Source organism: Rutilus rutilus, assembly GCF_951802725.1.
Source record: "Rutilus rutilus genome assembly, chromosome: 14".
NCBI classification, from domain to species: domain Eukaryota; kingdom Metazoa; phylum Chordata; class Actinopteri; order Cypriniformes; family Leuciscidae; genus Rutilus; species Rutilus rutilus.
The window spans coordinates 16,679,520-16,751,608 of record NC_140219.1 but is presented as its reverse complement, the minus strand read 5'-3'; the positions used below and the strand labels follow the sequence as shown (position 1 = coordinate 16,751,608).

Genomic DNA, 72,089 nt, shown 5'->3' with positions numbered 1-72,089 from the left:
TTATCAAGATGGTAGAAAACTACATTTCTTGTCTATTACCACCCACTGCTACTTATACCAATGACGGAAATAAGCGCAGTTACAATAGCAAAGGATGTGGGACAGTGTTGCTATAGTGTAACGATATTGTATTGCAATAGGCAGCACTTCAAAGTTAATACCGAATCAAAACTAGTTAGCACATCATGTGTAATTGAAAGGGTTTAATGACAATATCTGGTTATGGTTACACTTAAAATAGATGTATGAGATGATAAAAACGTATGCCATTAATCGTACCCAGCATATACAGACCCTTTCCAAAAAATTTGAATATCAAAAAATTTGAATATTACATGAAATCACACCGTAATTACACAGTGATACCATGGTCATTGAACCAGGTTTTGGTTCTTTTGGCAGTGTGGGCAGGTGCAAATCCTGCTGGAAAATGAAGGAAGCATGAAGTGCTCTGAAAATGTCCTGGTAGACGGCTGCGTTGAGTGGACAGCACAGTGGACCAACACCAGCCGATGACATGGCTCCCCAAACCAACACAGACTGTGGAAACTTCACACTGGACTTCAAGCATCTTGGATTGTGTGCCTCTCCATTCTTCCTCCATACTCTGGGACCTTGGTTTCCAAATGAGATGCAAAATTTGCTCTCATCAGAAAAGAGGACTTTGGTCCACTGTGCTTTATTAAATCCAGAGTCAACGCAGCCGTCTACCAGGACATTTTCAGAGCACTTCATGCTTCCTTCATTTTCCAGCAGGATTTGCACCTGCCCACACTGCCAAAAGAACCAAAACCTGGTTCAATGACCATGGTATTACTGTGTAATTACTGTGTGATTTCATGTAATATTCTAATTTTTTTTAAATCCTGTTTTCGTGGGTTTTATGAGCTGGAAGCCCAAATTATGTACAAATAAACAACTAAATACTTGAAATCGTTTAAGTTGTGGGCCCTGAATCTATAATCTATGGAAGTTTAACGTTTTGAATGGAATTATGGAAATAAATAAACTTTTCCATGATATTCTAATTTTTTGGAAAGGGTCTGTATGTAGAATGTTACCTGAGGGATGGATAGAGCGATAGAGAGAAGAGAGACAGAGGCTTTAAAAAAGGGAAGAGAGACAAAGAAAAGAGGAGGCAAAGAAAGAGTGCCCCAAGAAATGGGCCCAGAGGAAAAGAAGAGAGAGCAAAGAAGCCTTAGCAAAAAGAAGAGACAGAGAATCAAAGAGAGAGAGCAACAGTTGCAATATTCTTTTATCCCTTCATTGACCATGTGACTGAAACCCAAATGTGAGACATTCAAACTGACCAATCAGAAGATTACAACTTCCCCCACCGAACTAAAGCTGTGACAATTAGAAGACACCCGATGTACATTCATTTTTGCCTACGGCCTTGAGCACTATCAACACCTCTTTGGGTTTAGGAATTCCAAATGGCCCTTGTGGTAAGAAAGAGGGGGTTGAAACAGTAAAGCAAATGTATTTGTTCATTTTTTATATATCTTTGATTATTTTCAATTCTACATGTGAAAAAATGATCTGTCTTTAAAAAACATTTACACACCATCTCTGCAAACTCTGGCTATTCTTTACAGTTATAACATCATTATGAGATTAAATTAAAGATCAAGTGGTCATGTATAAACTCTAACATGTGAAATGACCACCACCCATTGTAAGGTTTGTGCCAGAGCTGCCCTAATGCCCACAGTATTGGTGATTACCAAAATCATTTATGTTTCTGTAATGGTTAATCCATCAGTATGTGTAAGCTCTTTAGTCACAGTTGGCCAAGTCAAAGTCCGGATTTGAATCCTATTTAACAAAGTTTGGATTTAGTGGATTCAAAGACAGATTGCACAAAAGTTTCATCAAAAGCAAGTCTTTGGAAACAACTAAACTATTTGGAAGTCAGTAACAACAGAGACTGTGGAAAAGTACTGTACATAAAAACAATGGCAGCAAGGCCAAAGGACACCATATACAAAACATTAAGTTTTGGTTATTATGTGGGAATAAAGACTATTTAGGCTAGTTGTTTCAGTTTGTTAGTCAGTTTTAGTTTTAAACAAGTTTTCCAAATTCCAAATCTATTTGTGTTTCCTCTTTATTATGACAGGTGGTCTAATAAATGTGTTAAGCACTGTAGGTCTGGTAATTTTACTCACTCTTTGATTCCCTCTAGTAGCCTGAAGTCCAGATTCTCCTCATCTCGATCAAAGTAGCCCTTGTTGTTAAAGAAAACCAGGTGGTGTGGGTCATGTCTACGGTGGACTATGTGTGTCAGCTCTATGCTGTCCTTATCTGTACATTCTTCATGGTGACCAAGCTCAACACAGGTGTCCTCTGGGCGGGGCTTAAATCCACAGCAGTTTTTATCTAGTCGTTCATAAATCTGAAAAGAAACACAATCTTTATTTGTGTTCACTATTCAGTTTAAATTAATTGGTCAGAAAACAACAGATATGTATGTATATATATATATATATATATATATATATATATATATATATATATATATATATGTATATATATGTATGTATGTATATATATATATATATATATATATATACAGTGAGGAAAATAAGTATTTGAACACCCTGCTATTTTGCAAGTTCTCCCACTTGGAAATCATGGAGGGGTCTGAAATTGCCATCGTAGGTGCATGTCCACTGTAAGAGACATAATCTAAAAAACAAAAATCCAGAAATCACAATATATGATTTTTTAACTATTTATTTGTATGATACAGCTGCAAATAAGTATTTGAACACCTGTCTATCAGCTAGAATTCTGACCCTCAAAGACCTGTTAGTCTGCCTTTAAAATGTCCACCTCCACTCCATTTATTATCCTAAGTTAGATGCACCTGTTTGAGGTCGTTAGCTGCATAAAGACACCTGTCCACCCCATACAATCAGTAAGAATCCAACTACTAACATGGCCAAGACCAAAGAGCTGTCCAAAGACACTAGAGACAAAATTGTACACCTCCACAAGGCTGGAAAGGGCTACGGGGAAATTGCCAAGCAGCTTGGTGAAAAAAGGTCCACTGTTGGAGCAATCATTAGAAAATGGAAGAAGTTAAACATGACTGTCAGTCTCCCTCGGACTGGGGCTCCATTCAAGATCTCACCTCGTGGGGTCTCAATGATCCTAAGAGAGGTGAGAAATCAGCCCAGAACTACACGGGAGGAGCTGGTCAATGACCTGAAAAGAGCTGGGACCACCGTTTCCAAGGTTACTGTTGGTAATACACTAAGACGTCATGGTTTGAAATCATGCATGGCACGGAAGGTTCCCCTGCTTAAACCAGCACATGTCAAGGCCCGTCTTAAGTTTGCCAATGACCATTTGGATGATCCAGAGGAGTCATGGGAGAAAGTCATGTGGTCAGATGAGACCAAAATAGAACTTTTTGGTCATAATTCCACTAAACGTTTTTTGGAGGAAGAAGAATGATGAGTACCATCCCAAGAACACCATCCCTACTGTGAAGCATGGGGGTGGTAGCATCATGCTTTGGGGGTGTTTTACTGCACATGGGACAGGGCGACTGCACTGTATTAAGGAGAGGATGACCGGGGCCATGTATTGCGAGATTTTGGGGAACAACCTCCTTCCCTCAGTTAGAGCATTGAAGATGGGTCGAGGCTGGGTCTTCCAACATGACAATGACCCGAAGCACACAGCCAGGATAACCAAGGAGTGGCTCTGTAAGAAGCATATCAAGGTTCTGGCGTGGTCTAGCCAGTCTCCAGACCTAAACCCAATAGAGAATCTTTGGAGGGAGCTCAAACTCCGTGTTTCTCAGCGACAGCCCAGAAACCTGACTGATCTAGAGAAGATCTGTGTGGAGGAGTGGGCCAAAATCCCTCCTGCAGTGTGTGTAAACCTGGTGAATAACTACAGGAAACGTTTGACCTCTGTAATTGCAAACAAAGGCTACTGTACCAAATATTAACATTGATTTTCTCAGGTGTTCAAATACTTATTTGCAGCTGTATCATACAAATAAATAGTTAAAAAATCATACATTGTGATTTCTGGATTTTTTTTTTTAGATTATGTCTCTCACAGTGGACATGCACCTACGATGACAATTTCAGACCCCTCCATGATTTCTAAGTGGGAGAACTTGCAAAATAGCAGGGTGTTCAAATACTTATTTTCCTCACTGTATATGTTAATGTGCATCCAAGTTTGTTTATCTACAAGTTTAATGTTGCAACACAGATGAAAGTGGAGTAGAGTACCTGTAGAAGGAAATCAAAGACTACTAGCTTGCTCCATTCATGATGGTGGATGCTGGTGCACCTCCACTCTGGTTTAGGTATGATGCCCCGATGCCAGCACTTGTATTTGAGAGAGGTTTGATATGAACCCCAGCTCAGTCTCTCAGAGGGTTGATCTACTGCTGGGCTTAAAGAAGGATCCCACAAAACCACTGGACAAGGCTGACCATCTGAAACAAGATTAAATATATGTAGGCTATACATTCATTAGATCAGTATCAGTCATATTTGATTTCTCATTAGCTTGATAGACCGCTTTGATGACACTGAACTGCTCCGAATGCAGTGGCCCCAGAAAGTACTATAGCTTAAGTCTATTTAATCTATGTAAAATGCACGCAATTTTAATTGAAAATGACAATCAGATTATGCTTTTCTCAGAACTGACTTTTCTTATCTATTTTGCAATTAGTTTAAATCAAAATGTGCCTTTAAAAAAAAAAGAAAAAAAAAGGGACTTGGTTTGATATTTTGTTATCTAATGCAGTTACATTTACACATCTTTTTTTATTGTGACTTAAAAATATATATTTTAAAGAATGTTAGTAACCATACAGTTGGCCGTAGCCATTGAGTTCTAACATTTTCCCTACTAAGTCAATGGGTGCCATCGGTTTCCAACATATCTGGTGGCTAAAATATAACTTGAGGGTAAGTAATGACAAAATTAAAAAATTTGCGTGAACTATCCCTTTAAGTGTCCAAAACCTTATATGGGTCACTATTCTTTACCAATTTAATCCAAAATTAAAACCCCTTCCCCATCACCCCCAATTTTGGCAAGTGCTGCATACATGAAATGCCCAAAATAAAAAGGTTACTGCTCATAAGTAATTCTGAATAGAAACATAACACACATACATTTAGAAAGCCAACACTTGAGAGTTTATAGTTCAAGACTCAAAATTAACCAGACTGTTATTAATATTGAGATATATAAGCTCAAACATATTTTGAACTAAAATAATCTGGGATCACCAGTGATCCCTGACTGGTAAGGGGTTGTAAAATGCAGTATTTGCTAAAAAAAAAAAAGAAAAAAAAAAAGATTCCAATAGAATAGAATAAAACATCAAATTAAGTAAAATACATATGCCTATACAAAATATTTAGGCCTAATTATGAAAAACAGAAACAAATACACTACCTCCAAGAGAGTGGAATCTTCTGCTGACAGCTGGCAAAGTTCTGTTCAGTCCCAAGATCCTATCCAGATGAAAGGCGAACACTTCACTCATGTCCAAGGGTTTCCTGACAATACCGCAACATTTGCGACACGCATCAGCATCGTCCGTGTGATTTGTCGCACTTTTAAATAAAATTAAAGAAGAAAAGCCCGGAGGTGCAACTTCGTCAATTTGCGTAATTTTACTATCAGCTAGAAAGCGCATGGCCGTGATATCGTCAATGCTGAACCATGGAGGAGCTCTTTCACTGTATATCCTGATGGATGAATAATCACCGTTACTGCCATCAAGCTCAGAATATCCCAGTTGTTTGTCAACGGTGTTTGTATCGTGGCTCGCGTCCTTCGCTTTGCCCTGTGTGCCACTCTGCGCTCTCACTTTAACTTTCTTTCTCCGGAGTTTGGGGCGCACTGTGCCCCTGATGATGGCCGGTTTGTGCCGCTTAGATTTGAGAGTTATATACACCACATTAGACCTGGTCGGGCTCAGGGATTCATTCACTTCCCCTTCAGTGGGGTCCTGGTAGGTTTTTCGAGGTTTTTGAGAATAAACGCTATTTCTAATCCACGGATCAGGACGTTTGTCTTGGCGAGTAGACGTGTGATTAACGTGAACGGTGAAAAACAAATAAACAAAACAAACAACAGCTATAATCAAATACTTCCTAATGGCGGAATATCTCCCACAACAGTTGCAGACTTTCAAAAACGATACGGACAAACAAATCATAGTGTCCCCGACCTTTCCAGGACGAGTCGTATGCGTATCCATTGGCACGAGTGTCTGCGCATGATTAGGCTAAGTCAAATTTCTTTTGTCCACATTGGAATTGCGTTCTTTTCGTTTACATATTGATGACACACAGGAGTTCCAGATGATCCCCTCAGCGCAGCTCCAGCATGAATGAAGACAACTGTCCCGATACCGGATCAGCTGATATAACAGTCCCAAATTGACAAGAATGCAGCAATTGTCCTTACGCCCTTTTCACTGAAAACGCGAGAGGCTAGAATGCGGTCATTAGAAACTAAAACAGTAAAAAAAAAATTAAAAAAAAAAAAAAATCTCCTCGTTGATGCGTATTTTCCCAGTACATGGCCTATCTAAATATTAAAGCCGTACCTGCATAATAATAATAATATATATACATATTTTTTTTTTCCCCAACAGCATATAAATTACAAAAATAGGAAAGCTCATTAACAATTGTCTTTTAGGAAGATGTTAAAATTGAATTACAATAGATTCAATAGCTAGAAAAAGCTTCCTGTGCACACCTAAACAATGTTGTTTTGACATGTTTTGTACTTGTAATTTGCTGGAGTGAATATGAAGCAATAACATCTATTAATGATGGGCTTCGGTAAAGAGGACAGGAAACAGGTACAACAAAAGTACAAGTTATGTTGTCCTTTAGGTATGGAATGCATTATGTATTTTAGACTAGACATACTATTCTAATCTAGAAATATTACACACACACACAGTTTTCATATTGTACATCCCACAGACATAAATTATTTTTATACTGTACAAACTGTATATTCTACTCCCTAAACCTACCCATCACAGAAAACAAATTTTTGGATTTTCAAAAAACAATCACTGTTGCGAATTTGGCCCTTTTCTTTAATTTTATTTCTTTCTTTATTTTTTTCCCTTATATACTGTGTACTACATATCCCACAATCCCAAGTAAATTACACTACTAAATTGAGTACACTACATTACCCATACACCCCCTGGTTAAGGTCTATAAGTAGGCCTCACTTCCTTCCTTTGTTCTTTTGCATTGGTGAGGTGTGGGTGTTTGAATGGAGACCCAACCATGTCCTCTGAGTCCTTTCCTTAAGATGCGTTAAGTAAGTTTGTTTTTGCCAATTGTATTGTTTGAATTTATTTATTTCAATTGTTTGGTTTGAGTATATATATGTTATGTTTGATGAATTATATGAGTTTGATTTCCTTTATTGTATCGTTTGTAGTGACTTAAAACCATCTTGTACATCCAATCCATCCTGTCCATCTGTTGGCATCTGTCTATAACGTGTGAATCTGCAATCCATGATCTTTATGCCATGTGAATTACCCAAGACTTAATCATCTAGAACTGAGAATAAAAGAGAGCAAAGGACTGGTATTTGTCCCGTGTTTTGATTAGACACGCCATCAAGTTTCTACAACTCTGACGAACTTTGGATATATTTACCATCTGATATCCAACAAATGGTCCTTCGAGCCGGAGGTAGAAATTTGGTGGAATGGATTACCATGCAAGACCTGCAATCCGGCGCAGCCTAAGAAGGAGAAGACCTCCTGCCCGTTTTGCTGACTGTATGGTGAGAGAACGTGCTCCTTCTCCCCCTCCCTCACCAACACTATTTGTAAGTGATCATCACCAAACCCAGTATGGAAATCCATCTTCTCTAAGATCTGCACCATGCTCATCTGCTCATCGTGAACAGTCTCAACATGATTTACTCGATATGGATATTAAACAAGAAATACTTGGACTTAAGGGTATGCTTGGTGAGATGATGTCTAGAATGTCACAGTTAGTTGTTTCTTCTAAACATTCTGAATTTTCTGAGTCTTTTGATGATGCTTCTGATGATGATGAAAATGCCTTTGCTAATGCATCTATTGTTCAAGAATTGTGTGCATGTATTAAGAAAGCTGAACAGAAATCAACCTGTGAGAAATGTAATTCCTCAACTGTTCCTTCATCGCTTCCATTGAGTAGGCCTAGTTCTTTGCCTCTTCCTCCTTCTTCACTGTTACGTAGTCCACCCCAACATATGCACACACATGATATAACATCGCAACCACAATCAAGTAGTACGTTACAACCTTCTTTTATTCCATTGGTTCCTGAGCCTTCTAATAGTCATTCCCCTCAAGTGCAAACACCACCAGTGTTGGTACAACCACCTGGTACACCACAGCCTGGATTACCATGTAGTCCTTTTCCCCCTTACATGGCTCATACTCAGTTATCCTCGCAAGTAACATCAGCACAATTACCACCAGCACAATTACCACCTCAGCCTCAGTATGCTGTTTCCCAGTATTCATGGCCATTAGGACCAGCTTCTAGCTTGGCGATTCCTTATGTATCCTCAGCTAATGTAGGTCCTCATATTCAATCACAGTCTGTAGGTCAGATAGGGAATTCTGTTGTACAACATCCTGCCCCGTACATTCAACCAATTGTTCCCACTACTCAAACAACTGCAATTCCATTTCCTCATCCTTATCCATATCCCCAGCCATATTATGCTTCATATTCTGTTCCTTCCTATCCTACTTCTCGTGTTCAGGGACCTTCCTTTCCTTTTTTGGTGAATGACGACCCCCAAGAATTTGCAATGTTGCAGTTAGCCTTGACAAATTTGTTGTCACCCCATGAGCCAGAACATTACAAATTCCATATCTTGCTGGATCATTTAAAATTTTCTCCAGCTCGTGATCTAGCTCTAGCTTATGCTAATGATCCTAGGCCTTACAGTATGGCTCTTTTGGCACTACAGCAGAAATATGGGCAACCTCATCAACTAGTTTTGAGAGAAATTAAAGCCATTCTAGCTCTCCCCAGGGTGAGACCAGGTGACAGCAGAGCATTTAGTAGCTTCGCACTAAAGGTTCGAGCTTTGGTTGGCATGCTCCAATCTTTGGACCAAGACCAAGTTAAATCCGAATTATCCTGCGCTTCTCATGTACAGCAACTACTCAGTAAACTGCCCACAGAGCATGTGACCAACTTTGCCCGTTATGTCCGTACGATCCTAAAGGGTCAAAGCTACAACCTGATTAACTTTTCCGCCTGGCTCCAAGAAGAGGCTGAGTGCCAAGCAATGGCTGACCAGGTTAGTGACTTTCCAAAACCACTCTTGAGTAAACCTCAATCAAAGTCCTACGTTAACACTCGAACAGTCTTGTACGGAGTCAACGGTAATTCTGATGTGCCAAGATCCGCAAATAAGAAACCCCAGAATTTGAGAGATGGAGAATTGAGTTCCAAGTATTCATGTGCATATTGTTCCAGTAGAGATCATTTCATTGGCCTGTGCCCCTCTTTTAGATCTCTAGAAGATGCCAGGAAGGATGTATGGATTAGAGAGAACAAAAGATGCTGGAGATGTGGGCTTAACCATCTAGCTGTCAACTGTGACTTGAAAAAACCCTGTCCACAGTGCAAAGGCAGACATCTTGGTATCCTTCATGGAGTTAATTGTCGTGATCAGGATAACGGTACATTCTATCTTAGTCGCCTTGGAGGTTCTGGCAAGGTACTGCTTAAAGTTGTTGAAGTACTTCTCCATTATAAAGGCAGATCCTTGCAAACCTATGCCATCCTGGATGATGGATCAGAACGTACCATGTTGCTACCTCAAGCATCTGATTATTTGGGCCTCAACGGAGTAACTGAGTCCCTAATTGTTAGAACTGTACGTCAAGATACTCTTGCACTTGAAGGCTTTTCTGTAACCTTTGAAATATCCTCCATGGCCAATCCAGAAAAGAAGTATTCCATTTCCAATGCCTTTTCTGCTGCCAGATTGGGACTGGCAGAACAGACTTATCCTGTTGAGATCTTGCAGAGACGTTTCAGACATCTTCGAGACTTACCCCTTCCAGCCTTTGCTAATGTCCAACCACTTATTCTTATTGGTGCAGACTACCCACACCTGATAAATCCAATTGATCAGGTGTATTTCGGGCCTCCTAAATCCCCAGCTGCAATTCAGACCAGGTTAGGCTGGGTACTTCAAGGCCCAATACTGATTCCTAACACTGATGAGATGCAGTGTCTTTTTACCATCGCCAATCCACTAGAAGAACTTCGCCATGATGTAGAGAAATTATGGAAAGTAGACATCCTTCCTTTCAGAAATGAGAAAGTCATTACCAGGTCCAAGCAGGACCAAGAAGCTATGGACTTGTTGGCCTCCAAGTCTAAAAGAGTTGATGTGGATGGTGTGCAAAGATATGCCACTCCATTATTGCGTGCTGCCTCCGCCATGAGGTTACGAGCCTCACCAAATGCAGTTATGTCTTCCCTCAGATGTATCAAGCGACGCCTCCAAAGAGATCCTAAAACTGCTGCTGTGTATGACCAAGAAATTGCTAAGTTGGAGGAGTCCGGTTATGTTTCCAAAGTGGAACTTTCTCATGACTCATCCAATGAATCATGGTATATTCCTCATCATATTGTGGAGCATAATGGAAAAAAAAGAATGGTCTTCAATTGCTCCTATCAATATAAAGGTGTGTCACTTAACAGTCAACTTCTTCCTGGTCCACAACTGGGCCCTTCCTTACTTGGTGTCTTACTCCGGTTTCGTCAGTGCCCAGTGGCAATTAGTGGGGACATAAAATCCATGTTCCATCAAGTAAGGTTACTCCCAGAAGACCGTTCTCTTGTACGCTTCCTGTGGCGCAATATGCAGAGGTCAAATCCACCTGACATCTACGAATGGCAAGTTTTGCCCTTTGGCACAGTATGTAGTCCATGTTGCGCAATATATGCTCTACAAAGGCATGTCCATGATCACCAAGAAGGATATGAAGATATCGTGAATTCTGTACTTCAGTCATTCTATGTTGACAACTGTTTAGAGAGTTTTCCAAATGTGCAAACTGCTAAGAACTTCCTAGACAGAATGCGTTCTTTATTGATGAGTGGAGGATTTGAAATCAGACAGTGGGCAAGTAACCAGCCTGATGTTGTCAGACATCTTCCTCCTGAAGCCAGGTCTGAGAGTGCTGAACTGTGGATCAATCAAGATCGTTTGGATCCTAAAGAAGGAGCTCTGGGTCTGAGTTGGCACTGTCCCTCTGATTCATTAGGGTATCGATCCCGAACTGTGGAGTATAAAACCACAACCCTGCGCAATATATATAAAGTCCTCGCCAGTCAGTATGATCCCTTAGGTTACATAACCCCCTTTACAACTCGAGCTAAAGTCATCATACAACAATGCTGGATGAAGTCCCGGGGCTGGGATGATCCCCTTATGCCAGATCCTATTCAACAGGCCTGGAAGGCTTGGGAAACTGAGCTCCCTGACCTGTCATTGATACAGCTTCCTCGTTGTTATTTAACTTTACCTTCCAACCAAATTACATCCAGAGAGTTGCATATTTTTTGCGACGCTTCAGAGAGCGCATATGGGTCAGTAGCCTATTTGCGAATGGAAACTGACAAGGGTGTGGTACATACTTCCTTCATCATGGCAAGATCTCGAGTTGCACCTAAAAGGCAAATATCCATCCCTCGTCTTGAACTTTGCGCTGCTCTAACAGGTGCACAGCTTTGTAAACTCCTGCAGAATGAATTGACTCATCCTTTGACAAATATTGTCCTATGGTCCGATTCGACAACTGTCTTGTCTTGGCTGCACTCCCTCTCCTGTCGTTACAAAGTTTTTGTAGCTAACAGAGTCACCGAAATCTTGGAACTCACTGATCCCTCTTCTTGGAGGTATATTCCTTCTGCACAGAATCCAGCAGATGACATTACAAGAGGTAAAACTGTTGTTGAGCTAGCCAAACCTGATCATAGATGGCGACAAGGTCCAATGTTTCTGAAATTTCCTCCAAATGAATGGCCCAAAAATCTAGTATCCAGATCTGCTAGTCCTGATCCTGAGCTCCGCAAACCACTCTTTTGTGGCTTAACACAATTGGATGATTTTGTACTCCCAGATCCTTCCTGTTTCAAATCATGGTCAGAGCTACAGTTTGCAACAAATGAGTTACTGCGACGACATAGGGAGGACCCCTGTGATGCCTCTTCAGTTCAAAACCTTCTTTTGAGACAAGCCCAGCAACAAAGCTTTCCCTCTGAGTACCAGTGTTTGAAGGAAGGAAAGCCCATTGAACCTCAGAGTTGTCTCCTTACACTTTCTCCTGAATTCAATGAAGAAACAGGACTTATTGTAGTGGGTGGTAAGCTCAGACGTGTAGAGGATATGGAACCTGGAATGGTTCACCCAATCGTCCTCGACCCCAAACATCCATTATCCCATTTAATTATCAAGGACTGCGACGAGAAACTTTTCCACCCTGGTCCAGAGAGAGTTTTCTCAGAACTTCGGCGCAATTATTGGATAATAAGAGGGAGACAAGCCGTAAAAAAACATCAGTGGTCTTGTTTACAATGTAGGAAGTGGAGAGCTAAACCATCTATTCCTCAAATGTCTGATCTTCCACTCTCCAAGCTCCGGTTGTTTAAACCTCCCTTTTGGTCCACAGGAATGGACTGTTTTGGTCCCTTCCATGTCAATATTGGCCGTAGAACGGAGAAGAGATGGGGCATTCTGTTTAAGTGCCAGACCACTCGATGTCTGCATCTTGATTTGTTGAGCAGTTTAGATGTGGACAGCTTTCTAATGGCCCTACGCCGCTTTATATCCAGGAGAGGTAAGCCATATGAGATTCTTTGTGATCAAGGAAGTAATTTCCGTGGAGCTGCAAGAGAATTAAAAGAAGCTTTCCAGAACCTTACCACTGAGTTACAAGTCAAGTTGGAAAATCAGCAGATTAGATTCAAGTTTAATCCACCACAAGCCCCTCATTTTGGGGGGTCATGGGAAAGAGAGGTCCGTTCAGCTAAAACAGCTTTGCGGGTGGTACTTGGCAGTCAAACCGTATCAGAGGAAGTCCTACGGACCGTTTTGACAGAAGTTGAAGGAGTGTTAAACTCGAAGCCACTTGGTTACGCCTCTTCAAACATTTCAGACCTCGACCCCATCACTCCAAATCTCCTCCTCATGGGGCGGCGAGATTCTTCTCTACCTCAGGTGATTTATGCCAACACTAAGCTCCTTGGCCGCAGATCTTGGCGCCACAGCCAGGTCCTTGTTGACCAGTTTTGGACTTCCTTTATCCGAAATTATTTACCAAGTCAGCAGCTTCGTCAAAAATGGAATCGAGAACAGCCTAATCTAAATGACTCTGCTGTCGTGTTAGTAGTTGATTCTCAACTTCCAAGAGCATCATGGCCCATTGGCAGGGTAGTACGTCTTCTACCTAGTCAGGATGGGCGTGTCAGAGTAGCTGAGATTGTTATTAATGGAAAAACGTATGTACGTCCAGTTGCTAAGTTGATTCCATTACCTGAAATAGATGAGTAATAGCAAATACATCACTGTATTTGGGGGCGGCTGTTGCGAATTTGGCCCTTTTCTTTAATTTTATTTCTTTCTTTATTTTTTTCCCTTATATACTGTGTACTACATATCCCACAATCCCAAGTAAATTACACTACTAAATTGAGTACACTACATTACCCATACACCCCCTGGTTAAGGTCTATAAGTAGGCCTCACTTCCTTCCTTTGTTCTTTTGCATTGGTGAGGTGTGGGTGTTTGAATGGAGACCCAACCATGTCCTCTGAGTCCTTTCCTTAAGATGCGTTAAGTAAGTTTGTTTTTGCCAATTGTATTGTTTGAATTTATTTATTTCAATTGTTTGGTTTGAGTATATATATGTTATGTTTGATGAATTATATGAGTTTGATTTCCTTTATTGTATCGTTTGTAGTGACTTAAAACCATCTTGTACATCCAATCCATCCTGTCCATCTGTTGGCATCTGTCTATAACGTGTGAATCTGCAATCCATGATCTTTATGCCATGTGAATTACCCAAGACTTAATCATCTAGAACTGAGAATAAAAGAGAGCAAAGGACTGGTATTTGTCCCGTGTTTTGATTAGACACGCCATCAAGTTTCTACAACTCTGACGAACTTTGGATATATTTACCATCTGATATCCAACAATCACTTCATATGATTTATAAGCTGTTTTTCATGGGGACCCAAACATGTTCCCACAAGGACAGGGATTTCGGATATTGCCATCTTTGTGGGGATATTTTGTCCCCATAATGTAGTTTATACCTGAACCAAACACACCTTTATGAGTGTTTGTCCCATCTTTGTCAGTGTGTCTGCTGATAGTCTTATTGGAAAGATTGGTACATTACATAAAAAGCCAGATTTACAGCTCAAAAGGTGTGGGGTGATAATACGCAGATTCTGTTGAACACATAGCACAAGCACAAACACAAATGTACATAAGCCTAAGGGGCTACTGTTTAATTCAAATACAGTACATGTGAACTTACAGAAAACCTAGAATTAATTTGGGCTGCAATTAAAATGCAATAGAAATGGGCAAATAACATCAAGGGCTACTAAGCCACTGCAGATGCCTTGTTCAAGGCGATAAGCTGCAGTGACTGCAATTTTTGGCAGGAATATTGGTTTAAAACCTGATCCACCATTGCCACCTTGTGGTAACAACGTACATACTCAAGTCTTTGAATAGGCAGTTAACAGGGAGCCTGCCAGGACAACACAAGATGCCAAAGCAAACAATAGCAAGTTCCCAAGACCCTGAGAAAAGAAAATCGGTTTGTTAGGCTGGCCTAAATAGAAGTTTCTGCTTTATTTCCTTATTACTGGTAATGAATCAATATCAAATTAAAACGACTATGATCTAAACTGGCTCTTACACACACTCGTTAGTTTTGATATGGTGAGCAATTATAATTATGCATTTAGTGACTTGAATGTTATATCATATTATATATATTTTTTTAAAGTTAAAATAATTAATTTAGACTTTCAGCTGTTTGCAATGAACAAATCAAACAAAAGTAATTAAAATAGCTCAACAACAAATGTTTCAAGTGGTTTCCCCAAATTTAATAAATAAAAAAAAAAGCAACTTTTAATGACTTCTGCAATTTCAAAATTATTCAACCCCCTGAATAGAATCCCTCACAACAGCACAAATCTGCAAAACAGGTGTCGTCTCAAGCACACCTGATGCGACTAATCAAGGGCTTCAATAGTCGCAACAGGTGTGCTTGAGCTAGAACACATTAAATATCTGAACTGGCAAGGTTTGTTGAGTGTCACGTTTGACTGCAAGTTAGAAATATGGCTAAGTCAAAAGAATGGTCCAAAATGTTAAGAGAAGATATCATCGTCCTTCACAAACAAGGAACAGGATACAAAAAGATAGTGAAGGCACTAAATGTTCCTAAAGACACAGCTGGAAGCATAGTTTACAAGTTCAAAGTTAAAGGAACAGTGGTTACACTACCTGGACAGGGAAGAAAAAGGCAGCTATTAACAGCAGCAACCAGATTTCTGAGAAGGCATCCCTTGAGTGACTGCAAAAGACCTGCTAGTTGCTAGTCTTGGTGGCAACAGGCACTGAGGTTTCAGCTTGCACAGTAAGGCGCATACGAAGTGCATGCCAGAACTCCAAGACGAACACCACTTCTGGCCCAAAAGCACAAGAAAAGTTGGTATATAAATAAGCCACAGTTTTGGGATTCTGTTCTGTGGAGCTATGAAGCAAAACTGGAACTTTACAGCCCTATGGATCAGTGGTATTTATGGAGGAAGAAGAATGAGGCATATGCTGAAAAGAACACTCTGCCTACAGTTAAGCATGGTGGTATCTCGGTGATGGTCTGCGGCTGCTTTGCATCCTCTGGCACTGGAAACCTGCAATTTGGGGAAACCACTTGAAACATTTGTTGTGTTGAGCTACTTCAGTTACTTTGTTTGATTTGTTCATTGCAAACAGCTGAAAGTCTGTACATTTTGCCAATAAACCTGATTTGCAATGGTGGTTGAATAATTTTGATTGTCTCTGTCTCTACACACGTATAAAATTACATATATGTACTCACTAAATGCATAATTATAATCCTAATTGCTCACCATAATATCAAAACTAATTAAAGTGAATTTATCTTATGCAAGTGCTCTCTGCGGATTTAAATCATTTGAAAAACAAAGTGTCAGACTAGGTCACGTAAAAATGCCATCCAAAATACTGAATGAATACAAATAGCTTTATGTTACCTACTTTGACCTCTTTAAATACCACACTTCCCCACAGAGCAGCTACCAAACCATAACCCTGAAATCAAAGTAGAACACACTGTCATTACTTACGATTTTCAATGCAAGGTGAATGAGAACATGAAAGATTTTATTTTGTGCCATACTTACAGCATTAATTATAGGGAATGTGACCACTGCACTAAGGTAGTAATTTCCTATAAGCCATGCATATGTGGCTAATCCCCACATCAAGCCACTCAGAAAACCTGCATGGAAGGTTTTACAGTTAAGAAACACGGGAACTCAATATTCAGTAGAAAGCGGAGGAATATTTTCAGGGATATCGTGTCCAGTAGCTGATAGTAAACTTTACCTGTAACAATACAGTTGCTTTGCAATACTCCACAAATATGGTGGAGCTGCAAAGCAACACAGTCCTTTCATCCAAGTTGAAATAAAGATGATGGAATGGAATGCACATTAATTACCAGGTATGATGGCTCTGGGATAGATCCGAGGCCTGTTCTTCATGAATGCGCAGTAAGTAAGAAAATACACTGTGCTCATGAGGAAAATTCCACTGTAATGGGCAAAGCAGTAGTCAATTTCTGTAATGGACAGAAAAACATGTTAGAATAGCCTATAAAATGCTTTTTAACATCTTAAGCTGTAAAAATTGCATACCATTGATACTGAAACTACTTGGTCATCCCATACATGCATACATACATACCATTCTCACTGGATCCAGTGAACATACTTGAATTGGTTTTGGCATGAACTTTAATATAGAAAACGGGCACAAAAGAAGAGCCATAAAGGACACCTGAAAATATGGCCAAGATGCAGCCCCTGTAACAAGAGTATATTATTATAGAAAATAAATATTCCACATTTAATATTTATATTCCAGAGATTTTACAATATTATAGTATAAAGATGAAAATGCCATAAATATAAATTCACAAACTTTTTACACATTCACAGTACATAATAAAGAACCAGAAATGTACTGGAACTAGGAAGGCCTACAGATACTCACCACACTCTTTTGCTCTTTGGTGAAATCGTGTCCACCCATGAATCACTGAGGTTTGTGATGTCTTGATTCAACCTCTAAAGACAGACTACAGACTGAATACATGCGCCCAAAATGTAGGCAAAGATGTGTGTATCCAAAACAAAATACACCAAACAATATTCTACATAACATCCAAAAAGCTCTTAATGTGGAAAAGCCCTCTAACTTACCCTATCATCAATCAACAAAGGCATGGATTCAGGAGATGTACGTTTCTGAACATCACTTTTCACAAAGAAGAATATGATGGCACTGAAACAAAGACAAGATTGTGTTATGAGAAAAAAATAAAACCTAATCCAGAGACTTCTCTCTCACAATAAATAAAACGCAAGGATGTTTTTATTCCATATCCCATAAAATCAGATGGAACTGTAGATCCAATACAACGTGGCTTCAGGTCTTAGGAGGTTGTTTATCCTGCCTTACACAATATATTGCATTTTCTATTTCAGAGAAACTTTTGAGCGAGTAAGACAGCAGCACTTTCATCTCAAAAGGATCTTTGTGAGGTGTAACTACTAAGTTAACAATAATGGGGGGGAATAAAAAAAATATTGTCTGTCCATACTAAAGAAGTGTGCCTGAAGCATGTCCTTTCCATTAGGATTTCTGAGGACTAAAAGCACCTTCTTAGTTGAATGAACAATATTACTTTGTAAAATTTCAGCCTTCATTAATAGCCAAAGAAACATCTTGATGTGTGCATTTGGAGGTGGACAATTATTATGTTCCCTGCTAAGAGGGAAAATTTAAATAAAAACACATAAATACCTCTCCCATTACCTCTCCCATTACCTTAGCAGACAAAGGCCAGCTCCACAGTAATTGAGTATTGGTTTGGGCACTTCCTCTGGATGCAGCCCAAACCAGCCAAACCTTGAAAGGAATGACTTAAGAGGTAAGATTACCTCAGCCTTCAATTAAAAACATGGATAACACTTTATAATTAGGTCCTACTAGTTAACATTAATTTATGCATTAAACTACTATCATTAGCTAACAATGAGCAATACGTGTGTTACAGTTCATCTTTCTTAATGTTAGTTAATACCTGTTCACTGTTAGTTTGTGTTAGCTCAGGTCCATTAAATGATAACAGATTTTAAATTTGAATCATGTATTAGTAAATGGTGACATTTACATTAAGATTAACAAATGCTTTACGATCAGCTTGGCTCACGATGCTTTTGGAAAACGCAGCCTGGACCAGCATATAAATCAGTGTCCCAAAGTTTAACATCAGGAAGTTCAATACATCCCTATAACCCCCTTCTGTCAAACATCAAGCCAGCTCACCTTGAGCTTGCCCATCCAATTAACAATCCACTGGATCCCCAAAGCAAAATTCCAAGACCAAGGCCAATAAACTTCACAACTGGGACAGCGGTTATATTTCCTAAGAGGTAAATCTGTTATAAATGACATCTGTATGTATATTAAACATGTTTATTCGCTCACACATACACTTTACCAGTGGCCCAAAGTGCTCCTCCAAGCATAGCTGCAGGATGAGCTCTGGAGGGGTGAAACACTGTGTCAGCAACCAGTCCAACACACCAAATAGCTGAACTGCAAATCCACTGGAAAAACATTCCTGTAAAGACAGCAGATTTTGAGGCAAGGTTGGTCAAATGTTAGTGTGGCGTGTAAAAGTACAGTTAAACTCCTCACCATCGCCGGTATCTATCGTTTTAACAGGAACAAAGTAACTTCCATACAACAGCACTGCAAAAGTACAGGCCACAAAGCCATAGGTGGTGTCTGTACTGTTGGCTTCATTAGAGGAGCGAGGGGGCTCTAGGTATAAAACAAAACTAAAGGTTGACAACACACTTGTGGCATTTATGCAAAAAATAATAATAATAGACTATTCAAAAAATATTGTTTGACTTTCCAAGCACAGCAGTTTCCAAACCCACACTCCCAGAGGTGATAAAGAGGCATGTTTTCAGTCAAAGACATAGACCAATTAAAAATTTGTATTTTTTAAATATGTAATATTTAATCTACCTTCAGCTGACAATGTGCTGCAGCATCTAACAACAAAAAGCACAATTACAGCTAGTAAAGCCATAAATCTCTTTTTCCCCTCACTCTACGTAAGCACTGCATTTGTTGTTGTGGTAGTTGAGTCAAGTGGTTTGTTGTAGCCTTAACCAGGTGTTATTAATTGGCCCCACTGTCCCGCCCTACTAACATATTAGGGAGTTGTGGGGAGGTACTTACCATTTAGGCTACCCTTTTTCATATATAAAAAGAGAATGGCGACTAAGGTTCATTCTGCCAAACATTTTGTGTTCCAAACTTCCAAAGAAGAAAGAAAGTCATCCGGGTTTGGAACTGAGGGTGAATTTTTTTTTTGCTTTAAATGAACGTAGTTCCTAAACAGCTCCACTAGATGGCGATCACCTTCTAACTTGTTTTGATTCCGCAACCGTTACGCAGAAGAAAGACGGTAAGCCAATCATAAGATGTCTGGCCAGCATCCCAAATTCTTAATATGCAAAGCAAAAAAGAAGTGCCAACAAAAATAACAACACCATTCTCTTGAACCCCGATAAAAGTACTAGTCATTGAGTGAGTTAAGAGTAGCTATTAGTAACATGCATCTGCTGCTCTGAATGTCTTTTTGAATGTTAAAATGTTATGTGTTTATATGCTGAATTGTACAGTAGCTTACTAAAACTTAGCATACTAGAGTACTAGAATTAGAAGGCAGTGAAACATTCTTAACAGGAATAACTTTTTTTTTCTTCTTTTTTTTTTTTATAATCATCAGCAGAATAACGTTGTCTATAGCAGACAGACGACCACAGTGGAAAGATTCACTTTATGGAAGTGTGTGGTTGCCATGGAAACTGAGGGTAAGGTAAGGACATAAGAGGAAATGAATGTATTGTATAATGCATGTGTTTTTGAAAAGAGTCAACCAAGGCAGCAATTATTCAATAAGATAGAAACAGTAAAAACAGTAGTGCGAAATATAATTATAATTTTAAACAACATCATTATGCTTCAGAAATCATTCTAATATGCTGATTTGGTGCTCAAAACATGTTATTGTTTTCAATGTTGAAATTTTGTGGAAACCATGATCTTTTTTTTTTTTTAAGGATTCTTTGATGAATAACATTTTTTTAAATAACAAAAAACCTTACTAATCCCAAACTTGAACAGTACTGTTGAGTATGTGTGTATGTATGTTGTATGTATGCATGTTCATGTTGATTGCGACACTTTCTCCCAGTCATCACAGTGTGTGTGTGTGTATATATATATATATATATATATATATATATATATATATATATATATATATATATATTCCTAAGGTCATTAAATGCAAGGCAGCAGTGGCCTGGGAACCAGGGAAAGCACTCTCCATTGAGGAAGTGGAGGTTTCCCCTCCCAAAGCACATGAAGTACGAATTAAGGTAGGTTTGTTATATTCTTCATCTTAGGCTACATATAGTATAAACGTATACTTGCACAAACTAAAAAAAAAAAAAACTACTTTTAAAAATGCCTGAGAATAAGGGATAACCATTAACACTATTCTGGATACTACATGCTTTCAAAAAATGTTTTTTCTTAATCTTAATTTTTTTATTGTGCTTTTAAGGGACCAAGTATTATTTTATTTCACTGAGCAAAGACTATTCATCAATCCTTGTCAGATAGCAGCATCTGGGGTGTGTCACTCAGATTGGGCTTACCTGTATGATGTTGCTAAAATGAAGCCACGGCCTTTTCCTTTAATCCTGGGACATGAAGGAGCTGGAACAGTGGAGAGTGTTGGTCCAGGAGTTACAAAGGTGTCCAAAGGTAAAAAAAAAATACATAAAAAAAACCTCAAACACTTGATCATAATATTTCTTTTACTTCTACCAATATATGAAATGTTTATAAATGGAAATGGATTTTTCATGTCTCAATTACATCATCTTAAGTTTTTCTCAGTCACTTTGGTACATTTCTTGAATCTTCCTTAGAAAGTTCAACCAAAAATAAAACTTCTGTCATCATTTACTCACCCTCATGTTGTTCCAAACTTGTATGAATTTCTTTCCTCTGCTAAACCAAAAAGAAGATTTTTAAAGAATATGGGCAATCAAACAGGCCCAAGGCCCCATTGCCTTCCAAAAAAATGGGGTCCATCAACTCTTTGGTTGCCGACATTCTTTAAAATATATTCTTTTGTGTTCAGCAGAAGAAAGAAATTCATACAAGTTTGGAACAGCTTTAGGGTGAGTAAATGATGACAGAATTTTCATTTTTGGGTGAACTATCCCTTTAAGATTTGCAAACCAGTAAGTTTATTTCTCAAAACAATTCGTACAAAGAGCACCACACAATGGATTACCTGCAAAATCCTTGATCTTGCTCAAAATCCTTAGTTTATCTGTCAAAAGTAAGTATTAGTATATTTGCCAATGTCAATGAACATATCAGTACCATCAAAATGACAAGTCCTTGTTTCATTGTTCACAAACAACATTCTTAGTCATGTTGTCAATATAACGGCGTACTCTGTCAGTATTTTCAGATTTAAACTATGGCTATAATTTTGATGACAATGATTAAAAATGCACAAGACAGCACTTTATCTGTATGGCATATATCAATTTGAACAGTACAAACTGACACATTACTGTACAGGTATATGGGATTTTTTGAGGGGTAAGACTATTCAACAGGGAACCAGAATAAAACATTTTAAGCAACATGACATAAGCAATTGATAATGTAGGAAACAGCAGACAACTGCACATTATCAATCGCATGAATGTACCAAAGCATTTGCAATTTGTTCAAAAGAATGATAAATTGCTTTAATGATGTGCACAAGTGACTAGATGATGTGGAGGTTGAACAAGTAGTTTTGACAATTTCAGTTATGATCTGAGAAATGCGACTAAAAAAACTGTAATCACTTAATTTTTGAAACATGAGAATAGAAGTGTGTAAAACAAATGTGTATACTCTGTGTATATAAAACCAAAAATATAAATATAAAATATAATCTGAAAATACAAAAAAACAGTGTATAAACATTATCATGTACCATGTATCTGCAGGAGATCATGTCATTCCTCTGTTCCTGCCACAGTGTGGACAATGTGAACGCTGTCTGAGTCCAAAGACAAACCTCTGCACCAAAAACTGGTTAGGATAAAAGAAAAACATTGTTGTCTGGGACTTTATTATATATTTTTTAAAATTTGCTTTTGAGAGATTGACTTTAGTTGATTAGCATTTCTGTTTTATTTGGAATGATCATTCAATATTATTAAATAAAATAGATTTTAATGTTATTTTATTTAATACGATTGAGTGTTATTAATTAAAAAGAAACTTTTCTTAATATTTCATGTTGCTAATGTTATGTAAAATTCCTTGTATCCATTTTATCATTTCTTTCTGAGAAAAATAGAAATTTTTCTCTGCCTCTTAGGGAGCAAACTCAGCAGTGTGTTCTTGCTGACGGCACTAGCAGGATCACCTGTAAGAATCAGCAGGTCCATCAGTTTATTGGTATCAGCACCTTCTCTGAATATACTGTTGTGCCAGAGGACAACGTCACCAAGATTCACCCAGACGCTCCGCTGGACAAAGTCTGTCTGCTGGGCTGTGGAGTGTCTACAGGATATGGGGCAGCAGTGAACACGGGCAATGTGTGTGTGATTTCTACTGGCGTAACGTCAAAAAGGCGATACATAAAATAAAAATAACATCCCACCAGCTAGTTTGGCATTGTCTTTCCCAGGTAGAATCTGGCTCTACATGTGCGGTGTTTGGTTTGGGAGCTGTCGGACTGGCAGCGGTCATGGGATGCAAGGCTGCCGGTGCCACCAGGATCATCGCCGTTGACATCAACCCAGACAAGTTTGAGATCGCCAAGACATTTGGGGCCACTGAGTTTGTGAACCCTAAAGACCACAATAAACCCATTCAGGAGGTGCTGAGGGAGCTGACGAATGGTGGCGTTGACTTTGCTATTGAGTGTGTGGGGAATGTGGGTGTCATGGTAAGTTCCAATAACCAGTGTGTATTATTATTCCAATAACTGGAAGTTTATTAGTAGAGCTGTTTATTTTTCAAAGAAGCTTATAGCAACACTGAAGTTAGAACAAGTCAGTTTGCCATGTAGAAGAAAATCATTTACTGTATGTGCCCTGAGGTTACTTGAACTAATACAGTTTCCTCTGACCAGAGGGCTGCTGTGGAAGCATGCAGTCCTGCAGGGGGGATCTGTGTGATCGTGGGTTGGATTGAGGTGGAGGAACTTTCTCTGTCCCCCTTGGATATCCTGCTAGGACGAACTCTGAAAGGCACTTATTTTGGAGGTAAATGCCACGATTGCACGCCCCAGGGCAATTTTCCCTGCATTTAGGGTAGTGTGAGCTGTTTGCATGGTAAATGTGAAAAATTATAATAATAATAATTATAAAGTAATTACCCTTTTGATTGACAGGTTGGAAGAGTGTTGAGGCGGTGCCCAGACTGGTTCTAGATTATATGAGTGGGAAACTTCTGCTGGATGAGTTTGTGACACATAGACTGACTCTAGATCAGATTAACCAGGCCTTTGATCTCATGATCAGGGGAAAAAGGTCAGTTGTACGGTATTAGCATCTACTAATGAACACAATCATGGATTTGTTTTGTGATGGAAAAGCACCAGAAAATGTTGCTTATCTTATATGCTTAATCATTTAGCAATTTACTGTAATGTTCAAATATTTTATAAAAGGAAGATGGAGAGAAATTACATTGATTACAAATGATGAGATAAAAAAAATACATACATGGATGAATCTATTTATAATAATAATTATAATAATTATATATATATATATATATATATATATATATATATATATATATATACACACACACACACACACACACACACACACAGTTCTTTTGTATTTTCATTTTATATTTTGGGTTTTATATACACACATTATAAACCTTTATTTTACACACTTCTATTCTCATGTTTCAAAAATTATTTATATATATATATATATATATATATATATATATATATATATATATAGTGAGTGTGTGTGTTTGTGAGATCAGTGAAGATGATATTGTATATAAAATTGTTTCAAGTCTATGTATGAAATGCAAAAAAAAAAAAAAAAATTAACGTCTATGTAATTCGATATCTTTCTCTCTTTCTCAGTATTCGGACAGTGATTGAGATGTGAAATACAGGAGATTCCCAATAACCTTTAAACAGAACACATAATATCAGTGCTTTAGGTGGGTTCATCTTCTCCCTCTCTAAAAACCATGCACCATCCAAATGAAAGGCTGAATCAATGGCATAAGTGTAAGTGAAAAGTTTAAGACATAATTTTTTGCTGTTATTTTGACAGTTAACTGCCATAATAAAAGACTGTTTTGCAATATGTACACAGGAAAAGAGAGATAGGCCTATGTTTAGACAATGATTATCTCCTGTATCTGCTAATCCAAAGGTCCTTAGCTATAGCACACAGGTGCACTGATATAAAGGTATAGGATAGGAAAAGTCATATTCACTGAACAGTGCATTGATTGTTCTTTGTTTATATTCTCAAGGAGAATACAAGGAACATGTCTGTTATGATCAGAAACTGTTCCACACAATAAAGCCAAATCTGTTGAATTTGATTTGTTTGTATCTTCTCTCTATTAGCAGTAGATGGCATGCTTGCACTGCATTTGCACCTTGTTTACTTCATTTCTCGTAACTCATTGTGCACTGTATAGAGAAGTATGTATCCCTCCCTTCTGTGTGCCTTCAGACTGCTTTAGGCTAATATTTGTTGAATATTTATTAGTTCTTGTGTTTATATTCCACACGTCCACAAGTGTTGCTAGTTTCCATGGGGCTTCATTCGATACTGATCACAATCAAACTTATTTTGCTTTTGGGAAGAGGAAGGCTGACCCATAAGTTATTTGTGGGTTATCCAATCACATGCAGGCAGCAGCTGGTTCAGCTTCTGGATTGGTCATTCATCCAGTAACACATGCTTTGAATAATCTTATAGCAGCTGTGCACTAGTACAAAGTACACTACAAGCAGATCCTCTCCCAAGCCCAGACAAAAACAGCTCTGAATGTAAGTTATAAATAGAATGCAACCAGATACTGTAAATATGTGCATGTATTCATCTGCTTTATTGAATGTGTTTTAAATATGGTAAACTACTCAAAACTACTTTATAGCCTTGAGGGATGTCACAATCCTCCTCAATGTGAATTAATTCTAAACATATTTACTATAGTGTCAGTACAATAATATTAGGCAATGATTTGTACTTGAACTGTTTTTTAAGGTAAAGTGAAGTGTTTTTAAATGAAAAGAAATTAGTATGGTTTTCTAAAAACATTCAAAGCAGAACATCATTCTGCTATGAAAAGGGTTGCATGGTTTGTAATGTAAAACAAGAATGCATGTGACATATGATATGGTGCACTTTCATACTTCCTTATTGCTACACCACACAAGGGTGAGAAACGCATATAGAATCGGAATAGAATCGGGCATTTATATAGCGCTTTCATATGTACTACTGTACAGTGTACACCCAAAGCGCTTTACAATCATGTCAGGGGATCTCTCCTCAACCACCACCAGGCATATGCCACCATATGCAACCTCACGCCCGTTTCACACATACTCCGTTTGCAGTGCGTATGCGGTGCGTATTTTTTTCCGCACCCATGTTAACAGGTTAGAGCTTTCACACTGCGCGCGGATGCAGTCCGTCGATCCGTTCCAGTTGCGGTGCAGCGATCGTTTCCGCACCGAGTCTATTTTTGCTGTGCTGAATTAAAGAGACATCGCATTTTCGTGGTCAAAATTAACACAGATTGACTTGAAAATTGAGTAATTTAATTCACCATAAATGCATTTAATTAATTAAAATGTAGTAATCTCACCATAAATGTATTTAATTAAATCTTTTTTTCATCTTTTTACTTTAAAGGTCCCATAGCATGGATTATTTTATTATTTTAGAATGTTTCCGGGGGTGCCCTTATACACGGGTTTCTTGTATACAAACAATACCGCATGCGCGTGCATCCAGGAGGCAGAAAACCGCTATCTGTTATGCCGAGTTCTGTAAAAGAACATTGTAATTAACGTAGATTTCGCATTGTTTGTAATTTCTTGTTGACTCAATAATAAACGGCAATTTCAGAGTTGGATCTGTTTGTTTGTGTTTCATATTAATATAACATTATGTAAAACGTTCAACTGTTTACGAATCAAAATCCGGACATACTGTGATGAATTATCATGTTAGACTAAGTTAGTAATGTAATAGCCAATGTTAGCAGTGCAGCATATAGAGCCCGAATTTGCTTTTATATAAGTTAAACTTGTTTACGTTACTTTACGACCTGCAACATTTCATGACTGCACACATAACGTTAGGCTACTTAACTGTAAATCAAAGATTTGACGATGGATTATGTGGGAAGCCTTAGTACCTCCGACCGTGGCGATTATATTAAAAAACTTAACTCTCCGCAATACATGACGATCTTTGGATTGTGGATGACAAGAAGTTGCCAGCATTAAGTGACAGTGACAACGCATGTTTCGTGGTCAAAATGGACACAGATTGACCTGAAAATGTAGTAATCTCAACATAAATGTATTTAATTAAATACTACTTTTTTTTTTCACTTTAAGACCGGGGTAAAGCAAGGAAAATACAATTTATTTCAACAAGGCAACATAATGAACAACACTCGTCTCATTCGTGGAGGTGGAAAAACAAGTTCTTTGTGACATGCAAGATTTATTGTATAAAGATTTAAATTATGCAAAAGAAAGGGAATGAGTCTGCTGTTTTTGTCAATTTTAAGTTTTAATTTAAAATGTAGGCTATGCGATTTTAATATAAGTACATGGTAAATATTTTACCACTTGATTGAGTAACTTAATATATAACTAGATGTACCGCATGGCGGTACAAAATATCACCGCCGCTCAGGCCTGCACTGGCTTTCCACAAAAATAAATGACGTGGAGCAATTTGGCTGTATTGCGTGTTTATATACCTAAAAAAAGTAGTAGTATGTGCATGTCTGTGTGTGTGTTTGTGTATGTGTGTGTGTGTCTGTGTGTGTATGTATGCGTGCGTACATGTGTGCGCGCGTGTGTGTTTGTGTGTGTGTGTCTGTGCATGTGGATTTGTATGTGTGTGTATGGGTGTGTGTCTGTCAGTGTGTGTGCATGCTTGCGTTTGTTTGTATTCCTGCATGTGTGTGTGTGTGTGACAGTATCATCCTAAACCAGCAACCCTTCGCTCAACAGCACCATCTACAGGCCGATGAGTGTACAGTCACTAAATGTGCACATAAATGAATTTATTTTATACCCCCCCATGGATGAAATTCTACGAAACTTAGCATACCCCCAGAGGATGTCAAGTTAATCATACACATGAAATATGGTGCAGTTCTGAACATCTCAACTGAAGATAGGGGCGATTAAAGCAGAATAATATTGCATTTTCATTTTTTATGGGAAGGGCGCAAATCACAAATGAGTGATTATGGGCTAGGTTGATGTGGGCCCTTAAGAGCAACATACCATAAACATTTCTTCATCCTCGGTGCCACGGTTCAGGTAGTTATTTAGGAAAAACTGCATTTTGGGGGTTTGGGGGGGCCCAGCGCGGGGGGGGGGGGGAGTGGCCCCCGGGGACCAAACGAAATTTTTCCGTAAAAGTCTAGTGGGGCTACATGCCCACCAAATTTCATGTTCCCCGGTGTTTCGGTGTCCCTGGTATCGTTGATGAAAAATTCAGTAGATGAAAAAAAAAAAACTTTGACAATCCCTATATGACCGCTTTCGCTAGCTACGCTAGCGGCGGTCATAATTATATAGAAGTAATGCATTGAATAATACGTTGTTTAAATTGTGTTTAAACGTGTCGTGAATACGTCTAAAGAGTGTAGCCTATATATGTGTAGGCTACAAAGAGAATCGCAATGCTGACAAAACTTTTTTTTAAATAAAAGTTGCTGATAACTTCTGGATTTGAAATACAAATAGCGTTTGTGGTACAGCAGCGGATCAGTTACGCACTGCAAACGCAGCATATATGTGAAAGCACTATAGGGCGTGCTGCTCCTGCACCGCATACGCACTGCACACGGAGTATGTGTGAAACGGGCGTCATGCCTGTGTGCAGGTATAAATATTAGTTAAATGTCTAAGCTTTAACTAATGTATGATATGGTTCATAAAGGTAAATCATGACAGCATGTTTAACCCTCTGGGCTTCTTCGTAAAATAGTCACACTTAGCTTCCTCCCGCCCGAAAACGGGCGAAGCCTTAAAATTTTACTTTACTTTTTCCCAGGATAACCAATCAAATATATTTTTGTTCTATAATGTTTTCTTATTTCTTATTATCATTTTTTTATGATACTTTGCATTAATTATATAATTTTTATGAGCTATTTTTTCCATTAGAATTAATATATATATATTTTTATTTTATTTTATTTAATTTTTCAATAAATGCAACATTTCACATCAAAATAGAATGCAGGCCTAAAAAAATATGTTTTTCAAGTGAGAAGAGCGCCATCTAGTGGCTTCAAAATGTATTAATTTGTGTCATGTCCTATAACCGCCTATAGGCGGCCTATAGCTTTTTTATTTATTTATTTGATTTATTCCCATTTGGAAAGAAATTTTTTTATTACTAAGCAACCACTGAATGGAACAACACAAATTATATATCATTTTAAAGCTTAGGATCTCAGCTTTTTAATGCATCTAATTTTTTACTAATTTATTAACTCCTAACCATAGACTGTGCTCCTAACGAGTGCTGAGTAATCCCTCTAAAACCGAGTGTACTGCCAGCAGGCGCCACCTAGCTGCGAAAATATTCTTTACCATATTTTTTAAAAATCTTGCCTTGATTAATACAAAGTTGATGTCATTTGAAAGCTTAGAGTCTGAACTTTACAGTGAATGTATCCACTTTGAAAAACTCTTAAGTATTGCTGAGTTATTTGCTGATAAATATAATTTCTTTTTTTTCATAATCTATAAAATAATGTACTGAAATGTGTCAAAAACATCATACAGCTCATGAAACATTCTCAGATAATTGAAAATGGCACTTCATTTTTTACAGCATATTATTACAATTAAAATGAGCCCAAAATTAACATAATCTATTGCTTTTATGACAAGATATTCTTCATGGAGAAAAAATTGAGGGGGTGTCAAAGACTGTACAAAAAGGCTGTCTCTTTTCCAAATGCTGTAACTTTTGATTCCTTTATCCAAAAATTATAATTTTTTTATCCAGATGCAGCTAACATGTAGGGGGACTTCACTAAAAAAGAATTTTCCTCCTACCTTATTTCCTTCCTGAGTTATTCCATGACAAATAAGAAAGATATGCAAAATCATAATAAAAATTATATATATATATATTGTCTTTTATCCGCTGTTTCTTGGCAGGACAATGTCCAAATGTAATGTAATTTATATTTTCAAAAAAATTAAAAAGAGTTCTTTCAAACGATACCTACCTTTTGACTCTCATAGTTTTGGAGTTATTATGATTATATAATTTTTATATAGTTTGGAGCAAAATTTGCTGTTTCAGTCTTACCAGTTCATTTCTCTGTGTGTGTGTGTGTGTTTGTGTGTGTGGGTGTGTGTGGGGGGGGGGAGGGTGTCTTATTTGCACTCTTGATGTTTTAGAGTGTCACCCCTTCATTACTGTACACTTTTTTTCAGCACAGTGGCTGATCTGTAGCTTGTACCACCAAAAGTTTCTCTGAGTTTTCCTATTTTTTCGTATTTCCCATTCATTTCCTATGTCGCCCGTCTTCGGGCGGGAGGAAGCTAAGTGTGACTTTTTTTTTTACGACCCTTTAACATATCAGAATCATCTCCTTGATTTTTTTTTTGTGTGTTCATATAGGTAATAAAACAAAAGTCACCAAGTTTCACCCCCATCCGATGAAGCAAAAAAAAAAAAAAAAAAAAAACGTTCAAGTTTTCGCCCGTTTTCGGGCGAAGAAGCCCATTATGATAATCCATCAGAATAGCTTTAAAGTGATGCACTTCATATGAAACCTACTGTCCCCTTTCATCTAACATGTTAAGCTAAAGTGGGACTTAAAATATGGCGTCACAACTATTTAAAATTGTGCAACAATACATTCACACAAACTTTTTGTTCATTGTCGGTTTGTACATAAATGGACAATTAACCTCACACAACTCCAGGTAATCGATAGGTGCATAAAAAAAAAAAAAGAGATAGCCAAAAAATTATAAAAAATTTTTTTTTAAAAATTAAACTGCACACTATCTGCACTTGCAAAAATATATATATAAAAAAACTTTATTAAGCACAATGTATCAGGTCCCATGTCCTTCATCAAGCAGACAATTACAAGATGATCCAATTTAAAATCTAAAATGGCCAATCAGGTTTTTTTAACATGACAAATTGCCACCAATAACAATCAATGACACAATTTATAATTTTATCTATAACATCACATACATTTATTTTTAATTTTTTTACATAAATGCATACATAGAAAATACAAATACCATTATTTTATAACATTACATTAAATAACGCTTCATCATTTAAACCCATTGGTGATAAAGTCTGAAGGGTAATAATACAGAATAGCTCCCGTGTCTGTAAAATCATTTATATATTTTGACCCCTCTTGGTCGGCTTGTACAAAAAAAAAAAAAAAAAAAAAAAACCTTAACACATTCAAGTTTTAATTGTCATTCATGTTCTTTTAGGAGGCTGTTTATTGACAACTTTGGAAACGATTCATTGTATTAAAAGTGTGTGGTTATCATGGAAACTGAGGGCAAGGTAAGGACATAAAGGAAAGAGAATCCTCACATAGTTGTCATCAAAAAATGATGTTGTTTTTAAGACTGTGAAATGAATCACATTCATATCTTTTTATAAGGTGATCAAGTGCAAGGCAGCAGTGGCCTGGGAACCAGGGAAAGCACTCTCCATTGAGGAAGTGGAGGTTGCACCTCCCAAAGCACATGAAGTACGAATTAAGGTATGTCCATTACACTTCATTAGCCCAGTCTGTATGTAATCTGTTTACGTACAACACATATATGTAGTATTGCATAAAGACGCAATTCTGATGTTGTATCAATAGCCAGGCACTATTTATGTATTAGACCAATGACTTTCAATTGACCCATGTCAGATAGTTGCATCTGGAGTATGCCACACAGACTGGACTTTCCTGTATGAGGTTGGTAAAACTATGAATCCCCAGCCCTTTCCTTTGGTTTTGGGACATGAGGGGGCAGGAGTGGTGGAGAGTGTCGGTCCAGGCGTCACAAAGATGTCCAAAGGTAAATCCATCAAGGAGGCTTTTTTTTGTGTTAACTTTAACTTGCAAACTTCTGCCAAACTGTTGATATCTATTTCAATAGATCTTTTTTTGTAAGTTTAGACATATACATATATGTTGAAATACAATTTACATTGATATAATCTTTATTTAAAATGCAACTGACAGTAATGACTTTGTAATATTTGTATACTGAATTGTAATTGGTCTTTTTTTGGTCCTGAAATCATCCTTTATTAGCCTATGCATGAGTACGAAATGTAACAAAAACACGAATACAGAGCAAATAAATAGATTAGTAGTTATACAAAATATTTTTGTTAAAATAAAAGGCATGTAAATAAATTCGCTTTATAGTTTTTACAATTTTGCTTTAACTTTAAAACTGCATTCTTCCATTTATCTACAGGAGATAAAGTTATTACTCTAGTCGTGCCACAGTGTGGAAAATGTGAACGCTGCATGAGTCCAAAGACAAACCTCTGCACCAAAAACTGGTGAGTTGTCGTGACTGAGTGATGTTTGTCTTTTTTGTTTAAGTTCTCCTAAAATCATACACTAGATTTATGAGGTGGGTGATAAAATAAATCAGTTGCATTAAGAATCTCTTTATTTCCTAGGGAGCAAACTCAGCAGTGTGTTCTTGCTGACGGCACTAGCAGGATCACCTGTAAGAATCAGCAGGTCCATCAGTTTATTGGTATCAGCACCTTCTCTGAATACACTGTTGTGCCAGAGGACAACGTCACCAAGATTCACCCAGACGCTCCGCTGGACAAAGTCTGTCTGCTGGGCTGTGGAGTGTCTACAGGATATGGGGCAGCAGTGAACACGGGCAATGTGTGTGTGATTTCTACTGGCGTAACGTCAAAAAGGCGATACATAAAATAAAAATAACATCCCACCAGCTAGTTTGGCATTGTCTTTCCCAGGTAGAATCTGGCTCTACATGTGCGGTGTTTGGTTTGGGAGCTGTCGGACTGGCAGCGGTCATGGGATGCAAGGCTGCCGGTGCCACCAGGATCATCGCCGTTGACATCAACCCAGACAAGTTTGAGATCGCCAAGACATTTGGGGCCACTGAGTTTGTGAACCCTAAAGACCACAATAAACCCATTCAGGAGGTGCTGAGGGAGCTGACGAATGGTGGCGTTGACTTTGCTATTGAGTGTGTGGGGAATGTGGGTGTCATGGTAAGTTAAGGCCCTTTCACACCAATAATAATAACTATAAAGATAACTAGGGCTGTCGCAGTGAAAGAATTTCCCTTGCGGTAATTTTGAGTGGCTCAATAGCGATACGACAAATGTTTAGCTTTCCTTGGACACGCAACCTTTTCACGAATATCTAAGACTTGAAATCAAAGACAGACGCAGGTAATTGCACGTGCAACTGAGCACACAATCTGACAGAGTGAAGCTCTCTCAATCACTGTCTGTTGCAGATCCACGAAGCCTCTGTACAAATCACCATGATAAACACAGCTGTGTAATCATTATTAACTTATTTAACATTCAATACACATGCAGGAAGTTCAAAATAAGAAGGGTATAGCCTTATGAAAAAGAAAACACGCGAATATCGTGGTTGCTGCGGTTATCGCGACAGCCCTAAAGATAACTATATTAACGTCCACACCAACGCACAATAACTTTGTTTATGATAAGCACACTGCAGTTTTGTCATCTGCCACTTTAAATGCTCAAGCTCTTTAAATTAGGATGGATACTAACTAATGAATCTTATCGTACAATCAGAGGGCTGCTGTGGAAGCGTGCAGTCCTGCAGGGGGAGTCTGTGTGATGGTGGGCTGGACCCGGACGGGGGAACTAACTCTGGTCTCTGAGGATATTCTGCTTGGAAAAACTCTGAAAGGCTCCTATTTTGGTGGTAAAAGCATGCCTGATCAATTAAGATATCACTCATGGTCGTGTTCTGATGTGTATGTTGCAGGTGCAGTACCAGTTTGATGTGATATGGAGAATTAGGTCTAATCATTTAACAGTCCTCTCTTATTTTATTATTTATTAGAGTGAGTTGTTTGGGTGGAAGACACCCAGAAAAATGTAATGTTCTTTCTATCTGATTGACAGGTTGGAAGAGTGTTGAGGCGGTGCCCAAGTTGGTTCTAGATTATATGAGTGGGAAACTTCTGCTGGATGAGTTTGTGACACACAATTTGACATTAGATCAGGTTAACCATGCCTTCGATCTCATGATTACTGGAAAAAGGTCAGTTCTGTGAATCTACTAATGATCTTGTGTTGTGCTGATGACATTTTTCATATACGACACACAGAAGTCTTTACATTGACTAATAATTGTGTGTATATGTATGTGTATGTGTATATATATATATATTATACAATTTTTTTATATATATATATATATACTAAATACACTAAAACACACTTTCTCTTTTTCAGTATTCGTACAGTGATCAATATGTGAAATGAAGGAAGCGTCCTGTCTTCCTCAAACAGAACAGTTTATATTCTGTTCGGACATTACATCCAGGGAAGAAGAATCAATGTTGTCAAATATTATGCAATAATGCAATAAACAGATCTCCACAGTTCTCAACAGATCTCATTGGCCCCGAATCCTGTTCAACATAATTATACAGTAAACATAAAAAATTGTCACATCACACAGCAGTTTCATATAGAATGGTTTCATATGTACAGCAAGAGAGAAGCTTTATTTCAGTATACATTTTTTTTTTTTTTATGTATATATTCTCAAGGAATATACATTGAGTCACAATGTTACTGTTTCACACAGTAAAGCTTGATTTGAATTTGATTTGGTTGTGTATTTTCTCTTTTACCAGTAGATGGCAATCTTGTACTACAAAACATCCCTTTTCACTCCTTTTGTCTTTTTCTTTTGTCTGAATTAAGACAAAGTTTCTTCAGTTTGACTCTAACCTATATTTCATTTCAGGCTTGGCTGAATATCCATGTTCTTGTGTTTATGTTCAACATCATTACAGAGCAAACCACCAGGACTCCATTATTTTAAATATGTACCATTATTTCCCTTTGAAACCACTATCCACCAGTTCTCATCCTCATCTAGAATAATATTATCATCTGAACCTTCATTGTCTCCAAGTAGGACATGCTGTGTGAGAGAAGCCTCTAGAAAAACAGAAAGAATTTGGTCATAGGCAGATGGATGGGTGCGTGTCACTAGGGGTTGGGGAAACATGCAGCTGATCACGGGTTGCATTTTGACCTTGGTAATATTATATATTGATTTAATATAGCATGCTCTTGAGGGTTAGAATAGCAGTTGTGGCCTGTCAGAACCAGAGACAAAGGGCTGGCTGGGGAATGCCTCTCCATGATGAACTGGGATGGCTGTCCAGGAATAAATTGTAGTTCCATTCAGATCAAATGAATACTCTTGGCAGATCCCCCTCCCCCTTTTCCATCTTTATGTAAAATGGAAAAATGAAGCAAAGTCTCTCCCTCACGTTTACCCCACCCCCTGCCAAATTGTGCAATCAATCAGAGATTCAAAGCTGTGACTCTTCGTTGCTCTTTCCATTGAAACTGAGAAAGATCACTTAAAAATTGAGACATCAAAAGATAGAAGACAAGTAGCGACAGGTGCTTGTTCAGTGCACTCATTTGTAGATGTAGGGGATAAATTTACAAAGGCCCACTAGGTTATATTGGACCATTCAGACTGCACCCTTTCAGTTAGTGGGCAGGATCAGTAGTGGCACTAAAAGTAGCAAACATCTTAGTTTCGAGCTGTAGCATCAGTATTTTTAAAATCATAGGAAAGCTATTTTATTTTATAAACACAGCATTGTGAAATTCTATAAGTCATTTATCTTGGCAATGTGTCAAATATAAAAACATGCATGTAGTGTTGATTGTTTAGAATCATAAAAAGTGATGTCTGGTTCTACAGAGCATTACATGACTCTTCACTCAGAATTTAAAGCTACACTGTGATATTTTCCCCCATCTAGCGGTGAAATTGTATATGACTACCCAGTGAATATTTGTTTCTGTTCCTTTCAATTTCGAGGGCATTTTAACTCCTACGGTGGCCGTATTATTCCAAGATTAACATGGCTTCCAGTTCGACTTCGTCCAATTGCGCCTTTAAAACTATCACCTGTGATCCGTCGCAGCACAGATTTATGTTACAAGGTAAACAATACTTTTTCACCATTGACGCGAGGAATGGTCGTTCTGGCGTTATGCACAACCATGCTATGGTTAGACAAGCAACTATAATACTTCGAATTTACACAAATAGGCTGAATTACCTGTCGAGAAGAAAGCAGGCAACTTCGGCGTCCGTTTTAAAATCTTTGCTCCTCATGAGCTCTTTCCATCTGGGAAAAGTTACTCCAGTTTTGACTTTGGTCTTGCTGATTTGCCTGTCGCGTTGACGTTTTAATTCTCTCTTTCGCTTCCTTGGCGACTCTGCTACATGTCCTCGAAAATAGGTGTGATCCTCCATCAGCAATCTTTCAAATCTGCCGGCAGTCGCCAGTAATCTCCCCCTCGCATTCGTGAAAGGCGAAGCTTGAATTTACAGGTATGTCCCTCTTTGGCTAATGTAGTTTCAAGATGGAGGGGCAACATGGCGACCTGCATTCAAACCCCTCACCCGTATGTACTTTCAATGGCAGATTATAAACTTAGGAGAATACTTTATTACTTGAAAGAAGTAAATATACATTAATGAGCACATATATTTTTGAAAGAACTAAGTGTTTTTTGCTAAGAATCAACTAAAAAAAATTACACAGTGTAGCTTTAAGGTTGGCATAAAACTGACTTAATTTTGTCCATCAGAAATTGATTGGATCATTGCGGTTTGCTATTGCTGTGATCTCATCATCATGTGGGAAAATGTCCCACCCTCGTGCCGGCAAACGCCATTAGATAAGAAGAGATGTTACAAGAGGGAGAAGTTATTTTGAATAAAGATTATGAGGACAGATGAGGGATATATATACTATATAGGACAATAATTTATTTCATGTTGACAATTATCTTTTCAAAACCTCAAACTAATTTAACCTATTGCTTTGCAAAATGACTTGCTCTTTTGAAACACTTGAAACTAACCGAACACAAAACATTGTAGGTATTGCCTTGTACTCTTGTACTTTTAGAGACAAAATGGTAAGAACTTTGGTAAGACAGTGAGAAGTTCTACTCACTTTTATCAATGTTAACTTTGTGAAGCTGTATTTCAAATCCGCCTATCGCAATTCTGAATCATCAAAGTAACGTTTGAGTTTGAATCGTTCGAAGAACTTCCAGCGTAGGCTAATAGGCCCACTCGACTGATATACTACATGGGCTATATGTAATGTTTTGTCAAAGTGTCTGCTAAATGAACAAATGTATTTTATTTAAATTAAAAGTTTATATTTTACTTCAAATTTGATTCCATGCCAATTTAAATGTCACTCGTCTATCACAAATGTGGTGACCTTTGATTGAGCTGTGTGTTTTTCATCAACGTGATTGACATATAAATAGAAGGTAAAGTCAAATACAGCAATGGCGTATCAGATTCTAATGAAGAATAACGATTTGTCCTGTGTGCTTACCATGACAGATATGAGACATATTCCTCTCACATGAGCTTGGTCCAGGCAAATATCAGGCATTTAACCTGCCAAATGTGTAGTCAGCACCGTGCATCATTCCGACAGGCACGACAGCCTCATAAGGAAAATTGACAAACAACGGAAATGCCAGCATAGGTAAATATTGCTGAGCAAATATAGCTTGGAAGAGAAAAAATGTCAAAGGGGCTGAGTTGCCTTCCTCAATATTTAGATGTGGATCAAAAGATTTCTCCCTTAATTATTATATTTAATGTGTGCAAGGGTGTTCAAATGTGTGTGGGGGTGCACCTGTGTGTTTAAATGTGTGACACTGCTAGGCGACGGTGCTGTTGATGAAAGTGCAAAACAGCCTTGGTCACTATGCAATGTTGTGAGCGGATCTTCCAGTTAAAAGATCATACGAGCCAATTTTTCATGTTTTTGCCAATATAATATCTCTATAATTTCGTCTAACCTTAAGGATGAAAAACCTCCCTGTACAAGAAATGCCATGCATCTGAAACATGAATTTGTAAACTTTTCTTTTAGCCAAATTTTTAGACACATAGGTGGCCCAGTTGCTGAAGAAGAGATGACAAACTGGTTGGACCATGTAAGATCTGGGTCAGGATCTACCGAGCGTGACTGTGAAAGACTGAGAGACAAATTGATTTGATCTGAATGAAGAAAAACTCACTTGTAACGCTTTTGAAATGTAAACGTATTTATGTCAGTTTACTTTGTAATTGCAGTGATTTATGTGCGAAGGTATATCAAGATTTGTCAAGATGAAGACTTTGTCAGATGGAATTCCTCTCATGTGGAAATGCAAGTGAACAAATAAAACGTCATTGTGACCTGTGCAAGTATGAACAACTGAGTCAAGATTCATTATAAATGAATGTCTACTTGAAAGTTTGTTTGAAGTTGTAACTGTGGTGGTGAGGCGTAAAATTCAGTTTTGGTTGTCTGTATTCTTTGGCATTTCTTTGCTTTGAGAGGTGTGCTTCTTTTATATTTCCTTTCGTGTGCTCCTCAGAGCTCAAAGGGTTTGGCAGAGAACATGAACAAACACAGCCTCTGGATTGTCTTAATTGATGGTACACTCAAGCTTCAGTGGCAATGATAACTTTAAAACAAGTACCTGAGACAGAGAGACAGACAGCGCACACACACACACAGAGAGAGAGAGAGATAAAAAGTTCAGAGTAAAAGACAGTGGCCTAGTTCAGATGAACACAAAGCCCAAACTGCCATGGAAGAATGCGTCCCTAAGTCGGTGAAAGACCACCCTGGTAGAAGCCCTGTTTTAGCAGTAAATCCGGGCCATTAGTGTTAATGCCAGCCAATGCCTCAGACATCCCCAGCCTAAAGCTCAACACAGCAAACCCGGATCCAGTGACACAGTCCTGGCTGCTCTAGCAAGGGAAACCCCTTATCAAACGTGGCTGGAAGGGTTAGGAGAGGTCAGCAATACTGGATCTGCACACCTGCACTGCAGCGGATCTCCTTGTTTGAAGTAGGTTGACACTGGATTAGCATAGGCTGTTGGGGATTTTTAAGGGAGTAAATAATAATTATTTGACTGGTAAAATGACTACTTTATTTAATAAAACGATCCTCTCATTACCAGTAGAGTTATAATATTATGGCAAAAGCAGCGTTGGGGAGGCACTTTGAAACTTGAATGATAACACGTTACAGTAAGTTTCAATTAAACTTTAATGCATTAGGCATCATGAACTAACAGTGAACACACTAGCTTTTAATATTCTTGGTTAATGTCATTTACATTACATAAACTACAGTAAAGAATAGTAAAGAAAAGTGAAGAATTGTGTGACACTGAACACTGCAATGATTGTTGAAAATTCAGCTTTGCCATCATGTGAATATATTGCATGTTAAAATATATTCAAATAGAATAGTTATATTTAATTGTAATAATATTTCACAATATTATATAATACTGTTTTGACTATATACAGTATATATAGTCAAAATATCCCCCCCCCCCCCCCCCCCCCCCCCCTAAATAAATGCAACATTGAGCATAAGAGACTTCTTTCAAAAGCATTACCCATGACTCCAAACTTTTGAATGGAAGTGTAAAGAAATACAATTTTAACATTTCAGGTTGTATAAATTAACATATATTATTTTATTTAATGTATCATGAACAAAAAGTTTCACTATTCAAAACTGAAGCATTTACAATTACTTTTTTGAAAACAGATGACAGCCTATTAAAATTGTAATGAAGTTAGAAACACTCCAATTTTAGTAAGTTACTCCCCAACACTGGACAAAAGGTTTGAGACAAGTTTTGTTTGTGATGGTTTTTCTAATGCTCATGTAGAGGATTTGAGGTAATGTTGTGTAATAGCTGTGAAGGGAAACACACACACACACACACACACACACCACCGAAATGGATGGTTAGCATCTATGTCTAAGGAGCAATTATGTAATTGCAGTGTTAAGAAACACCGTCAGGTTTATACATTGGAGGATGGGCTTCAACACCCATGATTCTCTACATGTTTTGACTGCAATGAAACAAAGACTTGCCTTATTACATTTTCATACACAGATAAATATGTTTGTTGCAGTGTACCCAGAAGAGTTGCATAAAAGGACATGGGTGTGGAAGGATAAATAACATTTGCAACACCACTCACTGTCTACCTCCCACACAAAGATTCAGATGACACAAGAGACATTTAGAATATATGCTGTCTGTTACCTTCAGCTAAGCCTGGCCTTAGGTTCAATAGCTCACTGGCTTAAATCTTACACCATATGCTGCTTGGAGATTTCCAATGGATTTGTCATTTTATCTGTTGATCTACAGATCCACGGCATCAAGATCTACCATCATTTCTAGAATTTTCTAGTCACATAATGGTTTTTAATGGAAGGTCACCTCATGTTTGAATGGAGTTGCACAGTGTTACTTTGGCTAAAACCGTAGAAGAGCATTTATTGAATATGAACATTTACTTATGGGGGGAGGAATGTGTGTGTTTAAACCTCACGAGATTGCGTATGAATACTGGGAGTGCTTTCGGAGGCTCTATCTATTTAGCAAATATCGAATACTTTCCCCTCAGGTGGTCGGAAACCTTTCCCGCTTGTGCTTGCTTACACTTTAAAATCCCTAAGCGCAAATATAAGCAGCAGCAGATTTGCTTAATATCAACTCTGCCACAAAACACACACCCGTGAAATGTCACCATGGTCCCTAGGTACAAAGTCAAAATATAAGAAAGTCAAACAATCAGGGTTTGAGGCGTATACAGTATTTAAGTTCAGAAAGTGGGCCTACACGTCCTCTCGACTGATTATCAGCGCACACGGAGCTTATCTCACGAGGGGACTGATAACTACGGAAGAACGACATAAAAGGAGGGTCTTTTCGCTTGTTTGTTTCCTCTGTTTAATTGACAATATTTGAGGTTAAGGTAATTGAGGTGGCCTTAGTGTGCACAGCATCAGTAATGAGACACTAAAGGGAGACCTCCTCAGATGACTGCTAATAAAGAAGCCATAGCTAATCTTTTAAACAAACATTAATACTCAACTAACAAGGCTACTTGCTGTCACATCATACATTATGTATATTTTTCCACAGTGCCGAACCCCACTTTTGACTTTCGGTGTGCTCTTGAGTTGGGTTCATATCCAAACACATCTCTTTCTCTGCGCGCTCCTTCCCTTCTTGGGTAACTTTAATTAGCAGGGGTCTCAGATAGCGCCTCTCACGAGGGGAGATGGGCTAAATTCTGAAAACAAACAGAGCCACACTGGCTTCCCGTTCTGTGTCTTTTCATCTCCTCCTGGCTGGCCTGGGCAGCCAGTGGCACAGAGCAGCAGAAGGGGGCCACACATGGTGTAAGTAAACACTCATAATTGCATTAGATCCCCCCCTGTGAATATGTAATGCCTCCTCTATACCAGAGTGCTAGGGGACAGATCCTTCACTTTTTTTTTTCCTAGTACAAAGACCTTCTTCTCACATGAGCGCAAATTTGCAAAGAAATTCAGAGATTTAAATGGTCTATTCAGGTGGGGTGTGAATTATTATAGCTTTTTAAAGGATTGCTTAAAGGGATAATTCACCTAAAAAAAAAAGACAATTCTGTCATCATTTACTAACCTTTACTTTGTTCCAAACCTGTTTAACTTTCACAAAAAAACAAAAGATATAGTCCATAAAATGAAAGTCAGTGTGGTCCAATGAGCCTATTAACTGTTAAAATATCTTGCTTCCTGTTCCACAGAAAAAAGAAAGTTAGATTTTGGAATGACATGAGCCTGAGTACATAATTTGACAGAATTTTCATTTTGGGGTAAACTATCATAAACTTTAAGGCCACACTTAAAACAACAACAACAACAACAACAAAAACCAAAAAATAAAATAAAAAATAAAGTTTGGGATCTGTAAGATTTTTAAAGTGTCTTTGAAAAAATGTATCTTATGCTCACCAATGCTGCATTTATTTGATCAAAAATAGTAAAAAAGTATTACAATTTAAAATAACATGGTTTCTATTTTAAATATATTTTAATTTATTCCTGTGATGGCAAAGCTGAATTTTCAGCTTCATTACTCCAGTCTTCAGTCACATGATCCTTCAGAAATCATGTCAATATTTGCTGCTCAATAAACATTTCTTATTAATATTTCTAATGCTGAAAACAACTGAACTGCTTAATTTTTTTTGTGGAAACTGTGATATACTTTTATCAGGATACTTTGACGAACAGACATTAGGAATGTCTTTACTGACATTGATTAATGCATCTTTGCTGAATAAAAATATTCTTATTTTTACTGACTCCCAAACTTCTGAATGGAAATAAGTACCAAGTCAGTAAAAAAGAAGAATATGTATAAAAAAAAGCAAGAAAAGTAATATTCATCATCAATATCCAACGGTGAGAGGCCTCATCACAACAGAAAGCTGATGAGGGCATGAAAGCATGCGACTGCATTGTTTGTGCGAGGGTGGTTTCATTTGTGAGACGCTGAGGTTTGTGTCAGAAAAGATAAACATGCCCCATATCCTCTCTGTGATAGGAGCTTTATTGGGTCCTCTGGAGCTCAGAGGGAAAAGCCGAGCTTATGTATGCGCCTTTAGGAAAAGCTCAAAACCAGCTTGCATGACACTAAATACATGCATTTCCCTTGATTTGGAGACCTCTACGTCTTTTAGTCTCTTTGTTCAAACTGATAGGGTTATCAACATAAGCTAGAAAAATTCAGGTATTCAAATTCAAAACACAATAGATTCTTTAGAAACAAGCTTTTTCCAATTAAAAGCTGTGTAGTGTGACTATAATGCTACGTCACTGTTTAATATCACATTTTACGCATGAAAGGGACAATGTTTGGCTGGCAAGCATGTTCCTGTTAGGCCTTACTGCTGTTTAATGTAATCACATTATGCAGACCAGAATTTTTTTTTTTATATATATATATATATATAGTTTCCATTGACGCCCAATCAGTTTTCTTTTCAAGCAACATATTACTCCAATAGCTCAATGCAGTTAGCTATTTCACAAAAAAAAAAAAAAAAAAAAGATATTATCAATAATATGACAACATATGTTTTTATATTGCTTTAACTCATCAAAATAAGTTAAACAATTTTCAACTTTTTTAAAAATGTTATACAAGATTCAACTTTTTTTTTTTTTTTTTTTGTGTTAGCTAGTGCAGCTAACTACTAATCAATTTGGTACTTTGTAGTATAACCATTTTATAAGAGCTTGGCTACCACACTACCATAATTTGTTTGGGGTCAGTAAGCTCTTTTTATGTTGTTTTTGAAAAGAAATCTCCTATATGCTCACCAAGGCTGCATTTATTTGACCCTTCAGATATATGCTGATTTGGTGCTCAAGAAACATTTCTTATTATTTTCAATGTTGAAAAAACATTTTTTTCACAATTCTTTGACGAATAGAAAGTTTAAAAGAACAGCATTTATTTGAAATAGGAATCTTTTGTGACGTTGTAAATCTCTTTACTGTCACTTTTGATCAATTAAATGCATCTTAAAAAAGAAAAAATCTGTCAAAATCTTACTGACACCAAACTTTTGAACAGTAGTGTAGCTTCTACAAAAAAAAAAAAAAAGAAATCATAACGAAATGACAATGAACATTTTATGACATTGACATGTCTTTCCATAATATATTACCATCAAATTTACATTTCCCATTATCATGATCAATCAATGAGTCCAGTGTTTTGAGGTGTCTTTCTCAGTGTTCTCCCAGCGTGATTGAGTGCCTCACCCATCCTGTGTGGAGCTCAGGAGGATTTGAGTTTTAATCCAGCCACGCTGGCCCTCAGGGTAACTCCCACCCAGCAGTGCCCGCACATCTGCCCCAACAGGCCCAGAGCTCACCTGGCGAGACCCGGCCTCAAAAACATGCAAGAGGCCTTATGTCAATCAAGAAGATCTGGGACATGGTCAAAGTTGCACATCTGAGAAGGTGGTTTTCACAAGTTGATGTGTGGTTATGATTGCTGTGAATGTTTACCTTGAGGCCTGTTGAGTGGGCAGAGGCTGAAACGTGTGCCAAACTGTTCCTCTGTGTTGGTTAGAAACTGTACATCCGTTTCTGTGGCAACGCAGAAGAGCTACAGCCTCGCTGGAACGTAGCATTAAGTTGACTGTGTGTGGGCGGCCGGTGGTGAGCATGTCTTATGGAAGGCTTACATAATGGAAGCTCCTCAAGCACCACAGCCTTGGCCCTCAGCCCTAAAGCCACCCACAGAGAGGTGTGCGTAATTGCTGTTGCACAGGGCGTTGATTACCTGAGTCACAGGTAAAACATTTTTTTTTCCTCCAAAAAAACAAAAACCAGAGACGTTTAAAAATATCACAACCAACTGAAGACAGAGTGGCCTTGGATTAAGGTCCTCTGAATGAGAATGAGGGGAGATAAATGAGCAAACCTTTAAGAAAACAACCCAACAGATCAAGGAAAAGATCATTTCTGATAAGACACTGTATATTTTAGTTCTTTTGAACGTTCTATTCTTTCTATTCATCAAAGAATCATCAAAGAATCCTGAAATGACAGAAGTCACAGTTATTTTTAACACTGAAAATAATATCAACATTGATAATAATAAATGTTTCTGAGAACAATGATGTATGAAGGATCATGTGACAAAGACTGGAGTAATGCTGTTGAAAATTCGACTTTTTCATTAAACTGTAATAACACTTCACAATACTATTGTTTGAACTGTGTTTTGGATCAAATAAATGCAGATTTGGATAGCATAATTCAAAAGCATTCTTTCAAAAACCTTACCCACCCTAAACTAAAAGACATATCACAAACCAAACCACACATAACAACAACATGCATAATATATTTCAATTAGATGCTTATACAGCTTTGCTTAATTAATCTTTCATAAATTCAAAGATTTAGTCAGTTTGAAAACTTTTCTGTTCTACCTATTTGAACTCCTGTGATTCTCTATAACGTAGTAATAGCACTTAAGGTGCACTTTAAATGCAGATAGACTTAAACATTCACAATCATTGGTTTTCAATATATATACTTTAAAGATACTTGAATGCAGTAACACCTGGCGCAATAGGAACAGGTTATTGAAATGACAACTGACTCTCACCAGAAAGACATATTCATATTGTTTTTTTGGATAAAACTAATCATTGGGCATCTTGTGGGCACCCTGATTCATGTGTAGTGCTATTCTGGAATAAAACAAAATCTACAGGTGGAACATAATTAACTGATGTATGACCATACAATAAAGATAAAAAATTAAATAAAAATCCCTAAATAAAACACCTTTACTTTTGCTTATTTAGATGACAGGTGTTTTTTTATTTCTTTACCACCACAAGGGGGAGCTAATGTGCAGACAATCAAACAATCAGCCCTTAGAAAGGCCATTCCCATGGAGTAATGATGAAAATGTTGCCTGTGGGATTAAAGGAAGAGAAATAAAAGAAAACAATAAGATTCTGCACTTGAAAATATATGTTGCACTACAGTGGTGGACATATACACAAAACCAAGTGTATTGGGTTCATTCACCCAATTCAATTCATTCAATTTTCCAGAGCTTAGGACCTCAGAAATCACAGATGGAAAAAAATGATTTTTTTTTGTGTGTGTGTGCTTATGGGCATATGTGTGTGTGCGCGTGAAATATGGTGTGTCATTATTTTATCCTGATTCAGTTCCAACTTTTGACAGGATAATAATGTCAGCCAAACGACACAGATGGAGTATAGCACACAAACAATGGGGAAAGTAAATGTCAAACTCAAAAGTGTGAGCAATCAGACTGCTTGACTTTTACAGTAATCTCGAGACTGCCTGTTCTCCCCGTCTGCATGTATAACCCGAGTGCAGTGTTCAGCGGAGGAGTGTCAAAGAGGTCATTTATCATGTTCGAGCAGTCCAGTATTAATGCTTTGAAATTCTGCCACAGCATAGTGAGTTACAGGCTCTGTGAATTATATCTTCATGCTAGAGGTAAAGATATGCTTAAAAATCTTCATCCTGGAAAAAATATTATAAACTTTTATGACACCGAGGCGTGGGTTCAATGAAACCACTATAAATCTCCCATCATTCTGAACCAAAAAACAGCACCATGCCTTCACCAGATGACTCCATCAGGGGTGTGTGTTCGCACAGACCAATCCCTGGGTAATACACGCAAGGACTAAGAGCCGGAAATCTGAGGTTTCTTTCCTTTTCTGTTTTAGATTTTTTCTTTCTTTTCTTCACCTGCAGAGGAAGTAAAGGACCAAAGATTCACTTGCAGGCCAGAAAAGTCCCTGGAATCAATAAGCAAACTATGAGTAAAATAGAGTTTCAAAGGACTACGTTTGAGCCGCGGCTGTAAATAATCATGTGGAATTTCCTGGTTTCTAATGACATTTTTGCTTGCTGTTACTGAATGATTAAATCTGTGATATAAATTGTGTTAGCAAGCCATACTGACAATTTAATCAAAACGCAGTAAAGGTTTCAAAGTCTAGGCAGTCAAAAGAAACCGGTTCTTAAAGAAATACTGCAGATAATATTAGACAACTGATGGACAAGATCCCGTTTAGTCAACAATCAGCATGTGGCCCAGTGGCAAAGTGCCTTTTAATTTGTGCTACACCTGCTGTATCTTTTCTCGGTCACTAATATTGACTTCAGCATGAAAAATGCTAAGCATAGAGACAAGTCTCAGGTTTATGTGCTGAACCAATTAATTCGGAAGAGATGTACGAATCAAAGGAGACAAGGGCCCTGTATTTTTCTTGACCATTTTAGGTTTACGATGAGAGGTTATTTTAAAGAGCCTGAATAAGTCAAATTGCCATGGTGGAGGAACTTGACCTTTCTCCCTTTCACACATTCATGGCCTCCACCTCTCCATGCTTCAGTCTGCCACAAAGGCTAACAAATCTTCCTTTGATGCTCGGTGAGGACACATACCACAGATGTTTGAACACAGGGAATGTTGATGCATATTATAACTGATATCCGATATGAAACATGCATACTGACGCATGATCATATCCAACAATGCAGAGTGACTCGGGACTCCTCATGTTGTCAGTTTGTTAACGTGATGGCCCTTCAGATGTGCACTCAGAACATCGCCTCATTGAAGAAAAACCCAGGGTATTAGCTCCGGTAACAGTTCCCCTCTGTCAGATTACAATGCTCTGATTCCAGATCCAAGGTTTATCTTTTGCAAATAACTGTGAAATTGCTTGGCACAAAGTCCTTTCACTCAATAAGCTTTAAATAAGATGTCAAGTGTGGCTTCAGTTGGTGGCTAGCTAGCTGGTTGGCAGGGCCGGCTGAATTTGAACAGGGATTCCACCGAGGTCTGCTGGCTGGAGACTCTAAACACTCTCAAAATGGATTAGCCCCGACCCTCGGACCCACTAATGCATTCTAGCCACAAACCTTTTCAACTCCTCTGTCTCACAATGGATAGTACTGTGTAGATGGTGCAGCAGTTAAATCGGTTTGGTGGAATCTGAAGAATATTTTCATTTGCAGTTTCGTTTTGGCGTACATACCTGTGTAGGACTAACTGGGAGCTGTGCTTCTGCCAGTGGAATCTCAACAGGCTGTTTTCCAGGAAAAGGTTTTAAACCAAAGGTCCAAACAACAGTTACATAACCACATGTCTAGTATTATGAGGAACTCTGTAGCTGTTACATTTCATTCTGGTCTTTTCAGGGTTTGATCCTGAAAGAATCTTGCATATTAAAAGACAGGAAAAAAACGATTAAATGTAAAATGGATGCTGCTTCAGATAAAGTTGATTAACTCGCATCAGTGATGATTTTACAGAATGTATAAAAATATACATCATAAACAAATCACTGTCTTATAAATGCGATCAATACAAAACCAAACTTTAGAACTAAAAATAACAAATAAATCATAATAAAATACTAAATGTCAGTTACTTTTTTATTAATTAATTAATTAATTAATTAATTTATATTGATTACATTGAATTATTTTATTGATTATATTGAAATTACTATCATGCAAATTTTGCCATCACATTTTCATATCTTTATTAAAATATGGAATAAAAAAAAAAAACATTTACGAAGCGGATAGAAAACTGATGAAATATTATTTCTATAAATATTTTGAGGATAGAATGAGATCACAAGGTGGAAAAGCAAAATTGGCATATTTTCAAATGCATTGTAGAATCACTTAAATTCTTATTATAATTTTACAAAAATGTTAATATTTTACATATCTTGAAAAGCCGTCATAAAATTCCAGTGAAATGTTCATATTCACTCTCTCTCTCTCACACACACACACACACACACACACACACACACTTTTTACCCTAAACAAAGTAGCTCAGTGGATGATCAGTGATCCCTGGTAAGCCACATTCAATCGCTCCTAAACGGGTCTCGCTTCCTAGCAGAGGAATCAGAGAAAACCTTTAAGTCACCAGCTAATTCTTGTTTCAGTTGTCTGGCAAAAAAAAAAAAAAAAAAAAACTCTCCTGCGCTACAACTTAATACCAGTCAGGATCATGCTGAGAGGCCAGGGCGGAATCAATCTTTAGCGCAGACACCAGGCCTGAGCTTTTGCTTTCTATTTTGTTCCGCCCATTCTCTGTTCCTTTTACTCTTTTGTGCTTTGCCAAGTCCCGCACAAACCAGAACCAAACCTTTCACAAACGCACCCACCAAGTCAGGTTACCACACGTACTCGAAGTCAGGAGATGTGGAAAATTACACTTCCTTGAACCAGCCCTCCACACACATATATATACATATATATATATATATATATATATACACATACACAAACAGACAGACTGCCACCCATGACCCCCAAACTCTAATCCAATCAATGAGGCCTTAGCTGTCTAATAAAGTGCTGCTCTCATGGTGGAACTTTATCCCTGCAGCTGTGCCGGCCCGTTTTCCGGCCAGACCAGGCCTCTTTCTCCCTCTTTCCTCTGATCACACATTTCAATATGAATGGAGCCAATAAGGGGGTGGATTAGGGGCTGGTTACTCCGTAAATCCAGGGCCGGCTTTGATGCCCCTGCCGGGTTTGGCCGCCCAGGCCCCCAGTCAAACGGGCAGCCGGCTCTGCCACCTGGCTCAGCCTGCTCGTTCTGTTTGCTCATATGCGCTGATTAAACATGGCATGGCTTGCGTGGCTGCACTGGGCACCAGATGGCGCCGTGGTAGCTTTGCCCGAATGAGCAGGTGGAGGCGGGGCAGGCAGTGCTGGCTGACACTGGCACACATGGTGCGGGCACAGACCTCTGCCAACCTGAGGATGGCAGGGAGAACAGCAAACATTCCTGTCCCATAGTAAACTACTGTTCCTGCACGCGCACATACACACATACACACACACACACATGCACACACGCACGCACGCACACAGGGGTGTCTTTACTCCCCCATTCCCACAACATCTGATTCCTAACTCCTTCCATCCTCTTATGGCTCTGTGTGCTTTGTGTGTGACAGAGCTATTGCTGATTAATATTTGTTTTACTTCTTTGGGACAGAGCAGGACCCAGCTGATCCTGGGAGACGTCCTAATCCCCACAAGATCCGTGCCAACAGGGGGCATTATTTCATTTCCAACAGGGGGTCAAAATGTCTGTAATGAGACGGGCAGGGCAAACCGTCAAGTTTTACAGCTTAAAAGTGGCGAGTAAACAAGAAAGCAAAGTTAGGATAACTTGCAGAGAATTTTTCCACAAATGTTTGGGATTTAAATATGAAATTTTAATAGTTTTGGTTCTTGGAGTCTAGGCTTTCAGTCTGATTTTATTTGCACATTCATTAAGTGCCATGTGTGTTATTGGGACAAGTGAAGAACGGAATAAAGGAATTACTGTAGGTCGGGAGAGGATATTAAATTTGATGTGCTCCACTTCCCTCCCTCCCTCTCTTTCACGCACACAGTTGCATTTTAAACTAAGATGGATATGACAGGTGTAGTTTGGGTATATATAAAAAAAAAAAAAAAAAAGGTTGTGCAGTGTAAGGTTTCAGAGGTTGTAAAAACACAGCTGTTTTAAGCCACACAAACTCTCTGGTTGTGGTCTATGGTTATTATCCACCAAGGAAAAGGGTAACATCTTTTTCAATTATTCAATTATTATCCGAAATGTATTACACACGTGTTGATTTAAGGAGTACATAGCAGTAAGTATACAGGAGAAGTGCACAGAAAACTTAAAGATAATATTTATTTTTTGATTCTGAAAAAAAATGTGGTTTGCAGATGACTTTTTATATTTAATATATTATTTTACTTTGTTTTTCCCAAAATAAAAATCTGGGTTCAATCAGATAGGTTAAATAAATTGAGTTATTATGCTTTACCTTTGTGTACAGAAAATGCAATACACATCCTTAATCTAATTTATGCACTTTGAGAGTACGAGTAGCCAAACCATTTGTAATAATATGACACCGTTTGGATCATATCATGAAAACGCTGCTTTTTCTCACACATCTGTAAATCCAGAATGATATCTTAACTGCAATGTGCTGCTGATATCTTTGGCTTTTAATGTGCTTATTTATATTTATGGCCGACTGCTCTTGACCCAGCAAAACAAACGTGATGTCAAGAATGACCTGGCTTATTGAATGTGTGACTACAAGTCGAATGTGTGTTTGCGTGTGCGGTGCCTGACACGGAAGGCAGTGTGTGTGGGAGTGGAACGAATGTTGGAAGCAGCTTTTAGCTCTCCATAAAGTTGTCTAATGAACGGCGCCAAACATCAGGACGGCCACACAAATTACTCCTCTCACTGCCAGATCCCTCTTTTACAGATCAGCTTAGTATGCTTGTGCTGTTTAGTGATTTTCTTCACGTTTTCTTTTCCCACTGCTGTAAAAAAAAATTCTATCATTTAGAATTTTTAATACAAACCTAATTTATAATATAAACATACAGTAACAAAAAGTTTTTTTCTTTTTATTAATATGTATTTATATTATGATTTATTTGTTTGTATTAAATACACTCTTTTTGTGGAATGGCTTGCATGTGTTTGTACTATATATCTTTATAATAAATAAATGGCACTTGGTTTGTTATCAAATTCAAATACTTTTTGGCTGCACTGTAATGCTCAATGCATTATCTGAAAACAAAACTAAAAACTTTTAACTCATTTTAAAATATATCAAGCTATAAAAAGAAAATATAACCACATCAATAAAAACAAACAAATCAGTTGGACTTAATACATAGCCCTGAGGCATATCATATCATAATCACATTTGACAGGTTCTTTCACTCCCAGATTTCTTTACTTGATCTGCCATATCTTATATATTCATAGAGGGTTTTACATACTGTATAGGCCTATCCCCTTCTTCACTCCATTTGTGTTGTGATAAGAGCAACTTCCTGGATTAGAGAGGTAGCTGTTATGTCTCTCCAGAGAGCCTGTTTGTTTGGGTAAGACAGCTCGTTCATTACATCTCAGGATGGGGGAGGATGTGAAAGCAACCTGTCTCCCAGATACAGCAGGACCCAAGCCAACACTTGCATCAGATATCTGGCTCTTTATAGGATCGTTGGGATGCTGTAATGTGTTACCTTGACCATGTCAGATTATTTCAACTGTTTTGGAATTTGTTAAACTGGTCCTAAATGTATTGGAGCATGAGAGAGAAACCCTGTGATAATAGAAGATAGCAATCAATTTTAAATGTTATATAAAATCAAATGTTATTTCAATGTTATTTCACAATTTTACCTGCCTATAGTTTTGAAAAAAAACAACATTTGCACTTCAAAACCAGTCAGATATTAACACAAATGTACCATTTAATTTTCTCTTTCATTTAATAAAAAAATGTTAAAACCACTGAGATAATAACCCAAACCTTTATATAAAATAAAATACACAAATTAAAATATGTATTAAATCATGAAAAAGAGAAACACACATTTGAATGAATAAATAAATAAAATGTATGTATTTGTCTTGAAAGAAGGAATTCACCGTTTTATTCGAAGTTGAATACCAAATTAATAATAAAAAATAAACGTTTTAACTTCAGAATTTTTGTCCCATGCAGTAGGCTACTAAGAATCAGCATGGTTTAATTAATAAAAATAATGAAAGACAAATAAATGTGGGATAACAAACTACAGATTAGTATCAGATATAAGTATTATCACAGGTAAATCTTTCATCATAATCACTCTGGAATTATTTGACAACATGCAGGGAAATAATGAATGTCCAAATTATGCCTCTTAATCAATCCAATCATGTAGGATTACTCTAAGGTCAAAATCATGCAGCCAAATAATGAACTGCATTTTAACATTCTGCATGCATAAAACAGAGAGCGAAAAAGAATGATAAAGAAATAGATGGAATAAGGGTGAGGGTTTCATCTTCGCTCTGAATGCCACTTAATCCTTTAAATGCTTGTTATCAGCAAAGAAATTAGAAATCATCCTCTGACAACTCTACAGATGCTTGTGCTCATGTTTAACAGAGTATGACTCGAGCTTGTCTTTTACAAGTAGTTATTCAATGAAATGTGTAAAATATGTAAAGGTTATCAGCAAATAGATATTAGATGGAACTTGAAGCAAGAATCATAGATAAAACTGGTGAGGTGAGGAGGTGTTGTGAAAGAAAATAACTCTGACTAATTGTACAGACACTAAACACTAGTCTGCTGTTACATACCGTACTTTTGTCACTCTAGCATTTGAAGGGAATCCAAATAGTGCTGTTTAAACCCCCTTAATCTACTGCCACATACATAAACTCTTATCAGGGTCGAGAAAAAGTAAGAAAGATGCTTTGCCCTTTGGCTCCTTATAAATGATACAAGTCAACAAAAAAAGAGCACCTTGAAATCTATTGCTCAAGACAATAAGCACTTCTACAGTGCACAGAGCCAATCAATCCACAGCCTTTTCTCCAATGTGGCCAATCAGAGACAGGCCCCAGAGGTCACCTGGCTCAACAGGCTAATCCTAAATTTGGCGTGTAGATTAGTGTTCTCAGCCTCGCCGCCACTCACACCCAAGCCTGTTAAATCCCGAGGTAAACTCAGGAGCTGCCATAAGTGGGTAGTGTAGCCATGCAGAGTGGATTTAGCAAAATGGGATAATATTTGTTAGTGTCTTGCCAAAGGTGATTAAGGGAGGGGATAAACAGTAATGGGAGTGATTAGCTCTTTTCAGCCACTTTTGTGAAGAGCTTGAGGATCCGCGGACAAGTTTGTAAAGCCTCGATCATTTATTGGATGGAATAGATCCACTGTGACATACCTTGTGGCAACAGTTATCACAGAGATATAGAGAGAAGGGTAGAAATATTGTTGTTGTTTTTTTACAAGATATATTGCTCTTCAACAATACATTTAAACTGTACCCCACTTTTCAGGAATAATGGCAAACGCATGGATAATTCTGGATTATCACTGCGCTTTCATAGGCTGTCAGTCTGTGCATTTGTAGTCACTCTTTCCGTTACATTGTTACAACTTGGTGACAGTAAGTGAATCATTAAATCAACCGATTAATTCAAAACACTTATCCATTCATGGAATGAAACATGAGTTTAGTCACTGAATCATTCATTCAACCAATACATTCAAAATATACTTCATAATAATATTTTTAACTATAATAGTTTTTTTTTTTAAATGACACACACACACACACACACACACACACACACACACACACACACACACACACACACACACACACACACACACACACAGTATATACTGTATATATATATACATACACTGTAAAAAATTTCTAACCCTCCCAAATCAAAAATTTCAAGTGACCGATAACATCTACATTTTTCAATTGGCCCAAGTGAAATTCTGTAAATTATAAAATGAAATTTACAGATTTTCACTTGGGCCAATTGAAAAATGTAGATGTTATCGGTCACTTGAAATTTTTGATTTGGGAGGGTTAGAAATTTTTTACAGTGTACATACATATATATATATATATATATATATATTTATATATTTTTTATTTTTTTTTAAGCGATCAAAAATCAGTGTGGTTTAATTATAAAAATAATTTATAACAAATAACTGTGGGCTAACACATTAGTATTTCAAATCTAAAACATTAGTATTATTACAGGCAAATTCAATTTAATGATTGTGGAATTATTTGACAACATGCAGGGAATGAATTAATGTCCAAATTGTGCCTCTTAATGTGAAACACGGATTCATTCAAAAACGAAGAATGAGAATGTCTTAATGAGTGAAATATTGATGCATTCAGTCAACAGATTTGTTCGAAACGTTGATTCTTTCAGGAATGAAAGTAGTCTTTATGAGTGAATCACTGAATCATTCATTTAACCAATTTGTTGACAAAAATTTTGTGCGCTGTATTTTAATGCACTTATTAATCCAGGAACAACACTATGTGTTGCAAGGAGATGCTATACCGTTCTGCTATGGCTTTGTTTTGAAGACATATAGCAGAGTCGAAGTAAGTAAGTGTCTTTTGTGTAATTAACTCAGTATTAACTTTTTAGCGCAATTTTCCACCGGACAAAATTGCGATTGTTAACTCATGATTTCTGTTCTGTCTGTGCGCACCAATCTTGTACTTCTATCTACTCCTCAACCAGACCACCTAGAGACTTCGGGTTTTCGGCATTATCTTAAGGAAGGTCTAATCTCGGGAACGCACAAAAAAAAATCCAGGAAAAGATTTTGGATTTCCTGGAAATTCCAGAAAAAATGCAGTTTTTTGCAAATTTCTCGGCAACCATAATAGCTATCGAGTTGAAACAAATTGCAATCGATAGCTTCTAAAATCTACAATAATATTAGAAAAAAAGAATTGATCAAAAATCTTTCCTTTATGCTTCAAAAATTAATTAAAACTTTATATGAAGGGAAATAAGAAAAATATTGCCTATAAAACCTATAAAACTATTGTTCCACAGAAATACGTAAGGAAGGTATTCACAAGAGTCATGAGCACAATTAATTCCACTGAATTACGGCAAGAAATCAATGAAGGTATCGATCAAGATTTGGAGAAGGAGCAAGAATATATGAGAAAACGACAAGAGGTTGTTGCAAAATAAATGGAAGAACGTTCAGCAAAGCGACAAAAGATGGCGACATCCACACCAACGGCTTCCTCATCAGGCGTATCTGATTTCTACGATGACTCGTGGCTTTCAGAGGATGTTTTGGCAAATATCTCGAAAGCAGAAGAAGAGTTTACAAAGTCACAAGCCAATAGTCAAGCAGAAAAGAAGGAAGAATCTGAAGAGGACAAAGCAGAAAAGGAAGCTGATACAGAGAAAATCGAGGATATTGAGTGAACACAAGATGTAAAAAATAATGAGCTAATAAAAAAAATGATCTTCAACTAGTCAAGTGATTGTGCCTTTTTTATTATCCATTGCTGATTTGATTTCAGAAAGTTCATTTGAATTTCAAGAGAAAGTTATATTCTCGAGCAACTTATTTTCTCTTTCATTTACTATCTCTTAGTGTTGTGATCCCATGACGTGAGAAAATTGCGCTAAAACACTCACTGAGTTTTTATTACTTGTTTTATACTGTTACTGTTTTATAAAAGCAATATCACACCTGTAATCGTGCTGTTGGTCAATTTCAGTGGCAGAATCACAGTCATGCTGCTGCTACGTACAGCACCTTTTCTCATGTGACATTGCTTAATTATAATGAAGGACTTTATTCAGTAGAGTGGTTATACAGTAGCAATAGATCAAATGGTCACTGCAGGTGGCAGTGTTAACCTTTTTTGGAACAGGCTGGAGGAGAGAGAGAGAAAAAGAGAGAGATGGAGAGAGAGAGAGAGAGAGAGAGAGAGAGAGAGAGAGAGAGAGAGAGAGAGAGAGAGAGAGAGAGAGAGAGAGAGAGAGAGAGAGAGAGAGAGAGAGAGAGAAAGCAAGCTTTGGTTCTGTCTGGATCTCATTACTATCTCAGCCCCGCAGGGAGAAATGAATTAAACTAATGAAAAGTAACAATAATAATAACAAAGATTATCTGCGTCATTGTGCTTATCAAAACAGAAGTAATGGAGATTTGCTGGGTTTGCGGGCAGAAACAAACAACCATCCGCTTCAGTCTGTAAGAACACTAGATAGAAGGACAGAGAGGCTTGCTTTTCCTTCTCTTGTGGTGATGTGGAGGGCTGGAGGAGGGGAAGGGGATCTTTGTTATTCCAGCAAAGTTCATGCCCGAGTCAAACTTGGGCCAGTGGGCCGGTCGCACGCTACAGTCATGATTGGGGAATCTGAGGGAAAAGGGGCAGGTTACAGAGGTGAGGAGAACTGGAGAAGATAAGAAGTCATGTTGGAGAGATATGAAGGAGTGAAGGGGAGGAATGATCTGGGGTGTTTGGTCATTACTGACCCCTGCAAACTCAAAGGCAGCTTTGAGGGTCGTGACTTGAGGAATGCTGGGAGGGGAAAATGATCTAGCAGAATGGCGACCTTATGCTACCCCAACACGTGTCAGCTGTCCCAAAGTGAAAAACCATATGATCAAAATATCAAAGACTATCTTTCTATATGCACAAAGTAGTTACAAATATTACAACTAAAAATCAGGTTTAAACCTGATATATTGTAATATGAATTTTTTATTTACAAATCACAATTCAAAAGTTTGGGAACGGTACAATTTTACTGTTTTTAAAAGAAGTCTCTTATAAGGCTAATTCAGATTGTAGAGACAAACTGCAACACATGCCAACAAACACCAACAAACAAGTTGGATCCGTTGGATTTAGAATTTTATGAAAAATAACTGTTCACACTGCCCCGACAAACGCTGATTGAACATGGGGTGACACACTGATCCGACAAAACCCAACAAATGTGTTTGAATTGGCCTTTATGCTCACCAAAACATTTATTTGACTAAAAACATAAATACTACACAATTATATTCGCTTATTTTCTTATTTTAATACATATTTTTAAATGTACTTTGTTCCAGTGATGGCAAAGCTGACTTTTCATCACCCATTTCTCCGGTCACATGATCATTCAGAAATCATTCTAATATGGTGATTTAGTTATATGCTGATTTTGTCTCTTCACTTTTTAATGGCAAAGCCAGCATTCTTTAGACGTGTTACACTTTGGTGTGTACTGTATAATATTTTTCTCCAGTTATGTTGACCACGGGCCTACTGATCAACATCAAACAAAAAATCTCCCCAAACATATTAGTGTCTCAAAGACCAAGAAAAGAAAACTAGAGAGGTAGATGATGAGAATACATGATGAGATAAAGAGGGAGTCTGTCACACCCCCCTCTGAAATTGTTCTTACCACTTTATCAAATTTCCCCTCTGACTGGACAACTTTACATATTACTGTTTGTGTCTCACTGGGAAATTTGGAGAGTAACTTGAGTAACCGTTATATGTACTGTATGTGTGTATGTTTCGTAGGGAGAAATGTGAAAGAGCAGAAGCAGACGGCACAGACTGTGGCAGGAAGCAGCAGGGTCAGATTCACTGTTTTGACAGAGTACATGGACACAGACACAGAGACGGCAATGTGTGTGTGGAGAGAGAAACAGGAGAGGTTTGGTGGAATTGCTCAAACATTGATATTAGGTTATGTCCCTGGAGGACAAGACATTCCTTTAAAACATCCTCAGCCAGAGAGGATTACATATACAGAACTATTACTCACACTGTCATCATATATGCAATGTAAACACAAAGTATGACTGCAAAAATTGAAATTGGATGTCCCATTGGTCTTAAATAAACTCACTCCATCTCCTTTCACATTTTTTTATTTTCTGTAAAAAAAAAAAATTCAAATAAATTAAATGAACTAAACCAGAAATGAAAAACAGCTTACAAAAGAACATGCAAATAACAAAATAAATATATTAAAGTTTGCCTAATAGAAAGACAAATAGTTATTTTTAAGATAATATAATACATTTACATACCTCACTATCTATACCTGGTGATATAAACCCTGTTATCATTCCAAATTAATTATGCCTGGTTTAATTCTGAAAACAATCTAGCAGTAAATCGAGTAAAATTTCAATCTTGTTAATGTCTTATTATTCAGAGCACAGCACTGGCTCATTGAAAATTCTGAGAGCAGATTTTCTATGCCAATGCATATTCATATGTTTAACGTACAGACATGCATCCTTAATGCTCCAACCTCCTGCAGAATGCAGTCAACTCATTAATATTGTTTGCCGTGCATTTCAAAATAACCCAATGATTCTAATTAAGATCTGTGCCCTGAGGAGAAAAATAATGTGAGATGATTATTAGTGTTGTTTTTATTGATATTATTTTAAACCTATAATAATAGGCATAAACCTATTTGCTAGATTTCCAAGTCAGGTTTCAACAACAGTTAAAAGGAGAGGATTTAAAACATCTGAAGGATTAAGTCTAAGAGAAAACCTAATCTTGTAAAGAAAACAAATAAAATAAAAAAGAATAAAAGAAAGTTTTAATATAAATAGCAAAATAATATTGGAACACAATTTCAGAATATAACCTACAATATAAACTTACTATACTTGCAGTAAAGTATATAAATAACCTATATGAGGAGGCCCATTAGCCTAAAATATGCATACAAATCGTGTCAATAAAGCAACTGAGATTCATTATAAACAGTCAGGGACATAGTTTACTTCATCTGACCTTTAGAGTCAATATTACAGACAGCTCTTGAGTGTAGTGGGGAATGGTCTCTACATGTAATGACTAAACTTATGCAGACAAGCAAACAGAAGCCCAACATTGTAACAAGAATTACAATGGTGTGAATCATGGGAAGCACGTCATAAACATAAGACTGCATTTGCCGCCTTCGCTCACACTTTAAACCCTTTTTAGCACACCACTGAAACATGCATCGAAAAATCAGCCAAAGAAATTGCGTCAGCACACTAACAGACAACACAACATCTTGCAGACTGCACGCACTAATTTACTGCAGGACGGAAGTTAATGCAAGGAGGAGTAAGGGCATGGGAAAATGAGATCCATCAGGCCCAGCCTTACCTTTATCTCAATGACTCACTTGTCATGATGTTAAATAAATAACATTAGCCAGCCAATGAGGCCGGAACTGCAAACAAGAGACAATAGTATAAATACGGACACATGGCTAGCCAAAGATGCATAGCTAATGTGCCAGCCTTGTTTATAAATTATTAATGATTTTCCCCTTGTCATTTCGAATGGGATGGGAGAAGGAGCAAGAAAGGAGGGGCGGTACACTCCTCAAACAGATTTCCAATTTATTCCTCTGTAGTTTGTCCGTCAACCCTCCCTCTGACAACATAATCCCAGCTAATCCGCCATGTTCACTTTCCCTTGTTGGCTCTCATGCATAAGCGCTCAGGCAAATCTCGCTACCTGTCAGTCAAAAGCTTGAAAAGAGACAAACACAGTTAGGGAGGCTGCCAGTCGTTGTCCGTCGAAACACACACGTGCATCAGACAAACCCTCTCTCATACACATTAAAATATCTCCCCATTCTTAGCTTGCTAGGCTTAACCCCTCCATCCCTCTTTGTAATCCAGTATGAACAAGCCAAGGCTGGGTGACTAAACCAAGTCTAACTGTATGTAACCTCATGAACCAGCGTTGTGGGCGAGAGGGAGGGCACTGACAGCTTTTAATCCTCACTGAGAAGAGGGTTGACTGGTGAGAACTGACCCTACAGTCCCTTCACCTGCCAACTTCAGTTAAAAGTTCTCATTGCTTGTGGTCATTGTTTTCGCACACAGAGAAGTTACTCATTTCAGACTGTCAATACCCTCGACACTGATGGGGAATTACATCTGGCATTTAAGCTATTAAATGTTAGTGTTAAATGAAATAATAATAATAAATTAATATATAAATAAATAAATTAAAACTACTCACGCTAAATCAATCCAGCCGTGAATTACACCACCCATCGGGTATTTTTAAAAATCATGAAGGTTGGAAAATCCTTCAAAATCAGCAGACGAAAAGGTTGCCTTCCAAATAGCATATGGAAAGAAATAATCTGGGACTGAGGACTTCTTGGAAGTTGGAACTGTTCAGGCAAAGTGCCAATGTGATGTTTCTTGTTCTTTTTTTGGGGGGGGGTTGGAGATTGGGGGAGAATAAAAGAAGGAGGGAGTAGACAAAATGTGTTCAAACGCCTCCTCTCCTGATATTGTTTCATCACATTAGTGAGGCGATGCCAAACAGGAGAATGACTGACAAGTGAAAGAGAAAGCATATCTATACACTTATGCACCTGTAATATGCATGACGGAAGCCTTTATAAAAAGTGTATTTCATATACAATTAATATGCAATTTAATAAAAAAATATATGTTTTACTCTTGTACAATATACTAGTAATGTATATTAAATATTATATAAAAAAAGTTACTTTTCAAAATATATAAAATAATTTAGACAGCTCAGAAACATGAAAAAAGAAACATGTTCAGGTGGTGGCTATTTTATTTTTTATTTATTTTTTCGTGAGGATATATGTCTGGTTTCTATGAACCTTCAGCTCCTTCTAAATCTCATGTCTCTCCTCTCCGGCTTGCTGTGGGAAAAATCAGAACAAATATGTCCTCCACTTCAGAGCTTGAGATAAAGCTGATCACTGGAGGTGGACGACGAGCGAGTGTTGATCTGTCCTGGGAGGATTGTGGGCGTTGGGACTGAGTGTGAGTGGGGCGGGGATGGAGAACTGGATCCAGAGGCTTGGGTGAACATGACATACGGCAGATAAAGGCTCTCTAGTGGGTTAACACCCGCGCTTGTACCACGGATTGCCCCGAGAAGCCCTCTTTAAGGCCCTGGCATCCATCCTGATAGCATGACCCAAAGCGGTTCATGTTTTTCTCCTAGAAAGACGGGCTTGCAGATTGCAGAAGGTCTTTCAAAGGGGACATGCTCTTGTCTAAAATCTACTCCTAAGGGTAGAGGTGTTAGGAAAACCCTCTGGGAATAATACCCTTGATGTTGGATTCACAGTATCAAAAAGGGCCTCCAAACAGTAGTTGCATATGATATTCAAAATGACAGGGATGTAATACCTGCTGACAGTAGATTAAAAACCAAATACTCCACTCAGACAGCTGGCAGGCATACAGTTGGACACAAGTCCGTTTTGTACAGAGGAATTCAGTGGAACTCTGCAGGGAATTCCTCATTTCAACATTTGTTTGGGCATTTAGATCCATTCTAGTTGGATCTTTCTAAAGTGTTTTTTTTTTTTTTATTGAAGAATGACAGTTGTACGGATATGACTGCAACAAACAATACATACAAAAATACTGTACATACACATGCTCATATGATACTGCCTGTTCTATTTTGTAAAAGTCTATATACTAAAAAGAGTGTTGTGAATTCATTCTCTCCAGTTAAATGTAAATGTTTACATAGCTGATATTTATGCCAAACTATATCACCTGCAATCAGTTACCATATCATAATATGTGCATAGCTCTGATGGTACTCAGAAACAAAGCCATGAGATCTTCAAACAAAAGAGGGAAAGAGAAAAGGCGATAAAATAGTGAGTGATGGCGATGGTATTTCAGGCAGCAGCAGGCGCTGTCAACACATGTTTGCCTGGCTTTACATAAATAGGGTAATAAATAGATCGATCACTCGCAGCCTAACAGATTCATGTCACTTTAAAGCAATTTGACTTGAGCAGACCAGCACACATTACCTCATTACTCAAGACTGACCTCCACAAGGGAATGTTTGTGTGTGTGTGTGTGTGTTTGCGGGACAATTTTTCATACTATTAATGCTAAACACAACATGGAAAAGGCAAAACAAAAACTGACCAATATATATTATTTCATGTCCAGTCCAGTCACAGAAGAGCTAATATTAAAAGATTAAATAAGTAAATACTACCCCGACCAGAGCACATACACTGTACAAAATAAAAAGTGGTCAAGTGGCCTTACAAAGGAAAGATGTCACATCCATATTTAGACCGCAAGTGACTCCTAACACACAGCTGTTATAAAACACAAATTTGTTGGATAATCCTGCAAAGCCTGGGATGGACAGACCAGAGCATTGCTGGTCCCACCAGTGCTCATAAAATAAATACCAGCAGGAGTGTGATGGCAGTCCATAGTGGACCGCAGTTATATTTAGGTAAGGACATGAAAGAGGCTGATCCCTTAACAAAATAACAGGCAGAGGCGCTAATCTCCAGCCGGGGAGTCAATATTGTTGATGCCTGGTGATGTACGAGTGAGAGGCCACAACCACGGCGGTGAAGACAAGTTCCTGCCAATGCTTTATTTTTCAAATGGAGAGAGTTCTTGTGCTGTCAGGGGGATCTGTCACTCACTTTGAGCCTTTGATAGGGTGTCAATCTGTTTCATATGTGTGTGTGTGTGTGTACTGTCAAGCCCCTCTGTGCTCTTGATCTTTTAAAGCTCTTCCACTATATGATTTTACAAAACTTGTTTGGCTTCAGCTACAGCTTAAGAGATGATAGAGCACATGGAAATTGTTTTACTATTTTCCAAATCAATACACATTTCTGATTCCATGTGAAACTTAATATAATCTTTGTGAGTCAATCCTCTAATCCAAACTTTTCAGTTGAGAGTGCAAAATGATGTGACAAATGTCTTAATTTTGTAAACTAATTCTATAAAGAAGTATTACCAGACCAGGTTAAGGTCAAGCACTTACATGTGTTTGGGAAATGTCATGCCCCTTACCATAGCAGCGAGTTTCATCTGCTCAGGTGTAAATATTAAGGATGGCGTTAATTTCAAACCAATTCAAGCTTGATTCAGACTTAAGAATGCTAACAAACAAGAAATCATGATACTTGTTAGAAAACAGTTATACCAAAGCAAGAGCTTACAAAAGCTACAGTGAATTATATCAACACTAATGTCGGCCAGCAGATGAGCGGAGGCAAAGAGCTTTGCCCTTTGTTTACATCGTAGCCTAATATTAACCTTGTGATTGGAGCTGTTAAAAGAAACGCAACTACAAATAATAACACATACATAGTAGTGATCTACAAACAACAGCTTGTCCCAACCAAGTGGGACCTGATCCATTTCAGGAGTAACTTCTGTGCGTAGCCTGCATTGTGGTTCTGGAAGCTGTTCTCCGTAAAATGTGTAGCACACAGATAAACGTTGGGGTTATAATGTTCAGGAAAAGTGTTACACTCTAAATTCGTCAGCCTTAGGAAGGTCAAACAAATGAGTTTTGAAAAAGGGGTGTAAAAAACAGCGTCTCTTTGACATAGCGACAACACTGTCTTCTCTAATGCAGCTCAACCAGGCCTCACACCTATTTTTTGTGTATTCTTTGGGCGGGGATTATTTACATATGTAACATTGTGAATTCATAAAGCCCGGAAAAAAACATGTTGTAGTCCAAACGAGTCATACGTTGTAATTATTGGAAAGTTGATTCTGATGAATAAAATATCTCTCTTTGGAGTGGACTTTGAGCTTTGTAACCTTGCAGATCTTTTTTATGCTCAAACTGGAACATTACACACAAACTAAAGTTGAAAAAGTGAAAAAGCATAATAGGACCCCTTATATTAATTATACTGAATTTCTTTTAAATGTGTGAAGCATTATGTTGATATGGTCTTACTGATCTCTACAATTTTATCAAACAGCATTTTTAATGTTTTACTCTGAGACAAAGCAATGCTATCACTTTCTAGATGATTATATAATTTAGGATCTGGCTTTTGTCACTTAAAGTGATATTACAAAGGATCAGGATTATACATAACTAAAACAAAAAACATCTCTTTTTTATTTAGTTTAACTTGATGTATTAAAATAACAAAACTGATTTTTTTTAAACTACATATAAATATTAATAAAAAAAAATCAACAACTTAACCAAAATGACAAAGAAAAATCTCTAAAACGTTAAACTAAAATGAAAACGGGGGAAAATAAATAAATAAATAAATAATTAAAAAATAAAAAATAAAAATCTTAAAGATACCAAAATAACACTGCAAATGGTAAACAGGATGGGAGGTAATATTAAGGAACTAATTTACCAATAAATAAATAAATTACAATTCAAATATTGATTATAGAAAAGAAATATATATATTTATTAAATATTTCTTAATACACTGACAGTTTTCCATTTTACAAATAATTTCAGCTTCATTATATATGTATGTTCAATTGTGATATTGTGATAAAATAAAATGAACTATATGATTTCCTTTTTTAAATTGATAAATATTTTGAGACACATGACTGGGACATGCATGTACTGCATAGGGATGGAGAAAGCGGAAATAATCCCAGGGGTAAAAAAGTAGGGGTGTGTGTTGAAAAGAATGTTAAGAACAACAGAATAAGATGTGCGTTGATACAAGTGAGTACGAGATTATTCGTGTTGATAAAAGATACACACATGGGCCATGTAATGGTCTAGATATGTTCACAGGATGAATCTCAAACTGTAATGGATGGTGCTTGGGAGAGTGTGGAACAGGAATAGACTCCCTACACCTCCCTGTAGATGATCAGTGTGTCTGAGTCAGTCACAGCCACATGAACACACACACACTAACCTTACAGTCAAACACTCAGAGAGATATTGGTACCCCAGAGACAGGCAGTAGCAAACCATTCATCCAGAAGTTCCTCATCAGCTTTTCTGTAGGCTTTTACCTTTGTAAAGTCAAACTATGAAATCTTTACTTTTATTGTAACTGAACTGGCAAGGTTAAACAGTGCAGTGATTATACTTGTTGTAATAGTCATGTCTGTTTGTATAAAACCTGCGAGGATCCAAAGAGCAGTCTGTTATTGAGACATCGGGAAAAGGGTGAGAGCGGCAAGACTTCACGAGGACAGCTCAAACTGAAACCAGATGCAGGCAGATTTTAATACACTGAGAAAGGGGCTGGAAGAGAAGGAGCGAGAAGGAAAGAAGCGAGAAGGAAATAAACACATATCATTTAAAAAGAGACCAGCTACTGAGAGAGACAAATAGAGAAAAAAAAGTGATAAAAACTTTTATTTTTTGCTCTCTCTTTAAGCTCTCTCTTTATGATTGAAAAAAATTCAATCATTATAAACTCATCCCCAAACTGAATGCTGTTATGTTTTTCTGTGGAATACGACATAAAAAAATAACATAAATATAAATTACATATTCATATTTAACTCCTAATCCTGCCTGTTGGATGTTCATCATATTTAAACACAGAAAGAGAGAAAAAAATGGTTTAGTATTTCACACTGATTGATTATCGCATAAACCATTTTTTATTATTAATTATCAATATCAATTATTAATATTAATGTAAACAATAATGAGGGGCTTTTGCCCCTCGGTTAGTTAGTGAAGTGTGAACAGGAAAGATTATCCTGTCCAAACTTTGTGTATGGACGTGTGTGGGAGAGAGATGTGTGATCGAGGTAAGGGGAATGTACCATCTCTGTTCAAACACTAACAAAAGAAATATCCATGTCCATGAATCTAGCTGGGGCTGACACGAAAAAAAGTGGATGGTATTTTAAAAGGGGCATCGATATTATTTGGAGCAGTTGTGCCTCTATACTTGATAGTGAAGAATACATATCACCCTCTTTCTTTTCTTCCTCCTTTCATTAGGCAACTGGTTATTCTCACAGTGGTGCGAGCAAGAAAATATATCAAATGAGGCTCCCCTGAGTTTATAGGATTATATCATTAGTTATATATGAGAGTGTACAAAAGAGTTTTGGGAGTACAAGGAGGTTCAATAAAGTGAACTGAAGTGTATAATCATACAACATACATGGGGCTGTGCACTATATATAAACCAAGAGCACTGTATTGTGTCAGTTTTCAAATCCACTGTTGAAGAAAGTCACTTTCCTACCCACACCGAGGCATAAAATACATTTGTTGTAATAAACATGTCAGCCACTGCTCTTAAATTGATATGTGTGCTCATTTGTTTCAACTATTCATAACAATATCCTAATTAAAAACATATATTTAATTTAGACTTACTGTATGAAGGAATTTTTAAGCGTCACCCACAAATGCCGCGTAATGTTAATATGCAAATTTAACTTAATTCTCATTCAGTATCCTTTTATTTTCCAAAACAGAATACAAGGATTGAGAAAATTGTAAATTTTAACTCAATATACCATTATGTCGATAGATAGGTCGATAGATGTATAGATCACTGTAATAAAACACTTGCTGCCTCAAATTTTTAAGTACAATCAACTTGACAGTGTAAGTCATTTCAACTTAAATTACATTACACTGACTGACAGACAGATAGACATACAGACAGACATACATACAGACATACAGACAGACAGACAGACAGATAGATTTTAATTTCCATTTAATTATGCATACACACAACAAGTTGTCTGACTATAAATATGAGAAACCAAAAACTACAGCATAAGATTTACACAAGGTCAAGACACTTTCCATTACCCTCTTTGTGAACAATAACACACATCATGCGTGAGGTTTAACCCCGACTCATTGGTGGTGACTGAAATGGCAGCACTAAGCCCACCAAGTACACAATGGCACAAAGAAAAATGCTGCCCATAAATTCCCTGCCTTGATTCTGTCAACCTTTAGCGTGACCCATCTCACCACCTGGGGTCTTTATTGCAGCCACTCACTCATGCCTGTAGCCTTACAGTCGCCATGCAGCACAAGTGTGTGTGTGTGTTTCCATGTATAATCCTGACTAATACAGTGCATGCATGGGTGAGGCTCAGCAGTCAAAGCATTTTCCTGGAGTGAGTATGTGCTCTACACCTCTACAGCTCATCAGTCACAGATGCAGACAGCAATGCGGCTGCCAAGCTCATCACTGGCGCAAACTTGGCACAGAAACACATGGCAATATTATCCACTCATCAGCTTTCTCAATGCCCAAGTTACATACCACTCTCCACATGCCAACCTATGCCAATTAGAACAGCTATGCTAGCTGGATAAGGAAAAATGAATCCCTGGAGTATAGATTCCCAAGTTCAGAAGTTTAAATGTATACTGAGAAGTACAATAGATGGCCTTTTTCTACAACACTCCCACAAACACACTGAAATGATTGATCAAGTGTCAGTCAGAAAGTTAAACAGAGGGGATGTGTGTATGTTGGCGTGTGCTTACGATGGGGCCCAAACATCTGAGACTAATAGTGAAAATGCTTCTATTTTGCATAGTTTTTTATACAAATGATATTCCTGGCATAAAGTTTTAAGTGAAAAGATGAAAGAAAAAAAAACATTAGTATTTGGTATATCCATCTGACCGTCTGTACAAAGGAGTTCACATGATCAGTGTCACAAATGTGTTTATTTGATTATTCTTATTCATAACAGAAACATAATAAATGAATCATAAGAAACTAATAAAATGTACTAATATAATCTAGCCTTAGATCTTAGGTCTTTCACTGCAGGGTTTACAGCACCTTCTATTACTGCCTTTGTGAACACTAGCACACACTGTGTGTAAGATTTTTTTAAAAGAAATTAAGAAAATGCTTGGTAACACTTTATAATAACTGCATGCTATTAATCATTAGTTAAGCATTACTAAACAGTTAATTCATCATTTATAAATCATTAATAAGCAGTTTATAAATACAGCTATAAATGCTTTATTCTTTATTTATAAGCATATCTATAATGTGTTTAATTATTGTATTTTCATACTTTATTAATGATCAATTTATCATTTCTAAATGAAGTATAGCATTATTTACAAACCAGTTACATTATTTACCATTATTTACAAACTAGGTGTTGTCACTGATTAATAAGATCACTTAGAAAGTGTAAGTAAATGTAGTAGGTGCGGGTAGTTATAAAGCATTTAGTAGTGGTCAGTTACCTATTTTGTGAGCTCATCTAAAGTGAGGACTATTTATGCCTTGTAAAGAATTTACAAAGGAGATTTAAAGGCTCATTTATCTTCTAAACAGAAAAAGGAAACAAACACAACACAGTGATACAAAACAAAAATATTTACCAGCCTTTAAATCTCCCTTGTAAATGCTTTACAAGGCATAAATAGTCCTCACTTTAGATGAGCTCACAAAATAGGTAACTGACCACTACTAAATGCTTTATAACTACCTGAATTAACCATTAATTACAGTAGAAATACATGTTAATAAAGCATTTATATAACACACTAAGTAACTATTACTATATGTCTGAATAATAATATGTATTTAAACAGTTTATTAATCATTTACTTACACTTTCTAAGTGATCTTATGAACCACTGACAACTCCTAAATAACTGGTTTGTAATTAACGCAATACTTCATTTAGAAATGATAAATTGATCATTAATAAAGTATGAAAATACAATTATTAAACACATTATAGATATGCTTTAAAATCAAGAACGAAGCATTTCTAACTATATAAACTGCTTATTGATGTCTTTCAATGCTTTATAAATTACGAATTAACTGTTTACTAATGCTTAACTAATGATTAATAGCGTGCAGTTATTATAAAGTGTTACCGATTTGGGTAACACTTTATTTAGATGGTCCACTCACTGTAAAATATCTGTACTTATTTTGATGAGTGAAAGCAATGTAAAAACATATGTTTTCAAAACTTATTGATCATATAAACATGTCCACTAACTCTTATTAGAGCATTTGCAGAGGTGGACAGTAACACATTTCATTGATTACTGTACTTAAGTACACTTTTTGAGTATCTGTACTTTACTTGAGTTTGAACTTTTCTGGAAACTTTTTACTTTAACTTCACTACATTTGAAAGACAAATATCGTACTTTTTACTCCACTACATTTCACGTCAGTCAGGGGATGATTTTGGTTGCAGGGGTTGCATTTTGGTTGGAAATGAAAGTCGGGTTGACGTCAGATCCCGCCGTCCCGATGTCAGTTTGACGTCAATATTCGACGTCGGACAGACATTGCATTTTGGTTGGAAATAAAAGTTGGGTTGACGTCGGAACCCGACTGATGTTGTTTTCTGACGTCAACCCGATTTTAATTTTCAACCACAATACAACGTCTGTCCAACGTTGGAGATTGACGTCAATCTGACGTTGGATTCTAACATCAACCTGATTTCCATTTTCAACGTTGGGTTTGGTCTTCTAAATGTTGTCATTGTTTTGGAGCACACTAGCTTATAGATAACAGTAAGGCTAACATATTCACACTAAAAGCCAAAAAACGTTTCATAGAGGCTTTAAATAGGGCATTATTTGAGGGAACAGCCATTTGGGTATCCGAAACCATTGTGGACGTTATTGAGGGCAATTATTCAATCTCACATTCAATCCCACTGTGTTCTAGAAATAAATGTGATATTGATATGAGGGTATAGGGGCAATTTCAGACACAACCAATATCTGATTAACGTGAATATTATTACTAGTCTTCTCGAGATGTCATCCTTTCTTCTTTTTTTTACCTTGTAGGATGTTACAACAGGGTCTCTTAGTAGACTGTCTGCTTAGTATCTGTTAACACTTTATTTTGATGCTCCCCCAAAAGACATTCTACTGACTATAAGTAGATTTACATCTACATGTCAACTTATTACAAACCCGAACCTCAACACCTAACCTTAACCAAACAGTCTACTAATAATAATGAGAGTTAGTAGATATGTGATTGCAAAGAGTGAAGGTTAAATAAAGGTTTTTATTGGTCAAATAAATTCAGCTTTTGAATGGTATATGTGGTCTCAGACTTTTGGAACCAACTGTATGTCTGAAATTTTAGAGAGCAAGTGAGAGTCTGAGATGGCACAGCAAGATGAATACAAGCAGTGTGTAAATGCTCCATTGTAAGTGTGTGATGTAATGACAGATATCTGTGGCAGCTTGGACCCTCTGGGAAAACAAAGATCCACAAGATCAACATCTAACCACATGTTTTCATTCCCTCACTATTTCAATCATGTTACATAATGGATATTTCCCTTCATGTCACACCTTTCCTAAAGAAATATGTTATTTCAGATGGTCATCAATGTGGGGTTTTAAACAGTGGGTGTGGAGTGACATGTTTTTGCTGAGAAAAACCTATAAATATGATCAAGAATGGATTTACGTCGGTCTTCTCCATTAGTAATTCCACGTCTGTCCAAATACTAACTCTGGCTCTTGTATATGTCTAAAAAGAGCTTACCTTCCTCCCCTTTTCTCAGGAAATTGCCACAGAGTTTCTAAAAGCAGTCTTTCTGTCTTTTTGCTTTGAGATTTAATCCTCTCTAACACACAAACACAGATTTCTGTATTTCCCTCAACACCCGCTGGGTAGTCGTGACAACCTCAGAGGCCTCACAAAGCCGAGCATGTGTGCGACCTGTCCAGCTCTGTCCGACTAGAGGGAGGTTTTATTAATCTCACTCAGTTGGCGCACTGCCTTTGTGTGCAGGAGTCACCTGCCTGACCACAGGAGACACAGATGCCCACCACAATGCTAATCCACTCCCTTTTCTGACTTCCATATTGGCCGGAGTCAAGGGGGCAGGCTTCCCGTATGACAACTCTAATTGGCTTCCTTAAGGCCACCGATGGAGACATCCATTGGCTATCGATGGCATGGGGCAGGAGGAGCTTGTGAATTTGTGGGTGAAACACAGGATTATGGGATGAAAAATGGCCCAAGAGCTGAAGGCTAGAAGAACAGCGATGAGCTTCACAGCTGATTGAGTATACACAGAGATTTTGAGTATCTAGCTCAGAGAATTAGTTTTGGTCTGTAGCCCTTCGGATTTTAGTCTTTATTGACGTCAATGTTTTTTTTTTTTGGATGCAGTGTCTTGTCTATTAGTTGTTTCTGACACACATACGCACAGTAGTAATGGAGCAATGCATCTCCAGTGACATCCGCAAATTGATTTCATAGCCAAGCCAATTCCATATTTGAAATTTGTTGAGTTTTCCATGCAATTGGGTTAAGAGAGCTCAACATTGAAGATTAAAAACTGGTACCATCCAGGGCTCGCAAAATTTCTAAATCACTGGTAGCCCTTCGGGCAGGCACTCTTCAGATTTTAGTAGCCCAAAATTAATTTTACTAGCCCATATAAAAAGACTACAATTTTTTATGTAGAATATTGGTTAGGAGTCAAAACAATGAATCAAAAACTTTTTCAAAACACAAATATCAACAAATATGCATCTGGTTCTAACTGAACTGAAATTTGTGTGACCAGTGTGGAACATGAATCAGTCTGTGTCTGTGGCTATGATAAAAAAAAAAAATAAAAAAAAAAAGTAACTCTTTAGTTTTAGTTTAGGGTCTAATACTCACTATTAACTTGTTTCATTAACATGCAGATGGCAGGGGTTTTTCATCACTGAGGTCCCGAATGTGAGATATGCTAGATAGGGGGGTTCTAGAAAATTATTATTTCTCTGATCTACATATGTGCATTTTAAGATGTTTTAAAGACAAAAAAAACGTTTATTTTCTTCTATTAGAAGAAAATAAACATAATCCTAGGTATTTATTTGAAACAGTGGCTAAACTAACAAAAAAGAAAGCTTCAAACACAGAAGGTTCCAAGCAGCACAGCAGTAATGACTTTATGAACTTCTTCACTTATAAGATTGATAATATCAGGGATAAAATTATAACTATGCAACCGTCTACTACAGTATCGCATCAGGCAGTGCATTGTAGTCTCCCTAAGGAAAAATTTGATTCATTCATTGCTATAGGAGAGGAAGAATTTACTAAACTCGTTAAATCATCTAAATCTACAACATGTATGTTAGACCCTATACCGACTAAGCTACTGAAAGAGATGCTTCCAGAGGTCATAGATCCTCTTCTTAATATCATTAATTCCTCTTTGTCTCTAGGATACGTACCAAAAAACTTTAAGCTGGCTATGATTAAACCGCTTGTTAAAAAAATGCAACTTGATCCTTCAGAATTAGTCAATTACAGGCCGATCTCGAATCTACCTTTTCTGTCAAAGATACTAGAAAAGGCAGTATCTTCACAACTATGTTCCTTTCTAGAAAGAAATGATATCTGCGAGGATT

The 72,089-nt window shown here is 37.4% G+C and overlaps 4 protein-coding genes across 18 annotated transcripts in view; 2 read left to right on the top strand and 2 right to left on the bottom strand.

The window, feature by feature from the left end:
• gask1b (golgi associated kinase 1B) overlaps positions 1-6,590 on the bottom strand; it is an 8,428-nt gene extending 1,838 nt beyond the window's left edge. Inside the window, exons 1-3 of the mRNA XM_084430303.1 lie at positions 5,446-6,590; positions 4,260-4,468; positions 2,172-2,398 (exon numbers count right to left, since the gene is read on the bottom strand). Of these exons, the coding sequence (XP_084286429.1) occupies positions 2,172-2,398; positions 4,260-4,468; positions 5,446-6,256 (1,247 nt within the window). The 5' untranslated portion in view covers positions 6,257-6,590. The remainder of the gene's footprint in view (positions 1-2,171; positions 2,399-4,259; positions 4,469-5,445) is intronic.
• Positions 6,591-14,283: 7,693 nt separating this feature from the next.
• On the bottom strand, positions 14,284-19,614 carry tmem144b (transmembrane protein 144b). Of its 3 annotated transcripts, XM_084429898.1 has the most exons (13): positions 19,457-19,614; positions 19,118-19,243; positions 18,918-19,040; positions 18,743-18,842; positions 18,242-18,322; positions 17,614-17,695; positions 17,405-17,478; positions 17,096-17,214; positions 16,851-16,970; positions 16,531-16,628; positions 16,385-16,438; positions 15,954-16,017; positions 15,608-15,786 (listed from the first exon to the last, which is right to left on the bottom strand). In XM_084429898.1, exons 1-13 carry the CDS (start codon positions 19,518-19,520, stop codon positions 15,692-15,694), a joined length of 1,200 nt encoding a protein of 399 aa, XP_084286024.1. In that variant the 5' UTR covers positions 19,521-19,614; the 3' UTR covers positions 15,608-15,691. The 3 variants fall into 3 exon arrangements, with proteins under 3 accessions (XP_084286026.1, XP_084286025.1, XP_084286024.1); XM_084429900.1 differs by lacking the exons at positions 15,608-15,786; positions 15,954-16,017 and adding an exon at positions 14,284-14,892; XM_084429899.1 differs by lacking the exons at positions 15,608-15,786; positions 15,954-16,017 and adding an exon at positions 14,524-14,892 and having other exon boundaries at positions 16,381-16,438.
• A 112-nt stretch (positions 19,615-19,726) lies between these two features.
• On the top strand, positions 19,727-25,113 carry LOC311303423 (alcohol dehydrogenase class-3-like). Of its 12 annotated transcripts, none has more exons than XM_084429887.1 (10): positions 19,727-19,792; positions 20,226-20,310; positions 20,779-20,880; positions 21,124-21,271; positions 22,525-22,612; positions 22,902-23,121; positions 23,214-23,474; positions 23,661-23,793; positions 23,922-24,060; positions 24,642-25,113. In XM_084429887.1, the coding sequence occupies exons 4-10, from the start codon at positions 21,181-21,183 to the stop codon at positions 24,664-24,666; spliced, it is 957 nt and encodes a 318-aa protein (XP_084286013.1). In that variant the 5' UTR covers positions 19,727-19,792; positions 20,226-20,310; positions 20,779-20,880; positions 21,124-21,180; the 3' UTR covers positions 24,667-25,113. The 12 variants fall into 12 exon arrangements, with proteins under 12 accessions (XP_084286013.1, XP_084286012.1, XP_084286020.1 ...); XM_084429886.1 differs by having other exon boundaries at positions 21,069-21,271; XM_084429894.1 differs by having other exon boundaries at positions 19,727-19,901; positions 21,069-21,271.
• LOC311303422 (alcohol dehydrogenase class-3-like) lies at positions 24,759-34,660 on the top strand. Of its 2 annotated transcripts, none has more exons than XM_084429884.1 (10): positions 24,759-24,791; positions 31,272-31,347; positions 31,448-31,549; positions 31,706-31,856; positions 32,265-32,352; positions 32,476-32,695; positions 32,788-33,048; positions 33,613-33,745; positions 33,949-34,087; positions 34,282-34,660. In XM_084429884.1, the coding sequence occupies exons 2-10, from the start codon at positions 31,330-31,332 to the stop codon at positions 34,304-34,306; spliced, it is 1,137 nt and encodes a 378-aa protein (XP_084286010.1). In that variant the 5' UTR covers positions 24,759-24,791; positions 31,272-31,329; the 3' UTR covers positions 34,307-34,660. The 2 variants fall into 2 exon arrangements, with proteins under 2 accessions (XP_084286010.1, XP_084286009.1); XM_084429883.1 differs by lacking the exon at positions 24,759-24,791 and adding an exon at positions 25,495-25,568.
• The last annotated feature ends 37,429 nt before the right edge of the window (positions 34,661-72,089 follow it).

What these genes read in the sequence shown, in the direction of transcription:
- tmem144b (XM_084429898.1), bottom strand. Translation starts at nt 19,520, where the DNA reads ATGGCTTTACTAGCTGTAATTGTGCTTTTTGTTGTTAGATGCTGCAGC. An exon ending in TCCCAGAGCCATCATACCTG is followed by an intron (nt 16,629 to 16,850) that starts GTAATTAATGTG and finishes CCTTCCATGCAG; the next exon opens with GTTTTCTGAGTGGCTTGATG. An exon ending in CATTCCCTATAATTAATGCT is followed by an intron (nt 16,439 to 16,530) that starts GTAAGTATGGCA and finishes CTTTGATTTCAG; the next exon opens with GGTTATGGTTTGGTAGCTGC.
- LOC311303423 (XM_084429885.1), top strand. An exon ending in AGTTACAAAGGTGTCCAAAG is followed by an intron (nt 21,272 to 22,524) that starts GTAAAAAAAAAA and finishes ATGTATCTGCAG; the next exon opens with GAGATCATGTCATTCCTCTG. An exon ending in AACCTCTGCACCAAAAACTG is followed by an intron (nt 22,613 to 22,901) that starts GTTAGGATAAAA and finishes TCTGCCTCTTAG; the next exon opens with GGAGCAAACTCAGCAGTGTG.
- LOC311303422 (XM_084429884.1), top strand. An exon ending in CACATGAAGTACGAATTAAG is followed by an intron (nt 31,550 to 31,705) that starts GTATGTCCATTA and finishes GACCCATGTCAG; the next exon opens with ATAGTTGCATCTGGAGTATG. An exon ending in GAAAGGCTCCTATTTTGGTG is followed by an intron (nt 33,746 to 33,948) that starts GTAAAAGCATGC and finishes TCTGATTGACAG; the next exon opens with GTTGGAAGAGTGTTGAGGCG.